The 72,089-nt window shown below is 39.9% G+C and overlaps 1 protein-coding gene across 1 annotated transcript; it reads right to left on the reverse strand.

Moving 5' to 3' along the window:
• Positions 1 to 13,294: 13,294 nt before the first annotated feature.
• On the reverse strand, positions 13,295 to 37,959 carry FAM83C (family with sequence similarity 83 member C). Its single transcript, XM_075176939.1, has 4 exons — positions 37,155 to 37,959; positions 24,202 to 24,369; positions 16,490 to 16,614; positions 13,295 to 15,692 (listed from the first exon to the last, which is right to left on the reverse strand). Exons 1-4 carry the CDS (start codon positions 37,665 to 37,667, stop codon positions 14,897 to 14,899), a joined length of 1,602 nt encoding a protein of 533 aa, XP_075033040.1. The 5' UTR covers positions 37,668 to 37,959; the 3' UTR covers positions 13,295 to 14,896.
• Between the last annotated feature and the right edge of the window lie 34,130 nt (positions 37,960 to 72,089).

A 72,089-nucleotide genomic window follows, 5' to 3' on the forward strand; every position in this document is an offset into this window, starting at 1 on the left:
CCAGGCCTCCTCAGGGGAAGAGCGTTACTTCCCGACGCAAGCGCCCTTTTTTAACGTGGTTTTTGTCCACATGTCACCACCTCATCATTTTTCTCCATCACCTCATCCTTCATCTTTATCGCCACATCTATCCAGATGTCTATCCAGACACAGGGATCTCTCTCAGCGGTCCTGAGTATCTCACTCTGTCACCCCCGGCAACCACCAACCACTCCCCACTGTCACCCCCGGCAACCACCAACCACTCTCAACTGTCACCCCCGGCAACCACCAACCACTCCACACTGTCAACCCGGCAACCACTAACCACTCCCAACTGTCACTTCTCCTTCAAGAAATATATATATATTTTTAAAATCTTTATAAACACTTTTAACAATTAACAAATTTAAAAACATCTTAGTATACCAAATTTCAGCCCTTTCTGAGTTTTTTTTTCCACACACAGACACACGCCACTGGGCTTTTATATAGTAGAAGATATATATATATATATATATATATATATATATATATATATATATATACACAAGTTAACCCGTGCATGATACTCATGCATTCTAGTCAAATCAAGATACATAAGGTCTTAAAAAGGTTCTTGCTATGCATTTGGGCCTAGCCCAGGCCTCCTCAGGGGAAGATCGTTACTTCCCGACGCAAGCGCCCTTTTTAATGTGTGTTCATGAGGTAAAATTACCTCACGAAAATGAGTTTGACCCCTCAACTCGTAAATTTAGCCTTTACTACCCCTCCCATGGGGGGAAGGGGGGATGATGGAAGTTAACTGACTTGACTATTCTAATTTTTTTGTCAAATAATGTCAGCATACCAAATTTCAGGTCAATTGGATGAGCCCTTTCTGAGAAAATAGTTTTTTCCACACACACACACACACACTAACGCACGCCTCTACACATGTGTGTTCATGAGGTAAAATTACCTCACGAAAATGAGTTTGAGCCCTACCAAATTTCAGCCCTTTTTGAATTTTTTTCCCCACACACACTAAGAATTTAGTAGGACAGTGTATAACTCTGCCCAGCAGGTGGCGCTGCAACTTGGTTTTTTTTTTTCCACAGACAGACAGACGCCACTAAGCATTTATATATTAGATATATATATGGGCAGCACAGTGGCCTAGTGGTTAGCACTTCTGCCTCACAGCACCGGGGCCATCAGTTCGATTCCCGACCATGGCCTTATCTGTGTGGAGTTTGTATGTTCTTCCTGTGTTTGCGTGGGTTTCCTCCGGGTGCTCCGGTTTCCTCCCACACTCCAAAAACATACTGGTAGATTAATTGGTTGCTATCAAAATTGACCCTAGTGTCTCCCTTTCTGTGTGAGTGTGTATATATTAGGGAATTTAGACTGTAAACTCCAATGGGGCAGGGACTGATGTGAATGAGTTCTCTGTACAGCGCTGCGGAATTAGTGGTGCTATATAAATAAATGATGATGATATTGATAAGATTATTTAAATTGGTGTTATGCACACCATACATGTTTTTTATGTCAATTTTTGTGTTATAATAATTCCATGTGGGATTTTATACTGTCACATTTTATTGTTTTTAGTGGACTGATTGTTTTAATAAGTTGAATGTTTTTAACCATTTCATGAATTCATCTATGTTATTGGCAATTAGCTTTTGAGCGCCGTTTACCTTTTGTCCAACCATAGTAACACACCCACAATAAAACACGAGGCTATAGTTGGGGGCCTGATTCATTAAGGATCTTAACTTAACAAACTTCTTATTTCAGTCTTCTGGACAAAACCATGTTACAATGCAAGGGGTGCAAATTAGTATTCTGTTTTGCACATAAGTTAAATACTGTTTTTTCATGTAGTACACAAATACTTGATAGCTTACTTGTACACTGAAATCTAAAGTTGATATTTAACATTTTGAATACGTAGCTGTAGTTTTGCAAGGGTTAAATGTCGCTGGGCCACCAATTTGATAGTGGAAAACAACAAAGGGTAGTCAGTTACATATAAAACACTTGGCTTTTGCCTGGCTCAACACTGTTTTGGGCATGAAATCAGGTAGCAAAGTGGGCACTGATAGTATTTTCATTATTTTGAATAAGAAGCTGTAGTTTTGCAAGGGTTGAATGCCGTTGGGTACAAATTTGATAGTGGGAACCAACACAGGGTGGTCAGTTACATATAAAACTGTCTGTAATGGCCACAGCCACATGCAATGACAAATTCTCTCTGTGGGACTAGTGTTGCAGCCAAACTGAAACCTACCCAGTAGCCATTGCACCAACTGGAATGTCACCTTCATGGTTGTTAAGAACATCTGAACCAACAAATGCAACTCCAATATCTTGTCCTGGATTAAACAGCACTCTATTTCCTGCAGCCCAAAATGGTGTATCATCCAGTTTAATTTCTTTTGAGGTGGCCACACAAATAGAAACCCCCTGAATTGACACAAATAAAATAGAGTGAAGTATGGACTTAAAAGCAGACTCCAATACGGTGTCTTCCTTCCCAATCCATGTACTCCATCCCCCATTGCATAACAACTACAATGTCTTATCTAAGACCAGGTACACACTGGAGCGTTTTCGTCCAATAATCGGGCAAATGAGCCGACATAGCCGATCAGGCTCATTTGGTTGGTCGTACTGTTTAATATTTTCTGACCAATCACCAACCGATTATGTAGTGTGTATGCACTCATGCTCACGATCTCCATAGCGTTTACAGAGTCGTGTTCTTTTCAGCTGATGCTAGCAATAAATGTCCCGGTGAATAAATGTAGAGAGTGCTGTAGAAGAAATAATTCAATTATTTGTTCTGTTTTGTTTCGGAGTCACAGAAGCTAACGAAATTAATTAGGACATGTGGATAGCTATAACAAGGCAATTTTAATTAGTGCGACAATGTTACAAAAATGAATGAATATTGTGCTGTCATTCTCTGAAAACTAGAGGACCAGATGAAGAGCACAGATCTGAAGATAATTCATGTCAATGTGTATGCATGAATTGTCAGACTGATCGGACTTTCAGTCGTAGGTAAAATCGTTTGAGATAACAGGTCGTTCAGAAACTTCTTCAGTGTGTACCTAGCCTAACTGACAAAGTTCCTTGTCAAGGTTATCATCCACCAACCACCCTATGCAAAGGATGTGTAATGAATGAAAGAAAAATGATCTGCCTCCTTGTTAGACAATGCACCTAAAGGTGAGACACACAAGTTCGGCAATGGAGGGTTCTGAAAATAGCCCAGCATTCACCCGAAACTAACCTCCTATCTCAATTTTTCTGCCATCATTTTGCTTTAGGGTCCATCATTATGATGTCCATAGGCATCCCCCATTGTAGTGCCAAATTTGCATGATTGCTCCCTGTTTGCCCTCTCTTAAAACTTTTTGACATCAGATGGACTCCACTGCAACCCGAGTGTTAATGTTTAAATTTACATCTGGTACTCCATATTCACTGCATGTTGTTATTCTGCCAGCAGGTCACTTGCTTCAGGGAGAAAGATAACAAACCAGGCAAACCCAATCCACTATCTCCATATTGAAAGGATACAAGATTCCTTTGGAAATAAACGTCAAATGACAGCTACAACCAAGTCAATAGGGGGTTGGAGAGCCATGCACTGGTGGAATTTCATTCCTCCATCATTAAAGCTCCTCATAAATCAAACAAGAATTCCTGATAATAAAACAGAGAGGTGCAGTTAGCCAGAAATTTCTACCCAAAACACTGGCCAGTAAGGAAAAATGTCTTTGAAACCTTAAGTTACTCTGATATCTCTCTTTTTTTTTTTTTTACTGCTCACCATCAGCACATCCACCCCTGCAGTGTCACCCACTGCTACCCTAATCTGTCAGATCTAATTCAAACTCAATACACCCTTGGAGATGCTTGTCCATCTAAAGTGGTACTGATAGTGAAAACACCAATCTATCCAAGGCAGGACCTCATCCCTCGAAAAGGCCGCCTATCCAGCAATCACCGACATCTCAGCCATTAGCCCCGCAATTTATGTAACCTGCCTTCTCCCTACTTTCCTTGTCTATGACGTAACAACACCGGGGCTAACCCTATATTCATGTTCCTCTAATCCTGCTGCTAAAGGCCTCACAATTACTTTGGAAACACAACTACTGGCTCTTATGAACAGATTTTACCCAGAAGGTTCCATAGAAATATTCTTAACTTGCACATCTATTTGGCCTCCTAGTGGTGCATTACAAAAGTACTTTTATGTATCATAAAACCAAGAACTAGTTATACAGTGTACTGTATAATTGCATTTCCATTTCTATTAAACCGTATTATTTGGACAGATGTAGTTACAATAAATTAGGTGACATTTATTATACCATGGCGGTTGGTGCACTCAGGACATCAGGCACTCAAGATAAGTAAAATACTGTGTTTTATGTGCAAAAAATGTTCAACAAAAACATGTTAATAATGAACATTTTAACAAACCTATTTTGTTTTATTGCACCTGGCCATGCTGTATGCCACATATTTTTACAATAAATAGAATAATAAAATAAATAGAAGCTGCACAACATTTCCCTTTTCCACTTATGTGCAGCAGGACATCCATCCCAACTATCCTTGCATTCATAACAAAGTCTTGACTGAGCAGGACAGTCTCATAAAATTTTGACTGCCCCACCAGAATTAGGACAGTTGGCTACCATTGCCTGTGTATTTGAAGGGGATGGGAAGTCAGTGTTCTTCCTAGAAAATGTTGCCAACCGGCTGGCATTAAGAAGCAGCCAGGTGGGGTAGTTGTAATACTTTGCAATAATGATGAAAAATGTTTGAAATTATTGCAAACTCCTGCCAGGACTGGTAAGACTGGTGGTCTAGCACACACTGCTGGCTGTAGTGCTCATATATCTATATATATGTAAGCATGCGAGCAGGGCCTTCTTACCTCTACGTATGTATTACCCAGTATTGTTTTATAACTGTTTGTTCCCAATTGTAAAGCGCTACGGAATCTGCTGGCGCTATATAAATAAATGATGACAGTGCCTGTTCCAATGGAAACAATGGTTTATTCTATTATAATAGGACTCTGTTGAGCTCCAAGAGCCGAGTGGCAAGTTAAAATAGCAGGGTGGAGCACTCAGAAAACAGGTGCTGGGGAGAACACTGGGAAATGTTGGAGACCAACCTAGCACGGTCTCAAATGATAGACCTGCCCCTTTCATACATTCTGGTGGTGTGGAATGGAAACCCCCCTCTAGAAATCCTGTGCTTGTCCCTGAGTACTTATGTCGCTCTGATGAATGGATTATCGATGGGCAGCCAAACTTTTCTTTTCTATCTCCACAGCCTCCTTAGTGGCAGCAACTGCTACCATAACTTTCAATTTCATACCTGCTTCTCCTCATTCCAACGATACCACACAGCACCACTGGTAGCTGCAAAAAAATGCCAGTTGTCGATGGCTGTTAATGTTGATGACTAATAATGCTTCCGCTTTACAGAAGCCAAACACTTTTCCAACCAACAGCTACAGTTGTAAATAAACAAGGGTGTGATACATATGTTCGACAGTTCCATTATTGACATTTATATTGTGACACCATAATATAGACATGGTTGGAAAGTCGACAATATTAATATTGACAGTATTATTCGGTCCGCACTTCAGAAGTAGGCAGTATTATTAGGTCAACAATTTAGATGAAGACAGTATTATTAGGTCAACGATAATTTTCCTAACTCTATCCCTAACCCTAACCCTAGCCTTAACCGTAACCATGTAATACTATTTGAATTGTCAACCTAATAATACTGTCTACATTTAAATTGTCAACCTAATAACTGTCTACATTTCAATTGTTAACTTAATATTGTCAACATTTGAATTGTCGACCTAATGTTCTCGACTTGTGAATGTCTAGCTGTTGACCGCATACCATAAATAAAGAATAATACCGTATATAGTCGTGTATAAGCCGAGTTTTTCAGCACATTTTTGTATGCTGAAAAAGGCCCCTCGGCTTATACACGGGTGAACTTACCTGGTGTCCGGTCCCTGAGCTGTTAACTCTCTCTCTCAGCCCCGCAGTGGAACGCATGTGCGTTCCACTGACAGGAAGTTTTGCATTTGTAACAGAGATGTCGAACTTCCTGTATGTGGAACGCACATGCGTTCCACTGCGGGGCTGAGAGAGAGAGAGAGAGATGTCAGGACTAACGAGGGAATACAGCTGCTGCTGAACTGATTGAAGAATCAGAGCATAAAGTGAAGGACTTTGAGGACCAGTAAGCTTCATTCTTCTTCTTGAACCTCTGGGGATGGTGTTGTGGATCTGTGGGGTGACACCTCTGTCACAAAGGATTACGCCTTAAAAAGGGATACCCCAGGGTTGGCTAGCAGCGCACCTGAATGGTACTGTACTATGTGTTAATTTACATCAGTGGTGGATCCAGGGGAAGGCGATCGGGGCGATCGCCCCCCCTAGCAGGGGCTTGCTGCCGGCGGCTGCACATTATGTGCAGGTCCATTCAGCAGTGACAGGCAGGGCCAGCGTGCTGCCCGGCCGCTCTGATTGTGTTTTAAACACAATCAGAGCATCTGGGCAGCACACTGCCCCTACCTGTCATTGCTGAACGGACCTGCACATAGTGTGCAGCCGCTGGCAGACTCAGATGTCAAAAAGGGGGTGGGGCCTAAATCGCCCCCCCTACATCGCCCCGGGTAGAAGTATTTTCTAGATCCGCCCCTGTGTTACATGTGTAACTTAATCCTTGCTTAAAAGCTTTCTTGGTGCTTTGCATTAATAAACTTATGTATTCTTTACTTTCTTAAATGTGAAAATATTTTTCCATTTCCATGGTACTGGAGGTGAATGATAGGCTGCAGTTAGCCTGGTAAGATGTGATCTGGTGCAGTGTGTGTTTGCTGGTTAACCCTGGTTACACACTCCAAAAGTTGGCCCAGATAAAGAGCCTGTGGGTTCCTCGTTATGGTGACAGCACCCTACATTGATCTTTGCTTTACCATTATCATATTCATTTTTTGTTTTTGGTCTATGTTGTTGTTCCTGTTTCACAGTACACATTTGAAAAGTTTTTTCTTTACCTATTTGGAGTTGCCAGGTGATTTCCAAATCATCTTGTCTTTTTGTTTTGTGTTTCCATGTGCATAGAATCCCTATAGAAATGTTTGAGTTATGAAATCATTTGTTAAGACTGTGATTATCCTGATTGTTTAAAACTCTGACTGAAATTACAGTAATTAAACAGAAGTGAGCTTTTAAAAAAAAAAAAAAATTACCAGTAGCTGCTGCATTTCCCACCCTAGGCTTATACTCGAGTCAATAAGTTTTCCCAGTTTTTGGTGGTAAAATTAGGTGCCTCGGCTTATATTCGGATCGACTTATACTCGAGTATATACGGTAAGTATGTTCTAACTTATATGGGATGGTAGTATCAGGCAGTATATATTACAAGTGAAGTAGATATATATAGCTATGTGACACAGATTTTAACACTTATGTTTTTATATTATATGCACACTAATTGTTATTACAATATAAGAAAAAAAAAATAATAAAAAAAAAAATATATATATATATATATATATATATATGTATTATAAAATTGTTGTATTTTTATATAAAGGAGTGGTGACAACTCATTTTTTAAAAATATAAAAATAATTATTTGGTGATAACAACATACCCTATTTTAGGAATATAATAATATAGATCCCACCAGCGCAGTCTTCATAATCAAAGCACAAATAATTTAGGTTGCCTTTGTATTAAAGGTGCTCAGGACATAAAGAGCATACCATGCTTGTTTCATATTATTGTATGTCATTGTTTGTATCATAATCCCCTCAATGTACAGTGCTATGTAATGTATCTTTAAACCTTACAAGTCTCAGGGGCATATTCAATTGTTGGCGTTTCCCGCGGCGTTAGAAATATTACCGTTATTATGGTAATTCCCTGAGCTGCGAGCTGAAATCCAATAAAGGTACCGTAATAACGGTAATTACGCGCACTATTACCGTAATGACGGTAATAGTGCGCACGCCGCGTTACTTTTCCGGGTATCGCCAAAGATTGAATATGCCCCTCAGAGTAAAATAAGAGTTATATTGTTGGGGTTGAATTTAAGTGAAGATGCTAAAATAATCCCAAAAAGTTCCTATATAATGCCCATCAAATAAAAATATATTCTGGTACCCAGTGAGAGCCCCTGTCCTAAACATCAATATAAACTTCACTTCAGTAGAGTAAAATATAAAAAAGTGTGTGGATGCAAGCCCCTGTCAGAAAAAGGATTAAGAAAAAAAAACTGTTAGTCTGCAAGTATTTTATCAGTTATCAATGGCTTTGTTTTTCCACCCTCACATAAAGGGCAGGTTTGTGAATTGCTGGGCTATTGCTTTCTCCTTGGCCAGTGTCTTCCATCTCTGCCATGAAAGTCTGTAATTCAGAGTTGTGCGAAATAAATGCAAGGATGGACATACAGATAGAGTGAAAGACGCTTCCTCATTACCTGACGAGGGGCCACGTCACCAAGACTTACTGCTCTTTGTATATCTGCAATTTTGGAATAAATCTATTCCTGGGGGAGCTTCTTCTACTCCATTTGTGTGTGCAGTACATTTCTTTGATACCTGTTTCTGAAGGTGATCTCTGTGTTGGATTGCACCAATGAAAACATCAGTTCCTTTTGCACTTAATGAGTATATCATCTTTCTGTTTGAATTTATCATTTGTCAGAGTTACCATAGACCTCTTGGTAGCCTTCATAACAAGTGCCCTTTTTGCACAGCTGCTAACTTTTGGAGGATGGCCTGTTCTAGACAATTTGAAAGTGCCATATTCTCTCCATTTCTTTATTATGCATTGACATTGGTCTTCCAATATCCTTCTTGGTGCTTTTCAATATCCTTTTTTTCAGATATGATTGTTCTTTATTCTTCACGATGAAGCTCTTGTTTGGAAATGCAGTAACCAATTGAGGAGCTCAGATAGGTGAATTTATATTTAAATTAACTGAAACATTTTTATTATGCATAGATGGACTCCAATAAATTATGTAACTTCTTAAGACAATTGATTGTTCCAGGGTTTATTTATATGTATATTATGCAATCAATTATTGTCCTTTTTTAATTTGGAAATAAGAAAAAAGTTTTATGTGGATTTTTTTTTTTTACATTACAGATTATTTTGTGTTGATTGGGGAAAACAAATTCAAAATGAATCAATTTTGATACCATGATTTAAGAACATAAAATGTCAAAAATGAATAGTTTTATAGCGCCTGTAGTTTGGCCACTGAGCAGCACTGTTCTGTTGGTGGCTTTGCACTGCTATTCATAATACCACTTAACCTGCTTCCCCCACATGTAGCAAAGTCCATCCTTCAAAGCCAGATTGTACTACGAGTCCAACTTGCTGAAGGTTTTGATCCATCACTTTAAGAACATAAGCAAGCATAGTGGAGGGCATTGATTAAAATATGAAAAGAAACAGTTGCACTGCCATTTGTAGCAAACACAAGTGCATTCATTGGCAGTATGATTTGTAGGTATTTACAGGGCAAGACTCTATGGGGTAAATGCATTAAACTGCAAGTTTTCGGCAGGTTTGAAAGTGGAGATGCTGTCTATAGCTACCAATCAGATTCTAGTTATCATTTTGTAGAATGTACTAAATAAATGATAGCTAGAATATGGTTGGTTGCTATAGGCAACATCTCCACTTTTCAAACCAGCTGGAAACTCGCAGCTTGATATATTTGCCCCTATATATGTTTCATATATGTACTGTATGCAGAATCTATAGCATATGTATGTGCAGACAATATGGCTATTTGTTGGACCTTCCCTACAAAATCCTGCACATGCCCTTCATAGAACTCTACTGAAGAGGACTAGATCATAGGCAAAATGAGGGGAAGGGGTGCTCATGCCTGGAAACCCCCTTCCCAGCCTGGGGCACTGTATGCTTGAGGTGGCTGGACCCTGCCCCTTAGACCAGCCACTTTGCAGCTTGTGCAGATTGCTTCTGTCTGCACTATTCACAACTATCTCTCCCCCTGCTGTGTGTCCCTGCCCATCTCTCCCCCACTATGTGTCCCCACCCCTTACTCTCCCACTGCCTGCATGTCTCATGTGTGCAGCAGGAGGACACAAGACACAGCTGGATGAAGAGGGTAAGTGTATGAGTGTGTGAATGTGAGTTTAGGGGCGGTTTTCATTTGCTTTTAATGAAAGTGGGGGGATTTAATGTATAAGTACAATAGTTCCTTCTTAAACATAGGCTTGGATGGCCTTTTAATATAAGTGTGGGGGAGGGGGGATTTTATTTGATGTAGATGGGGTGTGAAATATTAATTTTAATAGTAGGTTGAGATTGGGAACTTTAATTAATTTATTGGTGGGGTGAAGGTTGGGGATATTTAACTTAATAGTGGGGTTATGGCGGACCTTTTAAGGGAGGGATGATGGGACTATTAATTTAATGCTGGGCTGGTTTAGGTGCTATTAATTGAATGTGTGGCTGAGTTTGGGGAGAAGTTAATGTTAATTATTTAAGATTTGGGAGGAAATAGGTTTATTTATTAAATGTAAATACTATTAATTTAATGTTGGGGTTGTTTGGGAGGAAATAAATATTTTTATTAAAGGTAAATGACTAACTTACTTTCTGGGTTGGTTGCTGGGAGGCCTAATTATTAAATGTGGGTGCTTTTGATTAATATTGGGCTGCTTTGGGGGAGGGAGGCCTACTGTGTTCACTCATTGCTGGGATTTCTATATCATGTATGTTGTGAACATAGGTTAACCCTTATAAATAACTGTAAGTTCTCTATGACATAATTATGAGGAATAAGGCCTAAATCATAACTGCAGTATAAATATGGTATATCAAATGAATCCATTGATAAGTTGAGCTACTAAAGTGTAAAATGTGAAGCCAGAGAGTCTGTTATGTGTGTATTTGGTGGCTCTGCACATCCCAATGTTAGAAGATAGCAGTGTCACCTGTAGCAGCTTCAAAAGCCCGTACAGTGAGATATATCCTGGCCTAGGATGGAGTTTTGACACCTGAATAGACTTTTAGGAAGTCTCGGCATGGTGTCTGGCTCAAAGAGACCATGTGCTGACTTGGCTATATTTTATATAGACAAGAATAATTCAGTTTTAAAATATGCCACTTAAAATCAATAAAAGTAGAGAACAACCACATATTCCTCAATAGCATGATGAACGGCTCATATGTCAAATTAAGAATTCTGCCACACAGAGAAGTTGAGGAAATGAGTATAAGCTCAATTGATACCATGTACCTAGGCTTGTTTGGTATCAATAGTAGTAAATTCATAGGGAATCTATTAATAATAAAATTGGGTCTGTGTGATGCTCCACAGAAAAGTTAGGTCACATAGTAGAATTGGGTAGTAAATCAGGCAACATGCAAATAGTGATTGAAAAAAGTGTCACAGACCACAACCCCCTGGGAGGTAGGGAAAGGTGTAAATTTGTCTTTAAAAAGCCGAGACCAGTTACAACAAATTGTCAGACTTTTGGGAAACTCAATCCACAATGATAAGCTGTCCATCTTCCTAGCCAATTTCCCATGGCACAGATTATACAACTCATGTAAGTTATACTCTGAATGTAATCCCTTTTATTTGAAACTGTTTTGCTTGTTTATGTTATGTCAATTGTTTATTAATTGTTTTTTTTATATCTGATTGCCCTGTACCTTTGTATATTAAGCCTATAATTTAATAAGTGGCGTCCATGATACTCTAACAAATCCATTAGCCTGTTAAGAAGAATATAGCTCGACCAAGTTAACCCTTTGAATGCCGGTGTGTGATTTGTTAACACATTTGACTAACAAGCCTAGTGTGTGCTTGCATTTACATTTATGTAACAGTCTGAAGGTGTGACGATTTAACCCTTTGATTGCTGGTGTGGGCTTTGCTAACCTGTGGGCAGGGCCGGATTAACCCGAGGTCTAACTGGGCTACAGCCCAGGGGCCTCGGGCATCCAGGGGGCCCTTGACAGAGCTCAGCAGAATTATTGATCGGGACAGGGGCGGGGGCGCCCCCGGCCCGATCAATGCTGAGCTCTGTCACTGCAGTCCTCCTTCTCCGACGCTCAGTAATCTCCTTACTGAGGAGATTTCGCGAGAGTGTCACGAGATCTCCTCAGTAAGGAGCTTACAGCGCGCCGCGGAAGGAGGACTGCAGTGACAGGAGAAGGTAAGCTCTTGGGGAAGGGGGGGGGGGGGGCGGTCAGCTAACGGGGGGGGGGCCTTACGGGGAATGGGGGCCCCCTTAGCCCAGGGGCCTCCATTCCGTTAATCCGGCCCTGCCTGTGGGTAGCCAGAAGCCTTGTGTGCCAGTGTGGGTCAGTATATCGGGGTCCTATTGCCCGTTGCCTATTTGCCACCAATAGGTGGTGGCAAATCTGAAGTGTGTGGGGGTGTGAGAGCGCTGTGTGGGAGAATTCAGTAAGTCTATAACCTGTGTGATAGGAAGAGACTGCGGGATGAAATCATGTGTAACCTCATACAGCAAACACCCAAAGTCACAGAAGCTTGGAGCGTGTTCGTGACAATGTACCTGTCCTTTTTCCAAACAGGGACCCAACACTCCAGGATCCAGACAAGCAACAACTGAACTTAGGACACGAATAGCAGCAACAAGTAGTTAAAGCAGCAAAAACAGATGGGAGAGAAAAGGACAGTCTGCCAACTGTTCTGACACACTCAGTCAGGACAAAGTCCTGACTGTAAGGACATGTTGGGAGGTATGTCCCGCTTCACACGGCTCTGCTCGAAAAGGGAGAGCTACGTGCACCTAACAGTAGTGCACGCAGCATTGACTGTGCATATTATGGAGATAGGAAGAGTTGGAGAGCAGCCAAGCACTGTCTAAAATTATTGCCACGCCCCATTGCATGCTGGTCACGTCCACTGGTGGTGTGGCAAGAAATCCGCTCTCTACAAATCCTGCGTTTGCCCCTGTAGATGGTATGTAATACATGCCATGAGCAGTACAGCACTATAGCAGTGGAAGGTGGAGAGGCTTTCTGCATGTGGCTTCCCCTTTCCCTGTATAGCGGGTTATATATAAAGGGGGTTGTCCAAAACTTTAAAAGTGTCTGAGCAGAGCAGCTTATATCCTTGTTTTAGTGAACAGTCATAAAAAACATAGCAAAAATTTAATCTTTCTATAGAGGGTATAATTTACTTTTAAGTAATCATGATGCTGTAGAATAAAAGAAGACATTTCAGACACATATTGTGTATTTTGCTTAAAAACACTTTATTAAAGCCACAGTTATGATATAACATTGTAGTTAAAAATGCAGCATGCTCACATTTTTTTTTGTAGTACGTGGACATTGTTACTTGTTAGAGTAGAAGGAATCCAAGGCCAGCCTGGAATATTCACGTTGGCCTTCAATTACGTAAGGCCTATACAGCAGTAGCTTATTAGACTAAATGTAACTAAATCTTTGCATTTCAAGCTAATTTCTGATCGATTTGTAAAACTAAATTATACTATGGTATAAAAATATTAAATGACAAGTTTCTGAAAATCATTGAGGTAAATAATTTTTCCTGCACTGTTACCAGTTGAAAATCAGGTATTTGGATAAAGCATGTCGGGAGCCACATGAATGCCACAATTTATCATACCAAGTACTACAATGCAGTTGTGACTTGTAATCCTTATCTACAATTAGATGGAAAATTCACCTGTATGTGATTCTCTATAAGCATATAATATATACAATATTTATTTATTTTTTTAACAACTTTATTTATTCAAGGTTCAGTAGGTAACATTGTTGTGATTACGAGACAAAAGGACATTGTGTATCTGAACAATCAAAAGCTAAGTGAAGCATAAATACAAAAACATTTGTAATATGCAAAAATAGAAACATATGGAAATTAATATATGTTCTAGAAAGTCGAGAACAACGGGTGATGAACCAGTTTTTCAGAAAGAAAAAGATAGGAAAAACGGTGGAGTAGAGAGGAGGGTGGAGAGGCTGTATGGTGGACTGCTAGGAAAGAAAGGAGAGATTGTAGAGAAGGAGATAAAAGAGAAAAAAGGAGAGGAAAGAAAAAAAAGGGTGGGAGGAATGAGGAATAAGAACCAGGTGGATCAGGAGGGAAGGATAAGGTTGTTATAATGAGAAGGTGAGTTGGGCATGGAAGTAAGAAGCCCATTTCGCCCAGACTTAAATGACTTGGATGTATTGCGAATATTACTAGTCTTATGTTCCCTAAAACCAAACTTCACCCAACTAGAAGAGCCTTGGTAATACCATGCCCCAATCTCCTTCAGACTAACAATCATGATTAATTTAATCCGCTTTCAGTAAGAACTTTGCAATGACCCATTTACTTTTGAACTTCTCCTTCCAGTAATAGCATAAAAGTACAAGTGCCGGCAGGGTGACTACAGGATTGATAGCCATGGCAGTCCTGCAGCTCTACTAGTGGGAAGGGACTAAGTAATAGTCATTTTTCAGAGAAGACTGGTTTAGATTCAGTTATGGTATTTATAGTATAGGTGAGATGACAAGGTAAAGGAAACAAAATCTGTGCAACAGATGGAAAACAGACAGTAGAATGTGACTGTCAGTAACGGATTATGTGCGCTTTTCTTAATATTTAAATGATTAGGATTTTTTTTGCATGAATTTCACCTTATATTACAAATAGCTTTGACAAGCTGTAAATACATTTCAGCCGAAGTCAATGTCAGTGAGACCAGCTCAGGTCTTGGCACGATCACACAAGCTAGGTCCATCATCCTGTTTATCTTAGGCTTTGCTAGGCTAAGGAAGGGCACCAATTTCATGTTCTTTCCATGATATTGCACAAACTAAGGATGTGCCTGAAAGCGACTGTAGATCTTATTCTCTAGCAATTTGTTATTAAATTTTGTAATAAGTTCTAGTTTACTATGTCCAAGGGTCATTCTTTTAAAATCTTTGCTGGCATCTTCCCTTTTAACATCAGCTAAAGGGACATTCTTATTTGTTGAACTCCCATCGTATTTTGAAACTTTATTTAGTGCTGTATCACTTTTCATTCTCGGGGACAGTATGTTCTGCTGGTGTAGAAATTTGTTCTGTATATGTTCAATCTTGGCTCTCAGAGGAGATGGTGTGTCAATCAGATCGGGCGTGGATTTTGATAACGCCTGTTTCTGCATAACCATAAGGTTAATTTTGTCCGTGTGCGGATCGGACTGACGTCTTTGGTCATTAAGCGGTTCCATTTTTGGATTACTTCTCTCTTCATGTGCAGCTTGTGGGTTTCTGATGAGATACTTTGAGATCACTGGTTTATCTTCACGAATCACAGTAATTGCCTGGTTATTAACAAAGGGAGGGGTCTTTATACTTGATTGACTATCAGAACTAGAGTTACTGTCAGAATGAAAAGTACGTTCAATGGCTGTTGGAGGTATGGGCACAGATGTTTTGGGTGTCCATCTGTTCCTGGTAGGAGTAGAACCAAAAGCCTTGGTGTTTTCATTTTCCACACTAGAGAAGTAGTCAGCTTCAAGCGAATCCGCATACAAACAGCGGAATTCTCTGTCAAATTCTTCCACTATGTTCCCCTTGAAGTAGGTCACCATACTGCTGTGGACATGACCTGAAAGCCAGCTGAAACTGAAAGAAAAGAATTTGTAGAATAGATTTAAATAGGCAGAAATTGATTAAACAAAATGGCAACTTCAGTGCCTATGACCACTGTTTGCTCTAAACTGAGCATTCTGAAAACAATAAAATAAAATCTAAAATGTTAGAATTTTTTTGGGCAGGCTTGCAATTAACCCTAGATTCTCAGTGTAGCAGTTCATTGTGGATTTCCCAGTAGATTAAGCGTTTGACACTTTAATTTCCAGAGCAACCAGCCTAAAATCCTTTTTGGTCACATTAATTGCATTCCATGTATCAAGGTTCAGCTGGTCTGTTTTATATTTATTGCAATTAGTTTAGCATAATATTCTGCAGGTCTTTAGAAAGGCCATTTAACCAATAACCTGTATATCAATAGTCAGGACTCCCATAATTGTGCAATAGTCATATCCACCAAATAAAGTAAAGCAGTAACCACCCCCACATACACACATACAAAACATTCCCTGTTTACTTGGGTTTGTCAGATGGGAAAACGGATACATGGGAGCCCTGCCGATGGGAAAATCAGGTGTGGGTTGAGTGTCCCAATTTTGCATACATGGAGGTTGTGAGGGTATACATTACCCCTATCAGTAGTACAAAAACTAAATTTCTACAATAGCAGACCACCCAATGTTTGTTGAATGACCAGTTATGCCGTAGTGTGGCCAGCACAATTTGCTCTAGACTGATTCATTGCTATGGGATACTGCACGTTTCTCCTGCATGCACAAGGCTATTATATGTAGGTTTACTACTGTGATAAATATTTTATTTCATCTTACCTGTAGGACCCAGCAATAACATGCTCGCAGTCAATCAGCAGAAACTTCTCTAGAGCCTGTCCAGAAAATTTCTTCCCAAACTTTGTACAGTATGTGTCTCCAGTTACAGTGCGAATCTTCATATTCTACAATGAAACAGAAACATTGCCGATGTATAACAGTTTTTCTCCCACTTTTTCTAAAGAGTGTATTTTAGTTCAAAGGATTCAAGACTTGTATTGTCCCACATCAGTGTTCCAGCTGTAGCTGATCTAGAATTCTATTGCTACTAAGTGCATGGTATATTGTTACATATGATTGTGTCATAATTTAGAGATTACACTATAATTATAACCAATAAGGATAGAATATGTTGATAGTACACAATTACGAGTTGAAAAATATTAAAATTACAAGTACTTGGAGCTTACAATCTAAGGGTTCTATGGGCGGAAATCAGTTGTCTGTGTAGTGCCTCCGGAATGGTCCGTGATGTAACATTGCAGAAATCCGCGATGTTGAGATACCTGAGTACCTGGAAATGTGCGCTGGTGCTTTGTTGGTGGGTGGAGCGGAAAACTTTTTTAAAAAAAATACGTGACCGCGGCACTCCCCGACTCCTCTCTGTTCCGTCCGCACTGAATGACGTCATCACGCCCGAGCAGCGCAGAGAGGAAGCAAGAAGACAGAAGACTGAAGAGAAGAAAGAAGCCGATAGAAAAGGTAAGTGAAGAAACGGAAGCAAGGGTGGAGCATGGCAGTGTGAAGGGGGAGCACAGCCAGCATGGCAGAGTGTGAAGGGGGGCCAAAGCAGAATGGCAGAGATTGAAGGGGGGCCAAAGCAACATGGCACAGGGTGATGATTGGGGTGGGGGGGGGGCAAAAGCAGCATGGAGGGTGCAGTGTGATCATACGGACGCACAGCATGGTGATTTAAGGGGAACAGTAATGTGTATGTGATAGCACAGCGGGCTTGTAGCAATGTAATGTGTGTGTGGTAGGTGGCTAAATAATGGGTGCTATTTTGTTTGTTGTATTTTGTTTGTAGGTGGGGCAATTTAATTTTATAGTGGGGACTATTATTTAAGATGGGTGGTTTTGGGGCTATTAATTGAATGTGGGGCTGAGTTTGAGGAGCATGAGGTCTATTTATTAAATGTGAATATGAATTATTTAATGGCAGTGACGGTTGTGGGAAATATGTATATTTATTATGCGTAAATGGGATTAATTTATTGCAGGGGCTGTTTGGAGGGAGGGAAATAGGTTTATTAAATGGGAATACTATTACTTTAATGTTGGGGCTGGAGGAAGGCCTAAGTATTAATTGTGGGCCCTATTGATTTGACGCTGGTTGGAATTTTCTTAATGTACCCATTATTTTTTCCAAATAGGGCCCTCAACATTCCAGGATCCAGACAAATGTTCTGAGTCTAGTGCAGGCTTGGCTAACCTGTGGCACGCCAGGTGTTTGTGAAACTACAAGTCCCAGCATACCCTTCCAGCAATAAACTGCTATATATTGACAAAGCATGCTGGGGCTTGTAGTTTCACAACACCTGGAGTGCCACAGGTTAGCCAAGCCTGGTCTAGTAAGACAATCACGATTTTTGGTGACTGTTCTGCCCAATCTAAGGGGCAGGTCAAGACTGTGTACTCTTTATATACACACTGCATTCTTTATATACTACACTATGGTGCTAGCTGTCCTTCGTGGGCTGACCACTCCCCCTCTAGTGTCTGGTCTCGCCTCTATGATGACTGGCAACACCCCCTCTGATGGGTCCCTAGCATTGCAGGTTTGGCGGAACATCGCGGCTATTTGATTTCCCCCCTATTTATTAAGACCCTTACGAAATTAAAATTTCTATAGCTACTTATCACAGCAATAGAATATATTCTCTTGTCAGCATTTATCAGTGGACTTTCACTGGGGCAGTTAAGTGATGGTCAGCTCTCTGGCTATACTGGCTTGCAATGGTCTTACAGTTCGCCAGGCCAGTGCAAGAACCCCTGAGGATGCATGAGCTGGCTTTTGTACATAATTTTAGAAAAAAATAACACTATGGAATATATTCAATTAGCTTTTCGTCCGCTATTACGCGCGGCTGCATGAGTCCCAATACTGCAATATTGCGGATTTACATGCGCACCCCATAGGGTTGTGAAGGGAAATTTGCGATGTTGCGGTACCATTTTGTCACTTTACACACGCAGCCGAGCGTAATCGCGGACCATAAGACTATTTGAATATGCTCCTATGAATTCAGATTTTCTATTCTTTATGAATTAGGAACACGTTAAGGTCCTTTTAAGAGAAGACAATATACATTAGGTTCATTTAGAAATAGGAGCAAGAAGAAAACTCAAGCAAATTTGCTCCTGGACAAACCATGTTGCAGTGCTAGGGATGCAAATGTATTTTTTTGGCATTCAGGGAAAGTACTGGCTGCTTTTGCATGTAGCACACAAATACTGGACATCTTTATTTTTACACTGCAATTTAGAGTTGAGATATGACACACTACCTCCCAAATGTAAATTCATCCACACAGTTTAAATTTTCCCCATCTACAGCGCAACATAGTTTAACACAAAATGAACAGAGAATGTGTCACATTAAACATACCTGACACTCAGCCCTGCGCACTTCAAGAGGCAGATCGGTGGGGATCACGTGCAACCGTAGTACAGTACGGAAATGGGCATGAACTCTAGCTACCCCCATTTGAGGCGGGTCAGTATTTTGGGGTACACATATATTTTAATACGTTACTAATTAGCTGGTCCTACAGTCTCTCACCACCCCCCTCTCTAGAATGTAAGCTCTTACAGGCAGGGTCCTCTCTACCTATTGTCCAATGTCTGTTCACTATCTGTCTCCCTCATATGTCATGTATTTTGCTACACTCTGTATGAGTCTCCATAACATTACGCGCACTCATCTGTGCTACATATGTGTATTACCTCATCTATTTGTGACTTGCTTCTGTATCCGGCGCTACGGAATATGTGATGCCTTATAAATAAATAAACAAATAATAATAAGTAATGTCTATACCTACATAAGACAGGGGCAAAGTATACCTACAGGGGCAACTGGATAGTTGAACAGAATGCATCATAGCTATATATTGCAGGTTGCACATATCATAAGATGCATTCTTCTCAAAATACCAACCTGAAAAGGCAAGTGTGCAGATGTAGATTTGCATATATGCAAAGGTCATCTTTTAAGTCCTACTCTACATCACCCCCATAATATTTAATTGTGAATTATTAGGTGTGTGTCCATTCTATTTCTGCTTTGAAGAAATGTGAGTGTGCATGTAAAACTCTTGGTAGGAGCTTTTATGTCATCATGTCCTAAATGTGGTTTTAACACTGAATATAATTAGTAAAGATTTTTGGACTTCTATGAGTTTAATGCCTCTATTTCTTTTTCTCTAAATAGTACATACTTAGTAGTGATGTAGATGTAATTGATTACTAGATTGCATGACAATTAAAGTCTGTGAATTTCGTGTGGTTACAGCTCTCACTCATGTCAAAAGGGACTCAAATGTGTTCTTTAATCCATTAAGCCTGAAGGACACACCTTCACATTTTCTATAGATAACAATGACATTGGCAATGATGAATCACCGCACATATACATAACATTATAACTGTTATTCCGAGATGCAGGGCATGCAAAACTTGCCGCAAACCACTGTGTATGTTAGGCCCAAAACAAATCCATACCTCCCAACATTTGTTTTTCCCCTTTTCAGGACACTGCATATCTACCGCCTCAAAGCGGCAGCACGCACACGAGAAGGGAGTGTGGTCAGGCCACACAGAACTATGGTCGCATGACTTTGGAGCATGTCACACACCCCTCCTTAAAAAAAAGTCAATGTTGCATTTAAGGGGCACCCATCAACAGGGCACACCTACCAACTGTCCTGGAATCAGGACAAATGTCCTGATCAGCGGGACAACGAGACTGTTGCTAATTAAATCAGAGCAGTTGGCAGGTATCTATCCTAAAAAACATTAAAAATTAAGAATCAAATGTCAAATGGAAGTGATGAAAAATGCATTGTATAATGACCATGATCTGCCAGTGTGGGCAGTCATCTGCTGACTACACTAATTGTAAGATAGGGCATGGCCTGGTCAGCTCAGCAGAGTAACCTAAAACATCCTCAAATTCCAATAAGTAATGTAGGGAATATTGTGACATGCCAGCCAAAGACACAACGTCTAGGACCCCTATAATTTAGCTTCTTATGGGCAGATCACATATAAATATTTAAAGTGGTATAGAATTAACATGGGAGAGTGTTAGAAGGACTGTAATACCCAGATAAAATACCCAGTCTCGTCTTATTACTGTGTTTGTTACCAATTGTAAAGTGCTATGGAATATGCTGGTGCAGTATAAATAAATGTTCATAGATACATAAATTATTTGCAGTTCTAAAGGGGCTGGCTGTCTGGCTGAAGCCATACTGCTGCAAGTTAAAAAGTGACAGGCACCTTTCAGTGCACCACCTAGTCCAAGCATATTTAAATAGGATAGAGTATGTATTTAAATTCAAATTTATTTTTATTTTATCCAACTGTTTTCCACATCCTGGGGTCACCTAACCCTGGCCCAATTCAAGGAGCGGAGAAGGCACTTTTAGAAGAACCATCCCTGCACTTTCAATGGGATACCTTATGCACATTTCAGGCAGTTCTGGTGTCTTCTCACTCTCTTGCTTTATTCAAGATATAAAGTTAAACTAATCAGTATTTTGGAAAGTAGTAATTGGTGGTCCTAAAGTGGTCAAAGGATGGACTGAAGTGATGTTGTCACTCTTTCCATCATATGTGCATTTCTAGTCCGACCCACAATTCAGCAGATTAATGTACCAGGAGCACATTTCAAAACTGGGATGTGTGTGCGAACTCATAGGTGTATGAGTCAACCTATCCGCACAGTGCATATCTGGTTCCGAGCGAATTGTATAGTTCCCAAGATGGTAACTACCACATACTTGGTGACTTGTGAGAACTACCTTTTGGGAGGAGAGATCTCACTGGCGATTACCCCACCCCCCTCCCCCCCCCCCCCCTCCCCCGCTGCCAATTGGACACAACTATGACGAGTGAATTGCGTCACTAAGCACCCACCTCCACTTAACATACCAATCCGTGAGGTTGTCCTGCTCTCCCGGGAGTCCAGGAGGGCTCCCAGAAATTCCGGAGTCTCCCGGATATTCAGGCAACTATGAACTACCACTATAAAGGGTAGTACAATGCGGAGCATATTTAGATAACTTATTTCAAATACATTAATCAGCTCACTAATACAAAGCTGTTGATATATTAAAGTCAAATGGTGTCATAATGTACTCTGTAAATGTACTTGTTGACTGCTTTTGCAATTGAGGACTGATATCAATATTTCTTAAGTAGTCAGATAAGATATATCATAACGACCGGAGAGACATTAAATACATGCACAGGTGGGGTGTAGTATGTGCTCTGAGTTTATCAAGACAAATCATCATATATTTAGAATGTTTCAGTCACGTAGACATTTTAGCACTGCACAAGTGTGAAACACAAACTCCAGCAACAGCAAATATTACAAAGAACAAAGAAAGATAGAAAGAAAGATATACATGTCCTGTGAAACTGGACAGAACTGTTACAAATCATCGTTGCAGTTCTTGCATGTCCTTAAAACTTGTTAATAAAAGTAAAGTCTATTATAAGTTGCAAAGCTGTAGGCCTGAACCCTCAACAATATTTTTCTGAATAAACCAAGTTAACTCTTTCAAGGACTCTTATCTATTCAGAGTTTTCTGTTATTAAGTTGCTGGAAATCACAGGCATGATACAACATTTTGGTGAGTGCACCACTAATAAGATTCCCCACTACTTTTACCTTTCCATACAAATATTTGTGAATATTGCAAAAAAAATTTGAGAGTAATTTCTCTTTTAACTGTAATTTTCTATTAATGGAAGAATGTGTTATACGTCTCCACCCTCTGGCTGCAGGGGATCTCCCTGTTATTGTCCTAAGTAAGATACTAAGTCAGCATGTGAAGAATGTGAGCAACTTCAGTTAGAACATGTCCAACACTCGGGTTCGGAGATATGTTAAATAAATTAAACTTCTTATCCTTATGGTACATTTTAAACCTCCTCATCTTTATATCTTGAATGGAAATATCTATAGATCAATATATAATAATGTGTTTGCTAAGAACTTTAATGAATGGTGAGCTCTATTTCCTGACATTGGGGCTATTTATCATTGGGAGATAACTCCCTTATCTGGTGAAAATGGGTATTTTCACAGCATTTAGAGTTCCTCTCAAAACATCAAGGGGTTTCCGGAGTCAAATATTGACGCCGGATATCTCCTGGTAAAAGCTTCCCCACGGAAAGCAGAGAAAAAGCCTATTTCCTATGGGCAGTTCCGGTACAACTAAATAATAAATATATTGTCCCGAATGGGCAAAGGCAGACTATAGTGTTAATGGCACAAAAATGGCAACTACTGAGGAAACTGACCTAGGAGGCACTATGTCTGGTGTTGTAAAGGTTGACAGGCAATGTAGTAAATCAATGGAGAATGCCAGTCTGATGCAAGGTTGCATAAGAAACGGAATTAGTAGCAGAAAGAGAGAGGTGTTAAAGCCACTATATTGATAAGACCACACATACAATACTATGTTCAGTTCTGGAGGCCATATCTCCAGAAGGTCAAAAAAAGGTATTGTTCCAAAAAAGGGTTAAAAAAAATGGTGCATGTTCATTCATTAATAAAACTTTCCAGGGAAAAGAATAAAGCACCTCACTTGGTATAGCTGGAAGCAGGCCCGGCGCTCCCATTAGGCAAGGTTAGGCAGTTGCCTAGGGCGCCAGGCTCTGGAGGGCACCACAGAATTAAAATGACTTTAAAACTGCGCGGCGACCGCTGACCATACCTTTCACGGCTGCCGCAGAGCTTCAGATAAATCCACGGGGCGGGGGAAAGGGCTATGGAGGGGTGCGGATTTTGAAAGCGTGCTGGAGGGGGGGGGGGGGGGGGCGTGGATTTTGAAAGTGTGCCTAGGGCGCCAAGGACCCTAGCACCGGCCCTGGCTGGAAGCAGGGAAGGGAAAGGGGAAGAGGTTTTACAAGGAACAGAAGGAATTATTCTGCAGAGGAAGAGAAGTACTAGGACAAGAGGACATGCACTTAAACTGCATGGTAGGAGGGTTAGGGGAAATTTGAGGAAGGGTAGTAGATATAGCCTTAAAAACAGAACGGGCATAAACGCTATTATGGTAAGAGAATCTAAACATGGATGTGATAGACATGAGGCTGCCCCAAATTTGAAAAGCTAAGGATCAATTAGGTTAGTTTTTTGGGAATAAAAATGGAGAGACTAGATGGGCCATGTGGTTTTTATCGGGCGTCAAACTGTATTTTTATGTAACCTGTGCTACCTTACTTCAGTCTTGGCTTGTTATACTGTATCTGAACTTGTGCCATCAGTTTTGGACTCTGGCTTGCATGAATTTTTTGTGCCTGCTACATCTTTGCTTCAGTGTTTTCTAACTTTTGTAAATGATTTTATTTGAATGTTAAAAAAATATGTATTTTGTGCATCTCTAATTGTAATTAGAAGTCAAAACATTACAAGATATTGTTTTCCCATTTTCTCTATGCATGCTGTACAATACAGTGTAATTGAAACTTACAGGAATTTGAATTTTGTTAAATCCCAACTTCTCGTACATCTCTATAAAGTACATGAGGTTTTTCTCATCAAGTAAGACATAAACAGGGACTCTCCTTTTGCTTGCCGCTTCTATGAGATCACATAAGAGGTCCACATCTGTGAAAAGGTCCATGACCACTGCAATGACCTAATAATTGGAGAAAATAATCACATTATTACAAATGTACACAGATAAGTATTCTGGTTATCAACATGCTATCTATAGACTGACATCTGTAGGTTTTAAAGGGCACTTATTGCCTAGGTAGCTTGAAACGAGATGCACTGGAGCTGTCTTTTTAACAAAATACAACAACAGAAGACTACCGATATCAACTATATTACTATTATCTGTTTATTGTGTTTGTTTGCATTTTTGTGTTACATCATACTTACCTACTTTCTTCAGCTCCCTTCCGGGAGCCAGCCAGTGGAGGGGGGCGTGAGGGGACGGGGCGGCCAAAATCGCGTCATTTCGGCCCCACCCCCTCTGACGTCATGTCGCAAATTGCGTCATTTGACAGCGGGGGGCAGGGCCAAACGCAGCGATTCATCGGGAATCGCGGCGTTTGGGATCTAATTCTGCCCACTTCACTAAGAACTGGGGCACTTCCTAGTGAAGTGGGCAGAATTCGGGAGATTGCCACACTCGCCCGGGAGTCCGGGAGACTCTCGCAAAATGCGGGAGTCTCCCGGACATTCCGGGAGAGTTGACAAGTATGTGTTACATTGGTCAACAGACAAAATGTTTCGGCAATGAAGTCAGTAAATTTTAACACATTTTAATATTCTAAAAAAGAATATGACAGTTAAAATGATTTATTAGCTCTTCTCCTCATGATACAGTACATATCACTTAGAGTATGTTTTGCTTAGTTTCTGGGATATTTGTTGCCGAGGCATAGTTTGTGTGACAACACTGCAGTCGTTTTCTGCTGAACCGCACTATATTCAGTTTGAATGTGTTGTATTTGGGCCAGTTAGTAAGAACCAAGTATTTGTCCTGGGATGCCTCCAAATGTGTAGCAACCAACTTTTTGGGGAACAATAGAGCAGATAAATATAAAGAAATTGTGAGTAATCTACTGTTATCTTATCAGAAATTAGGATGCAAAATGTCCTTAAATACACTTCCTTCACGCTCATCTGGACTTTTTCCCAGACAACTGTGGGGCAGTGAGTGATGAGCATGGTCAGAAATTCCATCAGAACATCTCAGTGATGGAGAAGAAATTATACTTGTCCACTCTCCCAGGATACTCCCGAATTCCAGGTAGGTCTACCGGGAGAACAAGATGGGAGCCTGCATGATGCTATTTGCCGCCAATCGTGCCCCTGCAGCACAGTTACGGTTTCTCATCATTGCATGGTGGGGTGCAGCTTATTATTTTGGCCCTGCCCCCGTGACACAATGATGTCCTCACATTTCACGTCCCCTCCGGAGGGAAAGAGAAAAAGGTTGGTAGGTATGAAAGAGATATCTAGGCATATGGAACTGTACAATGCTAGCAGACTGTTGCTGGACTGTCACAAGAGATGCTCTAGATGTGTAATACAAACAGCAGATGAAGAAGAAGAAGAAGCGTAAACTGTGAGTAAAGTGGGAAAATATGACATTTCTTGAAAAATGTGAGACAAATAATATTTGTCTTTTATGAGTACTAACAAATATTGTTACTATATATTATTGTTTTTTCACAAGTTAACTTAATTTTAATAAAAATATTATTGTTAAAAGTTTGTTGGGATATTCTTTATTTGCTCCTTTTGAGGTTCATGTACCTGTGTTTATACTATATAAGATACAGTGGGTATTTCTAGTAGCAAATCAAGTTTTTAACGGTTATTTTTGTACTGACAGCTACAAACCCAAATTCCACCAAGGCCCATCTATATAAATTATTAATTCACTTCATCTCATGGGTTAAATGTGTATAATGTAACTAGTAAACAAAGTAAAACAAACGGTGTAAAGGGACAAGAGCATACCTGCCAGCATTCCCAAGCGGAAATAAAGGGACAACCACATTTTACCCAACCACATCACAGTAGATCACACCTACTTTCTGGGGCATCACACTCCTTTCTGCAACTGAAAATCTGGAGATTCCCAGGAACATCAGACTGCTATCAAGTATGGAGTGTCCCAGGAAGCTCTGGGCTGTCCCAGGACAATCAGACTGTTGCGAGGTATGAAGCTGAGTGCTGCTTTTGTGTCCATTGCTGACCTAGTCCATGGGCTATATGTGGCCTTTCTGCAACTTCTGTCCAAAGTAAACATACAGTCTAGGAGAGTGTATAGTTGTTTGCTTTCACTAATTCCAGATTCTAGCTATCGGACTCTAGAATGTGCTAGATACATGATAGTTGATTGGTTGCTTTGGGCAAAGGCTCCATTTTACATTTTAGAAAGTTTCATACATTTATCCTACACAGGGATTTTTCCTATTTTGGAGGGTTTAGAATCATGAAAGTGAGGGGTTGACTATGATGGAGGTACTTTGGGGTAGTGCAGCATGAAGCACTGTTCTAAATAGCTACTAATTTTCAGCCACATTTGAAAAGCCTTACCGAAATCAGGAAGGAGGTGTAGAAAAACGTCTTCATTATTAGTTTTACAGTTTGTGACCCTGAGAAGTCACAGTTGTACTATTTTTTCTCACGGGTTACAAGATTCTCCCTAAAGGGAATATTTCTTGTGAAATGTTGCAGCAATGTGGTAGAAATGAATTTGTCTTTTCAGCTAACCTATTCTGTTTATGTTATACAAGTAAATCCTGTTTATTCAGAGTACATGCGGACAAGAAATCCTTAATGACAAATGTTTCTGAGAAATGGAAATATTTTTCTTAGAATGTTATTGTCACGATACTGGGGTACCCTATGGCTATTTTGCCCTGGCCAACAAGCTGGAAATATCCCTGGGGGTAACCTGAAAGACACTCACCTGCACTTAGTATAGAGGCCTTGGGAACATATCTCGCTACCAGGCAATATCCAGTAATATAATATTTAATATATATTAATAAAAGATATGCCAACAGTAAATACTGCATTAGAGATAGGGGTAAATATAAACACAGTAATTCTAGTGCTTTAAAAAAATGGATAATAAAGTGATACTGCGGGAATGTAACAGTAACATGTCAGACGTCACCACCCTTGGGTACCTAATACAGGCTTATGTCACTGCCGCTGTGGATTCTCCATTGGCCTACTTCACTGTCACTCCACCTTCAATGGACACACAGATCTACAAAACCCACAGAGACCCCAATGTATTCCTTCAGTAGCACTCTGACTCTTCAGTCAGTCCAGCAGAAGCCATAACACCTTTCCAATCCTAATATCCAGTTTATTGACACCCAGGATTATCAGCACTTGAGATACTGCAAAAATCCTAGTGGATGCTTGAACAAGGTGGCAAGTCTTGGAGAGGGGGTATACTGCACTGAGTCAACCAATCAGGACTAGGCTTGCCAATGGACAAGGTCTATATGAGTATGTGCGTTTTATTTGTTTCCTGGCTTTGCAAGGAGACCTGTCTCCTTTCCTTACAAACAGCATATCATAGCTTCAACAAAGAGATTCTTACATATTAATGTTTAGTGTCTGAGGGAAGCTCTAATGCCAGGGAGCAATACATTATCTAAAATTTGAATTCAAATAATATATAACATAACATATAGCAAATATACAGTAACCTGTAAATTGACATGTAAGTGAATCATTGGCACATTTCTCCACTATCTGTAACACAGACACACAGACCCCTCGGTGTGCATTCAGGCAGGTATGTGGTGGTCAAGATAATACCACCACCCTGCCTAGCTGAGAGCCTAACTTACATCTGGCTTCCTGTGTTCAATCATTTTTTGAAGACCAGTGCAAACATGAATTGCAGTTAACAGCACAATGTACATTTGTAATATAAACCCTGTTTAAAATGTATGCATGATAAATGCATGGATTTAACACATAACTGGGGATAAGGTGGGACAAAGGTGCTAAAAGTATCTTGACTAGAGTCCTTAATCTGTGAGAAACTAGCGCATCAATGGCAGTGACAAGTTAACTCCTTGTTTCCTCACAGGTATAGAAATGCAATTTAAAATTAAAAAAAACATCTGGAAAAAAGTTAATTGTAAAAAAATGGGCCACAAAATTCCTAAAAAAAATCGTCAATTTTAATCAACACATGACTGGAATGAAAAATCTGTCTAACTGATGACTGCAATCAGCTGGTGTGTGTCCTGTCTTTCCAAAGTGGATCTGGTGCAGTGCAGGGACCTGCTCATGTCTAGACTTTGATATATGGAGAAAAATTGCCGGGGAAAAGCAACTACCATACCAAGGCCTGATTGATACGGACTATGTGTAATAGGCTTTCATAATGTACAATAGGACCACCTGGGGTCCATTCTAAAAATTGCTACATAGTGCAGGAAGCCCACTATGGGACCGGACTGGGGGGGACAGATTCCCCACCAGCCCTGTATTTTAGGATTATTTCTGTGACATTACAGCTTCAGTACCAGGAGATAATTAAACAATGAGATGGAAAAGGCTTTAGGAACATTGGCACTGTCAGGCAGTGGTAGGTGGGCTAAAAAGATTTTGCTATGCATAATAAAGGAATTTGAAGCGTTTGATGCAACCTCTGTCATTTTTCCATCCATATGGCCAATATGGGGTAAAATATGGGATACAGTTTTAAGCACTGGACCATAAGAGCATTAGAAAGTTCAAAAGCAGACATTACCGGTTTAGCAGGTTACATTATAAAGAATGACTAGACAAATTGGACTTGTTTACATTAGAATAAAAGTATTTTAGGAGTAATTAGTATGTATTAATATAATCAAGGTCGATTTATTGAACTTTTTATACTTAGGACAGTGCAGGTGACAATGGAAAATACAGATCAACTGGAAGACATTTCCACCATCAATACAGAAAGGAGTTCTTCACTGTAACAGAAGACAAACTATGTAACTCTACCTAGGGATTTGGGGATGGCCAATTCCTTACAAGAAATGGTTTCTGCAGCTATGCTGATTAGAATACACAATTGGGGTGGTTGAGCCAAGCAATTAATCCATTTAGGTGGTCAGGATAAATTTTTTTCCCACAGTGCGGATACATTTAAGGGCTTTTTATTTTATTTGTTTCTGGATAAACACAGCTAATCCATATAAGATCTGGTTGAACTTAATTGACTTTGGTTCATTTTCAACCTTGTTAACTATGTAACCTGCACAAAGAATCAGCTATGTTGACAGATGTCTTCTGGACAAACAAAGGCTGATCACACCCACTCCTAGGTCACCCGAGGCAGAAGCTGGACTCAGTGTGATGTCATGTAGGTAAACATGATTCAGAAGTCAGCTGAGAAAGTCACTGGTTTCAGTATAAATAATGAAGCTGGAGTGAGTCACAGAAACATGTCATTATAGTAAATGATAGTAAGATATTTAATCCAGGTTTTCCCACTTGCACTTCTAAACCTAATAGACTGAAATCTCCAAATAAATGCTTATATTTATTTTAGATTTCAATGTAGCAGTCTTGGGGGTATATTTACTAGGTTTCAAAAAGTGGAGATGTTGCCTATAGCAACCATTCAGATTCCAGTTATCATTTATATAGTACATTCTACAGAATGACAGCTAGAATCTGATTGGTTGCTATAGGGAAAATCTCCACTTTTTCAAACTCGCAGATTAGAAACTATACCCCTTAGAATGTATTAGATAAGGCAGTTGTTTATGTCTTTTGTGGTGGCGACATTGACAGCCACCACAATGTATAATTAAATTTCAATAAATTGAAACTTCTCAATCACAAATTTAAGATCTTTTAGATATTGCACGCAAAACAATATAAATTATTTTACTGACACATAAGCAGAACAATTTGTGCTCATCTGAACTATGGCATTCACACATAATTATTTTAATTGTCTTATTATGATATTGTTCAACCAACGGTAATGAACATTAAAATTGCAAGAAGTTTCTGATCACCATGGAGGTAACTTACAAAGCACAAAACGGAAGATCTGCAATGCTTCGTACCCAACATGCACCTTAACTTTGTGCATAGATATAAACTTTGTGCATAGATATAAATCTTGTGCATAGATATTTGGAGCAAAATGGCTGCATTTGCGTAGGAGCAGATGTTTGCTCAAGCAGAAGAGAGTTGGGTGGAGTGAAGGCTTTCCTAGTGAAGTATGGCATAGGTGCTTTGCAGAGCAGTGCAGAAATGAGAAATAATATGGTGGAGCAAGGTTATTAGTTTGCTCTATTCTCAATGCGGCTGCGATACTTATCTGTCTTTCATGCCGCTCCTCCTCTGCCTCCCCTCTCAGCCTTGTTTTACATTGGCTTTCTTTCTCCTACAGAATTACACTCCTCACCCTCAACTATCAGGCCCTCTCCCATTGCCTCTTATCTCTCTAAGCTCCTCTCCAATCACACTCCCGTCCATTCCCTGCGTTCAGCCAATGACCGTCACCTCTCCTCTGCACTGATTACCTTATCCCACGCCAGAATTCAAGATTTCTCCCGTGCTGTCCCCTCCACTGGAACGACCTCCACCTTCAAACGGGCTCTCAAAACCCATCTGTTCCTCAAAGCCTACCAGCCATCAACCTAACCTTCTCCATCTTTGTTCTCCTCACCTCCCACTCCCCTGTTCGCGCTCCTCTTGCGCTTGATCCCCTCCACTGACTCCTCTCATGTCTGCTGTCTGTGTCCCCTCCCTTTAGTATGTAAGCTCTTGCGAGCTGGGCCCTCTTCCTTTCTGTCTCAATATAATTTCTTCTCCTCCAGCGTCACTATACTTGCTTTGCTTGGAGCTTTTGGAGTCTTTATTTTACTCGTTTTGCTCTGTACTGTTGGTCTACTGTTTGTACTGCACTTTGTATGGTGCTGCAGAAACCTTGCTGCGCCATATAAATAAATAATAATATATTAAAATGAGATAAAGGAACCCGTGTATATATCAGCAATCTCTTTCCCCATATTGTGGGTTTTTTTATGCAAGAGATCTAGACAGATTACTTTCTGCCTGGTGTTTCCAACACAATGTCTCAGGTTATTGTGATTAGTTAAGATGTAAAGTGATTATATTGTGAGATTTTCCCTTGTCAGTTGGTAAAGCAGCATGTGATATCCTTTCATAAGGTTCACCTTGTATTACCTATATTGTGTCCAAGCTTATTGTTAACTGGTTTGATAACAGGGTATTTGTTTCTTGCCTAATCACACTAACCTGAGACATTGTGTTGGAAATCCTAGACAGAGAGTCATCTTGCTAAGTAAAGACCATTATATGGGGTAAGAGCTAAAGTAGCTGAAAAATACACAGGTCACAGAGACAAAGGTTGTAGTTTCCCTTCAGAAGGCAACAATAAATATCTGAGATTGTAAACAGAATATAAGTAAATTAGGGGTCTATTTATGAACCACCTCCAAATTTCCACATAAATTAGCATCCCTTATCAACACTTTTCGCATCAATAGAGGATGAAGTTTCGGGTATATTTATCAAAATGTCATTCCGGGGCAGTGTCCTTGTGATGACTGTGTTATGACCTGGAGTCTTTACTGCGCATGCATGGCCATAGGTTGGAGGAGGGAGGGGAGGAGCACGAAGCCTGCCAGGGAGGTACCAAAGATCCCTCTCCTCATAGGGTAGAACAGCTAATGTCAACTTCAGTTTTTTTAAACTTTTTGGAGTTTGATAAATTGATGCATTAGTAATGGGGACTGTGGTATTATATGGTAGTTTGCCTAATGCAGGAGATATCTCTTATATCTCCTACATTAGGATAATATTAAATTGCCCCATAACCGAATTTTGCCTAAACCATGTGGAAACAGATGCTTCTGCATGATTTAAGGCAGTGGATACCAAACTTTTTTAGTTCAAGGCACCCTTAGGGTCTCCATAATTTTATCAAGGCACCCATAAGCCAAAATTATTACCAAGTAGTCCCCCACCTTGCTTACCACTGGCCCTGGCCGAGGCACCCCTGCGAGATCGCCGAGGCACCCCAGGGAGCCTAGGCGCACAGTTTGGGAACCACTGATTTAAGGCATAAATAAGCCTCTTAGTCACCAAGTTAATATAAACTGAAAGTTGTGATTAGGGGGAAAATGCACCTTCAGCCCAAAACTAATTATTCTTTAACATACTGACATATGACATTATTTTAAATAAAAGCAAATATTTTAAACAAAAGGGTTCTTTCAAACACAATGTTTCAGAGTCTATTGATAAATGTTTGAACACTAAGCTGCAGTATCATTGTTCGGACTACAGATGGACAGTCTCTATTAAATAGCAAGGTTTCACACGCTGTTGTGGCAACGGAAAGAAAATTGTTGAACAGCAAATGTTTATAAATCTGGCCATGGTTGCACAAAGCACATGTCTGTTCATTTCACTGCTGCCAGAGGTGAGTGTCAATAGCCCTTTGTTTTGTAAAAGATCAAATTAGTACATGATGGAAAATGTGTATACAGCATCTATGAGTATCAGCCAAATATATGAAGTACTGTAAATAGTGTGCCAAAAACTATTTTTGTGCCAAGTGAACGTGACAATAGGGAAATAACCTCACCCTGGCAAATAGGGTGTAGATATAAATGATTAAATATAGCCTTGGTGACATACTGGATATCACCAAGCACTGGTTTCATCAAAAATACCCACAACCAAGATTCACGTGTCACAGCCTACACCCTGGGCAAGGCTCAGCATTTCCTACAAAGTAATATTATTACCTTCCTTATGGTCAAATTCTCTTATTGGTCACATGTCATGAATCTCACTCATGATAAAACCAAGCCTTTAAACAGAAACTATTAATAATCTAGAACTATTGTGTCACTCTTATATGAACAACAAAAAGACAACCTGTTTACTGAACTCACAAGCTAGGTTCTGATTAAATGGGGAGAGTCCTCATCTATCATATTAGATTTAGTAGATGATTACCTTAACTTTTAATGCATAGCTGACAAAGTTGCCAACATATCAGTACGCAGTTCAGGAACATTTCTGATCAGGTCCTTTGATATGTACATAGGATAACTCTATGTAGACATAGGACAACACTCTCACCATATCACATTAGTAAAGGACCCCCTCCAAATGGTGGCCATTGTTTCTCCTTCATTGCTATGGGCAAGCCACCTCCCCTCATGGTATGCACTTGATAAGAACAGATACTAAAGGACTGCTAATCGCAGCCACAGGACATCACCTACTGCCTGGTACATCACAAATAAAACAATTGGACTTAAATAAGTAAACAATCACTGATAGTGTATTATAATATATTACTAAAACAAAGAGCAGGTAAATAAATACATCCATGGCAGATAGCGCCAGATGTTTCAAAGCCTAATTTTAAGCAATATCCTGCAGAAAATTAAGACACATAAGGGGGAATTCAATTCCCCCCAACACAATGTAGCATTAAGAATATTACCATTAATATGGTAAATTTAACATTGATATCTGCTCACGGCTCTGGGAGCCGCAAGCAAAAAGCCTCAATTACAATACGATTGTACCTACGACTGAAGGTCCGATCGCTCGGGCAAATCATTAGTACACACTAAACGTGTTTTAAACAATTAACGAAAGATCGACCGTCTGGGTAGCAACTTTTCACAGCTATTTTGTTGTGTTAAAGATTTTGATTTCGTACACACTGAAACGACATATGACGTCCGTGCAGCGATATTGTCAAGAAATTTAAATACTGGGCAGAACAACTCTGGTAAGAACCTTCCAAAAACTCTTAAAAGGAAAAGGAAACACGTCTTCTTCATTCATTCTATAAAACATCTTTCTGTACAGTGTACGTTCATTCGCAACTGCACAGCAACAATTTATTTTAATATTATGGATACTGTTGAAGAACAGCAAGTTACTGCTCTTTTGCTACTTGCTATAATCATACAAGCAGACAGATCCAATACACATCTATAGAAAACATAGGTATGTGCTTTTATTGTAGACTGTGCAGACAAAGGTGTATAATTAGGTAAGCAGACATACGCTATATACATAAATGCAAGACACAACCTTGATTGCTTTTCAGTTAGAAGCAGCTAATTGTCAATTGACTGACATGGGGACACCGCACCACGTGGGAGAGCTACAGACATCAGAAATTAACATACATACACCCCCGAAAGGAGTCGCAGTTTGAGGAACTATCGGCAGCTGGTCGTGGAATTGGTTGTGAATTCATACACACTACATGGTGATTGGAACGAGATTATTAAACAGTATGACAAACCAAAACAACCGACAATCGGCACTTTGGGACTTTTGACCATCGTGTGATTATACACAATAATGCGACATCCGACCGAATGGTTGTATGTCGGCTGATTGGCACGATTATTGGACAAAAATGCTCTAGTGTGTACCTAGCCTTAGATATATGAAAGACTATTAGAGAAAGACTAAATATGTCATAATCTGAGCTTGAAGAATGCCACTGACAATACAATGCATGTGCCCCAATGAATTTACCCCTAATAGAACAACAATAATTGTGAAATTAAACAATCATAAAAGTGAAAACTATACCTGTAATATCAAAGGCTAGTATGTACCCTAACTATTATAATGACATTTGAATCAGGAGTGAACAAGAATATATTTCATATCTGCTAAAATAAAGAATTTCAAGAGCTCATCAGGTGCTCAAAAGTGGATTCCTCTTTTCCCTCCTCTTTAAATCTATTTCAATTATATCTCTACAATCACTTACTTATTTTAGCTTTAAATATTTCGCATGGGACAATATAGCACTGTATCAAACTAGTTATTAGGCTAGTTTTAGTATATTAAGAAATAAATTATAAACTTTTTATTCAATAATAAGGGAAGACATTTTGTCTTAATAGAACATACGCTGAGTACACACCACTGGTTTTTCATCCAATTATCGTGTCAATCACATGATAAAGGACTGTTAGGTCTGATATCGCATTACTGTGTACGCTCCCACGATCATGTTTTATCGTACCAAAGCACATCCTATGGTCTGATTTGATTTTATGGGGATAGATTTACTAAAGCTTCTAAAAAGGAAGAGTGGCCCATGGCAACCAATCAGATTCTTGCTCTCATTTATCCAGTACATTCTAGACTATTATACCTAGAATCTGATTGGTTGCTATAGGTAACACCTCCGCATTTGATTTTTAGAAGAGTTAGTAAATCTTCCCCATGGTCTTTTCAGCAGATGGTTATGAGAGATGCAGATCTTAGATCTGAAGGTAAATCGTGTAGATGTGTACACATAAATCTGCATGCTCATCGGAACTTTCAGTCATTGGGAAAATTGTTACAGAAATGTCATCTGCAGTAATTTTCTGTAGTTCGTACCCAGCTTTAGTGCCTCTGACATAGGAACGTTTTTTCCACTTATCCGATTCAGGAGTGTGTAAGCTCTCACAATCATATTTTATCTTACCAAAACACATCGCACCTGTTGATTTGTTTTTCTAAGCTTCCTGAAAATCACGATCAACAATGGAATATTGTCTGGCAAATGTGGAAGTGTGTACGCATTCACGACTAGCAGCTTAGGCAGATATCTGTAGTATGTACAGTTATAATCTCTTCAGCAGTTGGTTATGATAGATGAAGATGACAGATCTGAAGGTAATTATGTAGGTGTGTATGCATGAATCAACATAATTATTGGTACTTTTAATTGTTGGTAAAATCATTACAGAAATTGCATCTGAAGTAAGATTGCATTGGTGTGTACCCACCTTAAGGTTATAAAGATATCAACGCTCAGCAGCAAAGAGGTTAATATAGTTTTCAGTGATTACGGAAGGCCATTTAATGTGAACACAGGACAGGCAAAACATAGAACGGGAACATAGCCAGTGTGCACAAAACTTAATATAGAATGTTTAGCTTCCTTGCATTGATTGCTCCTTCCTAATGTTGACATCCTCTCCCACTTTTGTTTTTTAACCCTTGATTGCTATTTCCAGTTACTCTGTTTTTTTTTTACTTTGCACAACTCCAAACTTCCAACATTTATATATAAGTAACGACATCTGAAATAAGACTGGGAAAACTTTTGCCTGACAGCACATTATAGGAGCTTTATTATGATGGAGTTAGAATATTCATGTTATTGAACCCATGCCTTATGCTAGCTTGCAAGTCCTGCCATGATCCTCCTGTACATTTGAATGATCTGTGTTTGTTTTAAGACTATTGTATCCAGGCAACACTTGCATTGTGCATAAAGCTAATAAACAACACAAATATTGTAGGTACTGTCAGAAATATGTAGAACTCTGTCAGTATCTAAATCATAGACTAGCCAGACATGTATGGATAGTGTCAAACAAAATTTGTTCAAAGTCATTTTCAATTTTCATTACACCTGAGAGAGTAAAGAGTGGTTACTATATTAATTTAATTAGTTGGTTTCTGGTTTTACAGAAACTTGTGTCACGTAGGATAAAATGGAATAGCTGACTACACAGTTCCAATCTAACAGCTGCTTGTGCTACACTTCCCCTTGGTGATAAATAATTCAGTAATTGTTATTTTACAACATATGTCTCAACTTGCCCTAATGTAGCCTATGCAACCGGTGTATTTCATATCTGTCCAGTTATAAATGGGTGACTGGGCAAGCTAAGGAGAACCCTCATTTGTTTTATAATTATAGCAGTCATTCAAGGGTGGAAGGCTAATGTCAACATTATACAGTTATATACATTATATATATATATATATATATATATATATATATATACACACATGTGCACATGTACTTGTCATACTCCATTAATTGCTTTATGACACAATTTTTATCTTATAGACATTCTATAAATAACACATTTACTTACACATTTCACTTACCGATTTTGCCTTGTTGATGAGGGATCTTATGAGATCTTTGATGCTGTTGTTTCGGCGTCTCTGGAAGATGACTTGCACTTCTGTCCCTTTGCTTCGGGTGAGCAGAGGAATTTCGGGCCATCCCAGCTCCAGCACGGGTGTATCAATATCAGACATCATGGGGAAGTAGGTGCCAGATGTCAGCTCTGAAGGGCAGTTGTCAGGGACTCCCATATTGGCACTATCACTGTCCTTTTCTGGCAAAGTATCTTCAGCTTTACTGCTAACATTTGTACTTCTGCATATATAGTCAGTGTCTAAACTCGATAGAAAGGGCAACTCTCTCTCCTCGCTCAGAGCTTGTAAATATGCCTTTTCCCCGTGTTCCACCAGAGCATCTGTGGCCAGCCGTGCAGACTCATTGTAATTCAGCACCAGGGGAGAACTTTGTCGCCAGGGGTTCTTGAGATCTTCCACTCTGCTTTTCAGCTGACCAACTGTCCTCACACCTCTTCTTGCCTCTGGATTGAGCATAACTGCAAGATTAGCCAGAGACTTCTCTTAACAAATGTTCAAAGATCCAGTTGACGTCCTTCAAAGGTCCCTGCAAAGTGTCCCAGTTTATTATATGAAGTATCAGCTGTCAATATCCCATACACTGTACCTGTCACTTCCAAAGAATTTCAGTTTCACTGTGTACCCGCATCTCCTGCTAGTGTCTATTGAACTTCCTCATACTTCTTTTAAACTCCTTAGCTTTGTGATCAGCAAGCCAAATGTTGCCCTACCCCCATCCAGCTACCTGTTTGTTGAGTTTTTTTTAAACCTGCTCAGCCAAGGAGCCTTGTAGCAATTTCTGTCCAACGTGTTCCAGCAGGCAGCAGATAAGCCTTGCTGACAACACAGTATTATTTTATTATACAATTCAATTTTTAATTAATGATTGTTTTGTATTTGGTCAACATCCTGTGTTAATGGCAAGACAGACATTTAATAATGTAGAAAATAAAATGCTTTGCTAATCTTCCTGTCATTAGCAGGGACGGCATAACCATAGGGCTAACTGGGCTACAGCCCAGGGGCCTATGACATCCAGGGGGCCCTTGAAAGTGCTCAGCAGCAGTATTGATCGATCGGGGGCGGGGGCGCCCCCGGTGCGATCAGTGCTGCTGAGCACTTTCCCTGCAGTCCTTCTCCGGCGCGCTGTAGTCTCCTTACTGAGGAGATCTTGTGAGTCTCACTCTCACGAGATCTCCTCAGTAAAGAGCACAGCGCGCCGGAGAAGGAGGTAAGTGCCGGGGGGGGGGGGGGGGGGGGGCGGGCAGCTCGGGCAGCTCCGATCACAGGGGGGGGGGGGGTGCCCTCACGGGGGAATGGAGGCCCCCTTTCCCTTAATCCGGCCCTGGTCATTAGACATTTATTGTTGGTGTGTAGTGGTAGGTATTAGCTGAATTTTATTTTTATTATTATTATTATTATTATTATTTTTATTATTATTAATAACATTTAGAAAATTATTACACAAATGCTTAGCATTTATAATGTATAAACACACTGTGGAATGAAAACAGATGTTCTTATGTAATTTGGAAGATTTTTCAAGGATAAGTATGTTGATATAATAGTTTTTTGTATATTTATCTATCATGATGCATAAGGGCAGATTTAATTCCCTGTCAATTGCCGCCAGACATCACTGCGTTGTCCAGTCTTCGCTTGTACCAGAAGCACTTTGCGTCTCATTACGCTTAATTCAATCTGCCCCATAAAGTGCCATTTATGAACTGGCCAAAAAAAAGACAATGCAGCACATATGATTTGTGTGTAAATATACAATAACATAAGCTAGGAGCATACTCCTGTGTAATTTAAGAGATTATGGTGGATTATAGGAATGCGCACGTCAGTAAATTTTAAAATGTCACTTTCTGACCACCCACAATTCATTACAACTTTTTATTTTCTTCTCCTACAACTATGCTTATTATATGGCACAACAAGAGGCAGCAAGAATAAATCTTAAATATGTCACAAAAGTAAGGGGGCAATGGGTCAGCCTTTGTTTGATGCGTACATTAAAATGTTTTAATTATTAATATTTAAATATTTATATATTTCCACTTGCATTTAAATCTGTTTTCTGGTATCATAAGCTTCTGAATGATGAAAAAGATTTAATTGTGAATAATGGTTGAGGCCCAATCATCAGCACCTCATGACACATAGAAATCAAATCAGAGACAAGGAGGCGCTGAAGCTCTGTGTGTCTCCTCTAAACCAGGAGCACCTCCCGAAACACACAGTCCCAAACCTAAAGATTCATTTGAATATTGCGTACTCTACATGAAATCTCCTTTTTGTGTTTGGGTGCATCGCTGTGATTAGCCCACATTCAGTAAGGAAAACCCCAGTCCACCAGCTATTCCCTTCAGGAGCAAAATTTTGCTCCCAGCTAATGCTGCCATGTTAATATGCTAAATGCAATGAAAGCAATCATGCAAAAATTGCCATTTGTTGTAACATTCGTGTCCAGTCTGCATTTAAACATCTGAGTAGAACTGACTTTTACACAGCTTTTAAAAAGTTGTTTTTTTTAATGTTAAAAACAACACATATTACATTGTTTCCATTGCCACAAATGATACATTTAATAATGGGTGTCAGTCTGTTATTTATATATTTTAAAAATACAAAAATACAAAATATTTTTTAGGTTCATTTATAAAAGGGATAATCCTGTTTTGTGATGCTATGTGCCCATGAATTTGTAGGCCAGAATGGCAGTAGGGGATACAATGGTTTATACCCTGAGATGGGAGGATTTGGGCTGTTCGGGGGCATTCCTTTCAGAGTACAGAATAGCAGAATAGGCGCATGATTGCAAGTACCTTTACACCCATACACAAAAATTTTGGGACAACATTTTGTTTATGTGGGATAAAGGAGTGCGATGGCACATACACGGGGAAGATTCATGCACCAGGACCCACGGCCTTTTCCTGTCTGCACAAGGACGTAATGTTTCCACCACCTTTGAAGTGGCAGTTACTGGGCCTCTTCCTACATTTTCAATGCCGGGTATTTTCTATGGGTTCTTCTATAGCGTCATACAACCAACAATAGAAACATTCAAATAAAGATAAGCTAAATCGCAGTGAAAGTTTTGTTCAAATCAAGTTATGTGGCAACACAGTGCGTTACCCAGAGGTGCAAAGTTCTATCCATACAGACTTCAAAATGCCGTTTTTGTTCCCCATTACGCTGAATGCCATTCCACACTGTATCTTAGGTTTGGATTTCAAGAAATTGATTATTTATTAATAGAGACAAAGACAATCAATTCAATCTGCTGTGTGTGTTGTTGGGGTAGGACTGGGAGCATTTAAAGCCAAATTTCACCGTCAAAACATGCAACATTTTGTGGCTAATGAGTAATGAGGCAAATACTTTGCAGAATAGTTTTGAAAATTTAGTTTGTTCAAATAGAGAAAAGTGAACTATATATTAAAGACAGTCCGATGTCTCCTCTCTCTCATAATTAATTTGAGACATAAATGAGACCACACCACAACAGTATTTTAAGAAATCAGTGGGTTGGTCCTAAAGTGGACGTAGGTTGGACTTTGAAGTGACATTTTACTCTTTCCACATGAGCATTGTTTTAGCTGATGCACAATCTTGTAAAGCTAGACACAGATTGACTTCCAGAGATTGTTCCAAGACCCAGAAAGTGGGCATAGCCGCGTACACCTTGACATGTGCTAGAGGGAGATGTGCAGAATACAAAATAAGTTGTGTAAGTAAACTTGGCCAATAGATAAATTGAGCTCATGGTGAAATACTTGCTGAAAGTTTAGATTTTAGAAAACAATATCTGTACAGATATTTATTCAGCATGTACAGGCAGCCACAACACGAGGATGAGTGCAATACGTCTTACATTTGGAAAATAAACCTGTGACCTGTATCATGAAAGGCTAGTTAGACAAAATAATTATATACACATTAGAGGTAATGTACAGTAATGTTAAATATACTCTGTCTGTCATTCTTCCTGTTTCCTTCCCACTAGTTGTTCTGGTATCTATTGTCTATCAGGGAGTGCTCAGAAACTGCTTGCTTAACAGGAATTTCCTCTCCTTCTCTCTTTTATCTTAACAACTCCACAGAAGTAATAAAATAAGTCAATAAGTAATAAAAGACATAAATGAAAGATGAAAGAAAACAAAACACTCAACTACTGGCTTAAAATATAGTAGCTGCACAGGGGCGCACAGAGTATTGTCGGATGGGGGGTTTCTCCCCGCCGACCCCAAAAAAAAAAAAAAAAAAAAATTGAGAAAATTTCGCCAGTGCTGTCCTATACAGCAGCCGCGGCGCTGTCTAAGAAGCATCTGCGGCGGTGCTGTATACAATACAGCCAATCTGCGCCACTGCTGCAGAAACACTGTACTGCTTAGTATCACATTGTTTAAAAGCATATTGCCCACTGTCCCGAATGGGTAGGTCTCCCGGACTCCCGGGAGAGCAGGCCATTCTCCCGCATCCTGCCCATTTATGATTACTGGCGAATCGCATCATTTTGGCATTTACGTCATTGCATCGTGGGGCGGGGCCAAAATGATGGAATTCTCCGTGCCCCACCCCACCTCCCCTTTGGGATCTCCAGGTGGGGGAAGAGAAAAAGATTAGCAAGTATGGGTACACACTTATGCAATCTTACTTCAGATGCAATCTCTGTAACGACTTCACCAACGACTGAAAGTCCCAATGATCATGCTGATACACCTACATAACTTACTGCCAGATCTGAGGATTGTATCTCTCATAACCATCTGCTGAAAAGATTGCGACTCTATACACACGCTACAGATATCTGCCTACCCTGCAGCAATATGTAAACCTAATTTATTTAATAGGCTGAACCTCACTGCACACAAACATACAGGAAGAGGAAATAGCATAATCACCATTCATTACTTTGTGTATAGTTTACGTCATACTTGCCAACTCTCCCGGAATGTCCGGGAGACTCCCGGATTCTGGGTAGGTCTTCCGGACTCCGGGGAGAGTATGGCATCCTCCTGCATCTGTCTACTTCACTAGGAAGTTGGCAGAATTAGAGCCAAAATGCAGCGATTCCCTGAGAATTTGTCATTAGATTGTGGGGGCAGGGCCAGAATGGCACAATTTGCATAGCCACACCCCTGAAGCGCTCACCTCTCCCAGGCTGCTCCTGGACGCCATCTTCAGAAAGTTGGCAAGTATTGTTTACGTTCGGTTCATCCCTGCAGAACTGTGCACAAGATTGGTTTTCTTGTTATAGTGAGCCTGCCCTATAAAATAAAATTAGGTGCCCTTTTGCTGGTAGCCATGGTGACAATTCCAAAAACATACTAGTAGGTTAATTTGCTGCTATTAATTTGCCCTTATTTTCTCTCAGTCTGTGTGTATGCATGTATAGGAATTTAGACTGTAAACTCCAATGGGGCAGGGACTGATCTGAGTGAGTTCTTTGTACAGCGCTGCAGAATTAATGGCGCTATATAAATAAATTGATGATGAACACTGCAAACAATAAACAGGAAAAAAAGGAGAAGCAAGAATAGCAGTTGTTGGACCAAGGACTGTTGCTGTGGAGAGAGTCCTTTTCACATATGCCACTGCTACAGGAGATACCGGAGAATAATCCTGATGGCTTCAGGAATTTCCTGCGAATGAATGATCTGATCCTGCTTTCCAGGATCTGCTCCAGCTTGTCACCCCACTAATACAAGAGGGGGACACATACTTAAGGAGACCCTGCTACCCTGAGATTTTTGGCTACTGGGAGGACACTGGCTGGTCTCAAATACAGCACAGCTATTTCACCTCAAGCTCTGGGTCTGATCTCACTGGAGACCTCCAGCGACAATATCTGAAGGGTTGTGCACAAAATACACATATTTTAAACAAATTCTTTATTTTATTAACATATAAACTGAACATATTAACATATCAAAGAAAACACACATATATATCGGCACTGTTGGAGGAACTATCTGCAGAAGTGTTGGACAGATGGCCGTGAGTGCACATACACTTCCAAATTTGCCCAAAATGGTTCTATCGTTGATCATGACTTTTAGGAAGTTTAGAAAACCAAATCAAAGGATGCAATGTGTTTTGGAACGTTAAAACGGTAGTTTATTGTGTGATCACGATAATTGCATAAGTGTGTATCCAGTTTAAGAGTAATAAAATGTTACAGTTAGATAACAGCAATGAGGAAATATTATTTACCCTTATAAAAGAACTCAAGCTAATATTTATGTTTTTATAAGTTCAGCCCCCTTGCCCTCAATTGGCAGCACCATGGGGACCCCAGCTTTTCCTGAGATAGAGGTAATTTCTTAAATGACCTCCATAGTTCCAGGTATACACTTCAGATGTCATTGGTTCCTTTCCCTGGCATCCGTGGTCTCAAGGGCTTTATCAGTTTGTGCACCTGTTATGCCTATTCCTGCACAATCCATACCTAACCTGCACTTTCCTCCACCTCCTCATTTTAGTGGTGTCTTGATCAGTGCTCAATTTATTTTGAAGTCTCATCTGGGAGTTTTGTGTCTGAATGGGAAAGTCAGCCTTAATAATTTCCCTATTATTCATTAAAGCCCTTGCCTGGCTCTCTCTGCTGTGGGAAGAGAATGACCCTCTTCTAATTAATGCTTCTGCTTTTATCTTGGTCTTTCATGAAGTCTTTGATAAACATGGCCAGGTCTCCTCAGCAACTGATTGACTCTTGGCCTCTGAAAAGGAACTATGACTGTAGAGCAAAATGCCATACAATTCCAGACCTTAGCTTTAGAATTGGGATTAAACAATGAGGCTTTAGTCACCATCTTCTGGCAAGGTCTTTGTATTCACTTTTCTTCTCCTTCTCGCTGCTATCCAGTGTGTCAGCTGTTTTTGTTTTGTAATCACTGGTCTCCAGCATTGCACCTCAACCCTTTTTATTTCCTCCCATCTGACAGTCTCAGATCCAACCAACTGTGTCCATTTCTGCATGAAGACACTCCCACTTATCAATAGGCCATGCCCCTTAAGGCTTTGAGACTCAAGTTAGTCCTCACAAAATAAGGACTGTTGGGAAGTATTACCTACGTCATACTTTAAGGCCAATTAGATAAATATTTGACAGAAAGGACTGACATGAAATGGGATTGAAAGATGTGACTGCTCTTGGAAAGCAGCTGTTGATTTGCATATTTTCAAATAGCAAAAAGTTTCAAAATCTCCCTAACTCCCATCATTCAAAAATTATGAAGGAAGCAAGTGCACTCACAAGAGGTTTGAATCCAGTAGCAAAAAGAATTTTTTTTTTCATGAAACAGGTAGTAAAATAAGTGTCCATGATTTCATATTGACTTTTTTTATATTCGGTACATCATAATAGGAGTGACTTTACTTTATTTTCTAGGTTCATATTTCCATCTGGATTCTAATATTTATCGAGAAATACAATATAGCAAATATCACAAACATAGCAATGCTCATTTAGGAACGTGCAAAAGTACAGCACATATGCTGTTTTGTAGTGTCATAAGCAGGGCTGCCAAGAGGAATTTAGGGCTCCGGTACAGCAACTCATGGGGCCCCCCTTATAGTTGAGCATGGCAAAAAATTGTATGAGCACATTGGGAGTGATCATACAGTTGGGGGCGTGGCTGTGCATCATTGGAGCGTGTCTAGCAGGTTAAAAGCGCTAGGCCACCTCCTGCAGAAAACACCCCGTGTACACCATTGGCAGAAGTGTGTAGTGTCCTCTCGCCAGAGCGTGACATATGTCCTAGCAGTCCTGACTTTCAGGACAGCGACCTCATAGTGCGCCTTAGTTGTGCCCTCATAGTAGAGGCCCAGTTAATACTGTGGTAAATTGTCCTGCCCACAAATCATAACATACCACATAGTAGAGTCCCCAGTATATATTATACCACAGTAATGCCCCCAATTCATTTTATGCCACACATAAGTGCCCCCAGTTCATGTTATGCCACAGCAGTGCCCCTAAATCATTTTATGCCACACATGTGCTCTTCATCTGGTCCTCTAGTCTTCAGAGAATGACAGCACAATATTCATTCATTCATTATTGTCACATTGTCACACCGCCTTGTTATTGCTATCCGTATGTCCTAAGAAATTTTGTTAGCTTCTATGACTCTGAAACAAAACATTCTGTCTCAGAACGAACCAATGAATTATTCCTTCTACAGCACTCTCTACATTTATTCACTGTGACATTCATCGCTAGCATCGGCTAGCACCTGACAAGAGCCCGACTCTGTAAATTCTGTGGAGAGCGTGAGCATGAGTGCATACACACAATATGATCAGTCGGTGATTGGTCGGAAAATATTAAACAGTACAAGCAACCAAACAAAACGATGATTGGCACTTTAGGACGACTTTAGATTATTGTGTCACTATACACACTCACACAATATCTGTCCAAACGGTTGTATGTCGGCCGATTGGCATGAAGATCAAATGAAAACTTCTAATTTGTACCCAACCTTACTTACCTTTGTATTGGCTTCTTTCATCTCTTTTCTTCTCTTCTGTAGTCTGTCTTCTTGCTGGCCTCTCTCTGCACCGCTCCTCACTGAATGTCGGGGCAGAGAGGGGCGAACGGAGGAGGGAGGAGGGGCGCAGCGATCATGTTTTTATTTTTTTTTATATTTTTTTAAAGTACCCTGTTCCCCTAACCAGCAAAGGGGGCAGAGTCGCCTCCCGCCTGCAATAAAACAAACAAAAAAAAGACAAAAGAAAAAGCAATTTAGGTATAAAAAAAAAAAGCCGGTCAGCGGTGAGGCCTAGGCCACCCCCCTGGCATTTCCGGGCATTGGTAGTACCCCCCATCTTGGCAGCCTTGGTCATAAGCCCAACTTGGTGCAAATGCATCTGCACATGTGGATAAGTGAAGTGTATAGATTAGCTGCCATGTTGGCCGCACCTGTCATGGGTGCAAATATTTGAATCCTGCAACACTAGGGACAAATTGATTAGTTAGGAGTAAATCCACCACTGTCCACAACAAGTGTCAATTGCTACACTGCATATGGAAAATTACCCTAATTGTCACAAAGCTATTGTGCTCTTTCAAGAGAAGACAGAAACAGTATACTAAGAGAAACACCATTCAATCCTTACAAGAATTTCCACCTCAATTAAACATTAAAGAGGAAAAACATGTTTGGCAATTACATTGAAACCTTTCCAGCAAATGAAAGCTCATCTATATTGCAAGTCCCTCCTTCTTTCCAACCAGTAAGCAAAAATCCTTAGGCCATAAGGATGATCCTGCACTACCGTACCTGGAGGGGTCACTTCCATTAAATACACTTACAACATAACCTGTCATTTCTAATTGTTCTTTTCTTTAACTCTTTCAGCATCAGAGGTTTCAGTTGAGCAGTTGATTTTATGTTTCCTCAGGGCAGATAAGGATTTCTTTTGGTACCACTCTTGACTCAATGTTTGCCCTTAGCAACTATTACACAATTATTCAACCCACAAAATATACCTCAAATTGTAATTTTGTAACAAATATAGGAAACCTCATATATGTACTTTATTATTGGCAAAACTTGCCTTTAAGGACTTTGCTGTTTTAAATTAACTGTCGAACTCACCAACTATTGGTGAGTTGCAGAAGTTGGAGCATAATACATTTACCCCCAAGACTACCTGGAAGTGTGTCCCCTGTTAGTTTTATCACTGTCACTCTCATAATGCTGCTGGTATGTAAAACGAATGCTTGAGGCCCTCTGTAAATTTTACATCTGTACAGTAGTGCGCAGAGTATTAAATTAGTAGTAACAGATTAGATTGCAAAATAAAATACAAACTGAAGATTGAGATATCTAATAACAACCTACAGTAAGGGCAAGATATTCTAATGGTTTTCAAAAAGTGAAGCTTGCGTATTTAGGTCTTTAAGATCAAGTGCACAAAAATCCTGTAACAATTAAAACATTAAAATGTTCCAGTGTGACACACGATGTAAAGGCTGCTTCTACGTCCATTTACTTTCCTGACTTAACACAAAATATAAATATAATTACAAAGGGAGTATTAAAGAGCAATTAAGGGCATGGTCACAAATAAGGTAGTTTTTTAAAAAACAGCTTCAGTTTTATTTTAAAAACATCATGGTTTAGTAGAACATTTACACTTTAGTGTTTTACAGAACAGGAAATAATGTATAATTGTGTTGTTTATTGTTTAGCACTAGTATCTAATGAGAACAACAAATAATTTCTAGGTTTCCTGAACGTTTCCCGTCCTTCCCTTGTTTAATTTTATAGCCTACAGCATAAGCAGTGTAACAATGCTAATATGGTACTGGGTGTTTGTTGCAACTTGCTTGATTCTTTAGCATCATTAAATGCGTCACTTCCTCTTGTATCATCATCTCCTGCTCCCCCTCGAGCTAGACGCCTCTTGATTTAATTCCATATTTTTTACTTATTGTACATTTAGATGAGATAATGGTGTTGCCAGGTTCTTTCACTGCCTTATTATTCCCTTTTTATATTGTTCTTCTTGTCACTGTAGCTTTAAAAACAACAAGGTCTCCGTGACCCCAGAGAGAGCATTATAAAATAGCCTGCTCTATATGCACAATGTTGTCTTAAGGACCAGCTTCCTCCATCTGTCACAACAGAAGAGTGACAAGTCTGGTATTCCTAATCGACTACATTATTTTACTACCTGCCCTGACTATGACTACCCTGTTGATTACACATACACTATTAGATGTGGCTGTATTAAACTGTGGGGCAAACATCTTGACCTCTCTCCAATCCAGACCTCCTGAAATCCAGTCTAGTCACCCATCTGCCTATCAGATTCAGGTAGCCTGCTGACGTTGCCTCTGAGAGCAAATCACATAACAATGTTCAGGCAATTATTATTATTTATTATTACCATTTATTTATATAGTGCCACTTATTCCGCAGCACTGTACAGAGAACTCATTCACATCAGTCCCTGCCCCATTGGGGCTTACAGTCTAAATTCCCTAGCACACACATAGACAGACAGACAGCCAGCCAATTAACCTACCAGTATGTTTTTGGAGTGTGGGAGGAAACCGGAGCACCCGGGGGAGACCCATGCAAACACGGGGAGAACATACAAACTCCTCACAGATAAGGCCATGTTGGAAATTGAACTCATAACCCCAGTGCTATAAGGCAGAAGTGCTAAGCACTACACCACTGTGCTGCCGCAATACAATCTTCCTTCAACACCTTTGCTTCATTATACTGTAAAATGCCATTCCGCACCGTATTTTTAATTTCACATTTTTACAGTCTGTGAATAGAGCCGATCAATTCTTTCTGCTGTGTGGTGTGGTTGGGTAGGACAGGGATTACTTAAGGCCAAATTCAGCCAGCGAAGATTGAGAAGTTTACTGGCTAAATGTTGAATGAGGTGAATATTTTATGAAACTAAGACAGATGTTGTGCAAGTGCTGTACAGTGAGGGCGCGCAGATGCAATGTAAACATGCCACTTTAAGATGGGTCCTCGTTTAGGTTACATGTATCTTTTAGAAGGTGTATCTTTACACATGTATAAGCCAGTAGCAAGTTTGTAAGTTGATGATGACAACTTCCATATCTTTGCTCTAGATGTATCTATATGCTAGATTTAAAGTTTATGTGCATACACAAAAATAATGCCCATGCATTATTCAGTTATGATTTGGGTATGCCACTTTCTCCAAGAAAATTTTTGGTACTTAGTAGCACAAGGTCATGCAATTCCCACCCGCTCTAGTAGTGGGCCACTCCCAGAGCTGTCTTAAGGCTTAAGGGGGTCTGGGTGCCTATGGTCTAAAAAGGGCATAGTGTCATCATCCACAAGAAGGAGAGCGAGAAACTGTATTGAATAGGATACAAACTATTTTAAAACTGTCAGTAATGTTTCCTTGGCATCTGCCAAAGTTTAAGATATTACTTAGCTAATCTTTATTTGTGGTAACAATGCAATGTAAAGATTTTAAGGACTCTCTTTGAAACACCTTAAAGCAAGGGTTTATTTAAGCTGTTTCTTTCAGGTGAAATTAACTTATTTAGCCAGAATATGAAAGTTAGGAAAGGGTAGGAGGGCTTACAGTATAAGCCGTAAATACATAGGCTAATGAGGATTCAATCAGGGGCAGATTTTTTAAGTTGGCTGGGTCAAATCGACAGGAGGCGAGCGGCCACTGTGGGTGCTGCAGTCAGATATGGTCCTGACCAGCACACAACTTCTTACACTTCCCCTTCAAAAGCACAGGCAACTCTGCACTAGCCATCATTAGTTGCAGGTGGCTTCTCTTTAAAGCAGGCCAGCATGAAGAACTTACTTCCATGCAGATAGGACAAAGTCTTGAGTGAGTGAGACAGTCCCACCCCAATTGAGAATGTTGTCAGGCAGACTCTCTCCTACTTGTTATTGCAGATTTCATACCTGTCTTAAGCTCAGTTGCTGTTGTTTGTCCGGATCCTGTCCGGATCCTGAAATGTTGGGCTCTGTTTGGAAGAGGTATATATGCTGGTCACCGTTTAGAAAGTTAAGCAACTAATAGATACTCGAAACCCACAACATTAAATCAATAGCATTCCCATTTAACAAATAGGTATATTTCCCCTAATTACCCCTGACATTACATTAATAACACTCCCATTACATCAATAAAATGCAAACAGCAATACCCTTCACATTACATAAATGAACAATGACCCACAAATTACAGCAATCAGCAATACCCTCCACATGCAACAATTCTCTTTCCCCACACTATACCAATATCACCTCAAACCTATACCAATATCACCTCCTCCATATGCCATTACCACCCCACACCCTGCACCACTAGCACCCTCTCACTGCATGACACCAATATCTCCTTTCACCACACAGTTTCCATTACCTATGAGCGGTTCCATGCAGTGTTGGTGGTCACTCAAGAGGGAGCAAAATCCTCTGCCGCTAATGCAGCACAGGGAGCCACAGTAGATTTTGCACACACCCGTGGCATGAAATGGTGGTGGGGAAGCACTTGAGGGAAGCAAGGAGCAGGAAGGGGGTTGTGAGGACCGTAGGTCCTGGCGGGTTCTTTGAAAATCACCTAGGCCGATTGTTGTAAACGAAACACAGTTTATTCAGTAGATGGCAATACAGGCGAGTAGATATACAGGGCCTGATTCATTAAGAAAAGTTAAACAAGAAATTGAGTAAGATTTCTTTCTTAAGTTTTCTGGACAAAACCATGTTGCGTGCAAGGGGTGCAAATTAGTTTTTTATTTTGCACATAAGTTAAATATTGGCTGTTTTTTCATGTAGCACACAAATACTTGCTAGCGTATTTTTACACTGAAATTTAAAGTTGATCTAGAAAAAAAACCCCAAAAGAGTATTTAATTTATGTGCAAAGTAAAAAAAACTCATTTGCACCCTTTGGTTTTGTCCAGGAGAAAACTTAAGTAAAAGAAAATGAGTACTTTCCTTAATGAATCAGGCCCACAATTACCAGGCAGATGAATTCCTTACAAGCACAGCGTACACTTGTGATGGAAGCACAATTCCTAGTCACTCTATCAGACCCATACTGGCCAAAGACACTGGTTATATATCCCTTATTCTTATTGTTCCCACGGTGATGAAGGTAATGGGGGGTGGGGGAGGATTAGGGCAGTAGCTAGCTTGTAATAGGTGGCCAGATGATAGTGTTGACCACAGAGTGTCCTCCCCCTGGTGGCTAGGAACTGTTGCTTCCTTGTGGAGAGGGTGCCTAGAAGTCTGGCCCAGGGTATGATTATGCGATGACCTTGTTGGCTAGATGACAAAGTTGATGATATAGTATTTGTATACGTTTATTGTTTAGCCCAGGCATCTTGTTCTGTCTTATTCCTCAGTAACTACTCCACCTGACGATATTTAAGAATAAATCTAACATATAATCAATAGCATAAATACTTATTATATTCCATAATATATGTTAACAAACACAGAAATTACAATAAACTGAATGTCAGCAAGATGAGGACAGTTCAGTACACAGAAAGAGGCGATGGAAGGCAACTTTCCTTGTGTTTTATTTGCACGAGTCCAAACTCACACAGTATGGTTTTCACAGGTATGAAAAAATGTGTAAAGAATATCATTTTAGAATAATTATATATAGTAATATTCCGGCTCTGGACACACCTTTCAACAGTCCTGGCAGTTGGGACAAAGACTCTGTCTGTCAGGATGGTAGGATAGTCATCTAGAATCAGGCCTGTCACAATTAAATAGGACAGTTGAGAGGTATGGAAATATAAGGGTATTTATGATATACTTCATATATACAGAGGCGTAAAATGGAGCCATGGCGTCCGGAGCAAGCGCATACCAGACATACCCCCTGCCCCAATACTGAAGTATGCCAGGGGCTTGTCCAACATGTTGGGGTGGGGAAGGAAGTTGAAGTGAAAAAAAACCAGTGTCAGACTGGGCATGAAGGGACATCTGGAGGATTGCAATGGTTGCAGCCCATGAAATAGTCACTGAATGGGCTTGGCCAGCCCACCAAAGACATGGAAGCGGTGGATGTCATGTCAATGAGGTGGGATTACTGACTAGGATATCTTTTTCCACCAATTCTGATGATTCCTTGGGTGCAGGCCGCATTTAGGCAATTACAGTGCACAATCTGAGCTTCACGCCATGGCTGGATTAAGGGGGGGACACAGGGGTCACGTGCCCCAGACCTCCCTTTCTCTGAGGGCCCATAGCCGCCAGCAGCCTGCTAATCGGATCACCAGTCAGTTGGTGATCCGATTCTTATACTGCTTCTGCAGCTGTAATTTATGTTTCAAGAGGGCTTATTGTGGAAATCAACTCTGGGAGATGTAAATCAGTGGTCCACAACCGGTGTGCCACTAGATGTTGATCAGTGTGCCATGGCGCCATCCCCCGTTTCTCCACCGTTCACCGGACCAAAAGTAAAATAAAATAAATAAATAAATTGTACTCACCTGATGGTATGGCGGCCGGCACCCTCCTCTCTTCTCCATTTGCAATGAATGTTGGGTGTGATGTGTGTGATGATGTTACACCCATCATTCATTGCAAACAGAGCTGAGAAGAGCACACGAAGAGGAGCCATGATGAAAGACAGAAGAAGAGAAAAGAAGACAGAAGAGAAGAAAGAAGGCAATAGAAAGGAAAGGCAGAGAAAAAGAATCATAAAGGGGCGCAGCAAGAAAGAAAGGGGAGACACAAAAGCAAGGGGAGAAAAAGAACCTGAAAGGGGAGCAGCAAGAAAGAAAGGGGAGACACAAAAGGGAGGACAAGCCTCATAAAGGGAATCAGCAAACAATAAAGGAGAGACACAGAGGGGAGAAAAAGCCTCATAAAAGGACGCAGAAAACAATAAAGGGGAGACACAAAGGGAGATAAAGCCTCATAAAGGGGCGCAGAAATAAAGGGGAGAAACAAAAAGGAATAAAAGCCTCATAAAGGGGCACAGTAATAAAGGGGAGAAACAAAGGGAAGAAAAACAGCATGAAGGATGCAGTGTGAAAATGGGGAGACATAAAGGGGATTAAAACAGCATGATGGGCACAGTATGATGATGAAGGGGGCTCAGTGTGGTGATGAAGGAGCACAGTGAAGAGTGTGATAAAGGAGGAGACTGTGCCCTCTATCTAACCTTTTATGTTTTTATTTTGGCCTAGAGGTGCCTTGAAAAAATTACTGAGGCTCTAAGGCTGCCTCAAACGGAAAAAGTTTTGGAACCTTGGGAGATGGGTGAAAACTTACATCCAGGACACCTAAAAAGTAAGTGCCAATAACTTCTTGTCCACTACTACAATTTCTATGATCTTATGAGTTTATGGAGACATTATATTATTGTCTGAGTGTCCTTAATCATTTATACAAGAGGAGGGCGCAAATTTATTTATTGCAGCGGGGCGCTAGACATGCTAGCATCGTCCCTACGCAGCGCAATGTCTCCAAAGGGAGAAAAAGCACAAGATCTTCTCTCCCACGTATGTTACTTTCTTAACTTCCCCTCCCACTGTACCCAGAAGTCCTGCCCTCCTCCCTATTTATCAGCGAATTAATCATTTTTAAAATGATTTTAATTTGTTAATAGAATACGCATTGGTGGTAAAAGTACTGACATTATACTTGTGCAAGTCGCATGGACGAAAACCAGCCAAATCTTTTGGTCGCTAATGTTATCACTAGCTACAACAGTGTTATAGAGTAAAAATTATTAAAATCAGAAGATTGTGCTTACCTGCCATCCTCAGATTCATCCAATATTGCTTCTGATTGGCAGATTTGGCCGACTTCAGCAGAAGATAAGCAGGAAGGTAGACGGTGAAAATAGGGTGAAGATGGCAGTAGTGGAAGAAGAAGGAATTGGTGAGAGAAAGTGCAGGGCAAGGGGAAAAGTGGGTTGTGAGGGGCTCAGGGGAAAAGTGGGTTGTGAGGGGCACAAGGAAAAAGTTGTTGGTGAGGACAAATGGTAGAAGAAGGTGGGAGCATAGATATGATAGGAGGGCAAAGGAAAACAGAAAGACATACAAAGGGGGGGGGGAAAGAAAGGACAGACACCCACAATACGAGAGACAGACACACAAAGGGTGGGCAAAGAACATCAGATGGGGAGACGTGGGTGCGCATACAAAATGGAGACAGACTGACAGAGCGTGGAAAGAAAGGTGCAGATATGCACGCAAAGAGGAGAAACAGATGCAACACTCAGGAGGGATAGATGCACATATTGGGTGGTAAGAGGTACACATAAACAAATGGGGCCAGAGAAACAAATGCAAAGTGGGAGATAGAGACATAGAGGTGATAGATTCATACATGTTGGGGTGAGACAAGGAGGAAGGAATGCAGACAGCTAAACAGGGAAGCAGAGGGAGGCAGAGGTGTTCAGGAGCCAATCAGAGTTCAGGGGATTTGCATATGCACTGTACAAAGGAAGAGAATGTGCCCTATTTAAACAGAGATGCTGTGTTTTGCCCCTTTATTGGTTGTGCGTAGCATGTTGAAGATACAAATAACATGGTAGTGTCATTTCTGCAATGTACAGGGGTCTTTAACAGTACAATAAAAAATGCATGTGGCCCCTAGTCCTGGCCAATCCCCTCTGTTGGTTAACCCTGTTGGTTAACCTTCCTCATCACTCACCACCCAAATGACCTACTCATGCTTGAACATAAATTCCCTTTATATTTTATATTTAAAATGTAATAGATGTCAAGTATTATTTTCATAATTGGGCTGCATAATCAACACACATAATTTAATTCATTTGTTCTTTGTGTTCATGTGTCATACAGGTGCATGATAGGGATACCTGATAATGAGGTCATACGCCGATTCAGACTATCATCTCATGTCATCATGAAAACTCTGTGACCTGGAACCTCTGGTAAGCATCTGGAAAGCAATACCACCACTGACTTACCATTGTTACATTTCTGTGCCACTGACTCATTCCAGGTCACAGTAGCTGTGGCGGCAGGGATGTCACATCCTGCATTTAGCCAGGCACTGAAGCAGGTGATACATGAATTCCTGCTAAACTTCAAGCAATTTATATACAGTATATTTCACCCATAAGGCAAGCGGTACTGTTTCAGAACAGGAACCATCACTACTCCATAAAGGATATATGTGATGCCTCCCTTGTCATCCGTCATCTGGTAGCAATATTTCCAGGAAAACTCATGACACCCTTTATAATGAAAAATTTTGTGATATGGCAAAAACTATCAAAGAGGCAAGGTCCTATTAGGCAAATATTTTAAGAAATAGCTCTACATATTCATTTGTAACATGTTTATGTTGGCTTATTTAGTAGTGATATGTAGTAATGCACATATAGCTCCAATAAGTGCAACAGGTATGTGATTAAAGCTTTCTCTTCTGACAATGTTGCTGCATTGGTATTGATGGTGTAGTGGCATAAAAAAACCTGACAAACTCTTATTTCATCAGTAGCTCCAGCACATGGAAGCATACATAGGGGAACTATGTAGTTAATAGCTTCCCATTATAAATAGGATGAAGTGTTTATTATCAAGATGCAAATTTAATACCATCTTCAACACAACATGGTATGGTCAGGTGCAAAGATAAATTTGGTCCTCTAAATATCTCTCAATGTGTCATGTCTCCAAAAATGTACATAATATCTACTATCAGTATGGCTAATGGTAATGTTATTATTGATTTAGAAAGTGTTTACTCTTTGAGGCTGTGGCTCGGCTCAGCTCTGAGGACCAGAACACCAATCCACATGGACAAATTGCACATACTTCCACCAGATTGGACTAGATAGGATATTAAACTTATTGGAAGCTAGGGGGGGGGGGGGGGGGGGGGTTGTTATAGTAGTACCATAGGCTACAGATCTGAGTGAATTTGGTTTTGTTTGGGTTGTTTTATTTAGGTACAGAGATGTCTTCTCCATGGTGGCAAGGTAACATGTTTTATTATTCACTTGCTGTAAGGGAGGAGAGGGGTAAGAGGTGGTGATAAAGTGGAATTCACAATGGTCCCATATTTGGCATGAAAATTGTACTACTTGGTGTGCTAGTGCTAATGTGAGCCTCTCCCTGGTCGGGACGACCACGACCAATCATTTGTTTTTTACTAAAAATTTGATTAAAAATGATTGAATTGAAAACAATTTGATTGTAACATATGTTTCTCAATTTTATATTGATGTTGTGATTATACAGAAATGCAATTGTTCGCTCCAAAAAAGAAAAAGTATGTATCAGTGACAAGCTGAACCATTCCAGCTGCCTGACACAGTCTTCCACTGATACTGCCATTTAGTCTGATTAGAAGTGAGGACTCTTAGGCGGATTCTTCACCTGTTACAGATAAGAGCTACAGACAGGTAAATAATTGTTAATATAAAATTATTAGGGATTTACTATTTACATTTTCATAAAACTTGATTTATCCTGTACAAATTACAGTATGTCCATTAAAGCAGTCTGCAGTTCCATTTAAATTGATAACTTTATAATGCACAGAAAACTATTTTATTATTTACAAGAAAGAATACATTGGAGTCTGAGTTCAAATTAAGACAGTAAATAAAATAGTTGAATCATTCATTACTCTTTCTATTTCGAATATAACATTGTTGTTACCAAAAATCACAGTATTTCTCTTAAAGATTTCCGATTGAAGAAGAACTGCATATATATGTCATATCTCCTACAGTATCGTTTGTCAATATTAGTAAATGCTTTAAGGTTGCACTGTTCCAAAAATGATCATTCAGATTGTATGCGGATGTGTCATTAAATGATATGTAACATGACACACGGTCACAGATACAGGAAGAGGTTATTATCATGTATAAAAATTCCCACTTCAAGGTTTGCAAATGTATCATGTACATCTATTGAAAAGATCACAGTGCATAAAATTCCTACTTTGTAAAGATTTAACAAGTATTCCTGGTAATAACAAGGTTTATGCAAAGAAAATTGTTAGGAAAAAAGCAATGTAATGCAAGCTGAATATCCCACACATGCAAAGATAATGGCACAGGTACAGGTATTGGTTAATTGTCTCTATTTTATCATGTCTGAGCCCAAAATGATCAGCATGACTGATAAAGGTCAGATCAGATACTTCTACCAGTATCTGCAGATATGCAATCTCCATACCTCTGTCATACCTCCTCTGGCTGTGCCCATGCGGAGCATCCATGTCAGGTTTAATCTCCACTATATACACTGAACTCACCCTCCCAATGGAATCTAATCGGGACCCCCATGACTTAACATTAGAACGTGACCTGGGTGCCCCTTTGGGCGATGACGACTGTACTGAAAAACACGAGAATGTGGCCTCTAGCTCCATATGCGTTAAGATCAAAGAAACCGCATATAAACTCTTATATAGATAGTATTATGTTCTGACTCGTTTTCATAAACTGTTGCCCGATTCCTCAGACAGATGCTGGCATGGATGTTCTGGTGTGAGCACATTTCTTCACATCTGGTGGGATTGCCCAAAATTAACACAGTTTTGGCTTGATATTAAGAACCTGATTTAATCCTTGATCCAAATTGACATTCTTTTGGATCCTAAATTCTTCCTCCTTCCCCTTGGGTTCCCCGCTGCGACCCGACATAAAAACAAGCTGGCTCGCCACATAATATTAGCCTCCACCTGCCAAATTGCTGCAGACTGGAAGCAAACTATGCCCCCTTCCTCATGTTTTTAGCTTAGCATGTCATGTCCACCGCATGGAATTTATGACCAGCAGTATCAATAATTCTTCTAAATCCTCAATAAAGTATGGGACCCATGGTTGTCCTTATTTTAATACCGCTCTCCCCTTCCTTAACATACCTTGTGCTAATTTCCTCTAATCACCCCTAACCCCTCCTGTTCCTACCTCTGCGATTCTAGCCACACCGCATACTATCCTCCTCTCTATTTTCCCTTTCTGTTTTCCTACCACTGCTTTTCCTCTCATATCTTTTTCCTCTCTTCTCTTCTAGTATTTTCTCTTCTCCCTTTTGTTTCTTCAAAACCGTAAAATCCTCCAGTCTCTTCAATTGCATTTCTGCTGCAGAATTATTTTTTTCTGTTGACTAAGCTACCTTTGCAATCTTTTTGTAAGATTTTATTGTTCTACTTTGTTCACCATTTGTTGGACCTTCAATAAACACATCTTTTTGGCCATGACTAAAAATTCAGACGTCAGATGAACACAGTCGGTCTGTGCACGTGGGCGTCTGCAGACCACAAATACAGGCATCCATTTAATTTTGATACTCAGCCTCCAAACAAACAGAAAAGGATTATGTTGTTTAGTACTTCGTCTAAATAGAAAGATTGGCCTGTTTGTGGCCAACTTAATCCAGAAACCCAGATATGAAAGTCAGTTTAGAGCTTTATTTAGGAATAGAATGATAAATGATCAGGTAAATAAAAAAATAAAATTCCAAAGAATTATTTGTGGAGAACTAATTATTTTCTCACTTTTCTGGATTAGATGGTGCTGGACATCAAAATTGAACTGCAGCTCTCACTGACGTTTATTTGCTCCACTGTGAATGCAGCAGTTTATAAATTAACAGGAATACAGTATAGGGCACTGGTGGATCAAGAGGGGGGCGATCAGGGCAATTACCCCCCTAGCAGCAATGTTCATTCCAATAAATTGCGGTGGTGAGGTCCAACTGAGACCAACCAATCATAGTGAAGGGGGTGTGGCTATAAAAAAATCACCTCCCCTCTAAAAAAGTCTATGTCTGCAATAAAGCCTAGAACATTGGACAGCCGATGCCTCCTTTTATTAGCAGCTTCACATCATGAATCATAGTGGGGCTCTTGAAACTGACTGTCACGGTTTGGTATTCTGGACTCTGGATCCGTTCAATAGATGTTGAGAAGAAAGGATCCTCGGGGAGTATTGTAACACACTGGCAAATGGTAGTAGCACCCGGAGGGTGAATAGATGACAGATGCAGGATAAAAATACAATCAGCGGTTTAATGATGACTGGATGAGTAACAAGAAAGTCTTGATATATATATATATATATATATATATATATATATATATATATATATATACAACAGGAGCGTAGTAAAAGGTGAACAAAGCCACCGGCAATATCATAGGCAATGAGAACAATCAGCATGTAATCAAATATGGCATAGAATGAACAGTCCAGCAAACAAGTGGCAGCAGGTGTATGGTATCACAGTAAGATGGCACACATCAGAGTAGAGAGTAACAGTCCAGGCAGCAATATAATCACAACTGATGTGGCAGGAACGCAGCCCCATACAATGCCTTAATATGCTTAGATGACACAGGAGCAGTTCAGCCAGAGAAGATAACAAGCAACTTGATGATACGACCTGTAGTGCCACTGAGCCACCGAGGCGAATGCGAAATAGATGAAGCTTGAACATGACAACTCTGTTAGATGACTTGAAAGGTAGCGATCTCCGTTAAGCAGCACGGCCTGTGTAGACAAATGTAGCTTAAGCGATCCAGCCTGTGGAACAGGACTACAACTGAGGCAGGTGCAGCTTGAGCAGTATAGTCCATGGAGTAGCACACAGCGGAGACAGGTGCAGCTTGAGCGGTATAGCCCGTGGAGTAGCACACAGCGGAGACAGGTGCAGCTTGAGCGGTATAGCCTGTGGAGTAACACACAGCGGAGACAGGTGCAGCTTGAACTGTATAGCCCGTGGAGTGGTACACAGCGGAGACAGGTGCAGCTTGAGCGGTACAGCCCATGGAGTAGCACACAGCGGAGACAGGTACAGCTTGAGCGGTATAGCCCATGGAGTAGTACACAGCAGAGACAGGTGCAACTTGAGCAATATAGCCTGTGGAGAAGCACACAGCAGAGGCACTGACGATACAAGTGAGAGCTCATGGAATAGGTAGGGACCTATCCAGACAGGCAACTTGATCAACAGACCCAGAGGAAAGGGAGGAAGTGCCTTTTCAAGTCTGGAGCCCAAAACAGGACCAATAGCAATCTTATGAGAAGTAGACAGGTAATCAGTCTACACATGCGCAGATCAGGACTTAGGGATTTGAGGTCTACTAATGAGACACAGGAGAATGTCTCAGCTTTTGTCCATGGAAACTGAATGAGCAGCATGTGACACTGACATCATTGTAGCCTGCCGGTCTCTTCATTCATCGGAACTGTTTGACGTCTCGTTTTCAAGCTGGCACTATTACCATGCTGTTGTGAATGACACCTTCGGTGTCACCTTGTCGGGGTATTCAATGCCGGCATTTTCAGCATTCTGTTAAGGACTACCACCGGTTGGAATAATGTGCACAACTCTAGTGAATCTTGAATTTTTCATTACTGAACGTTTCTTTTGCTCCGCATGGTTCCACAATATTGTAATTCACAGAGTTCACCTATAGAACTGATCCTGTCACTACCTCACTACCTCTCAATACTTAAGACACTTAAGATATAAAGATATAAAGTATCCCATACACTTCACAAATCTTTCACTTTTCCTTTATAGACATATCCATCCACACCCTATGAGTAGTTTAGTATTCTAACACCCATGTCATTATCTTTAACACTTTTCTTTTTGTTTTTTCAACTTTAATGCTAGATACTAAAAAATCCTACTAGACACAGGTTAAACATCTTAAATTACACCTACATTTATATGTGGTCAACCTTCTGTCACCTATGGGGACTACCAACATTTTTATTTTAAAGTGACCACTTGTTTCTTGCACCCCCAGCTCTCATAGCCTACATCCAACTCACCCAACCTCTATGGACCAGGAATGCATCTCCCAGCATCGACGGACACCAATCAAGTATAATCTTTATTCTAGGTCATTAAGTGGAGTAATTTCTCTCACTAACCAAGTACAACCAAGTATACTGTAAAATTGAAGTGAACAAGTACAGTTTGGAATGGCATTCCATGGAATGGCGAAGCAAAAGCTGAACTGGAAGATTGTATAAACATAATATATAAACCTATGACACTACAATGGTTAACACACAATATTTGTGATGAAATAATTAGTACAAAATCAAAAACATCATAAAGTTAGGCTGCTTCTTTCTTAAAAATCTGTTCCAATTGTATATCTAGATCATCAAAGAAAAAAAGAAGCGCCAAAACACAGTGTAGTAAGCACAAATAATTTGAAGAGCAAAAAGTGAATACAATTAATATCCGTGTACCAAAACAAATCAAAAGGGTAGACTATCTGAGAATAAGAATTTAGATGGCCTCTTCATAAATCAATATAGGACTTTGATCTTCAAAGGAATTATAGTGCTATTCAGCTCAAAAAAGAATAAAGTATATCATAGTGTAGTATATGAAAAAGTATGGAGATACTAAACAAAAAAAAGTACTTATGCGTACCCAAAACGAATATGTGATATGCCTCAAAGGAAGACTGCATCCCTGGAACTTTGCAACTCCTGCAAAATAGCCTGTTCCCCTGAAAGAAATCGATATGCTTATCTCTAATTACAGCCCATATCTAAAAAAGAACGTTCATACTTTATGTCAAATCAGGTGTAGCAGCACCAAACCTATCAGGGCCTGTGGTTATACATCAAGGCTTGTTCTTTACTACAATCACTACTAGGGGAGAGGGAACTTGTTACTTATGGAGTCCATCTAGCTCAGCCATGTGCAATTAAGAATAAATCATACACTAACTATCCCTTAAAGTGGAACTAAATAAAGAAAATATATAATTTGATATGTGGTAGAGGAGGATTAGCTGTGATATTTTAGCTTTCCTAGATTGTTAGAAAAGCAAGAGTCATTTCCATCACCAAACCACAGTTTTGCTATTAGCACATGTAACATTTAACTATTCACTTTGGGAGAAAACAACATGGCAGCCCCCAACCAGCAAAAACGGAATTGATATAATGTAGTACAATATGCATTGCTTTTCCTTCTTCCAGTATAGTAATGTGATTTGCTAGTTGTGATTTATAATTATTTATAGTGGCTACTTCTTTTCGTACAGTTTCTTGAGGGTTCTGCTTCATCTGATAGAAGACAGGGGAGCCTCTGTTTGAGTACATTTTCCTGAGAGCACGCTGGCTCAGTGGTTAGCACTTCTGCCTCACAGCGCTGAGGTCATGAGTTTAATTCCCGACCATGGCCTTATCTGTGTGGAGTTTGAATGTTCTCCCCTGTGTTTGCATGGATTTCCTCCAGGTGCTCCGGTTTCCTCCCACACTCCAAAAACATACTAGTAGGTTAATTGGCTGCTATCAAAATTGACCCTAGTCTGTCTGTCTGTGTGTGTTAAGGAATTTAGACTGCAAGCTCCAATGGGGCAGGGACAGATGTGAGTGAGTTCTCTGTACAGCGCTGCGGAATCACTAGTGCTATATAAATAAATGGTGATGATGATGATGAAAATGTAGGGCAGTTCACCAACAGATTGTCAGGTTGTAATTTATAAGAAGGATCTAGTAGGGGATGATCTCTCGATTTAGTAGTGCCTGTTTTGTGTGCATGTTTCTTGCCTTTCACCATGGTGCACCTCTGAGATTGCTAGAAGACAGCGTACTTATTGATGTACAGAATATGAAAATATGCTATATATATAGTTTACTTCAAAGATTGCTGATGGCCATGGTCCCCCAAGCAGTCATAACTCTTCATGTTCAGTCATTTTTTAGTTGGAATAATAGGTTATATCCCTGATTGCACAAACTAATCTAATTGGAGCAGGGATCACTGCTGAAGAGTTAAAATCTTCTCTATATTGTAGAAAAATATATAACAGCTGGCTAGTTTAGGAGAGACTATTGATGCTTCGGGTAACCTTACTTATTTGTAAGTAGTCCTTGCTTATGCATCTAACAGGTCTTGACTCGAGGAACACCCATATGCAAATGGGTAGGTTCACCCCACAATTGTACGGCAGGAAGTCAGTCTCATGATGACTGTTCAATGTTCCCTGTGTGATTTATCTCCTGGAGTTGTGTAATGAAATTTTATAGTGGTGCCCCCTCTGGTGGTGGATGAGGGAAATATAGAGACGGTGAGCCTGATTCATGTTCAGACATACACCCATTTGCATAGTGTATCTTGCGTGAAAAAGCCAAACAAAGGCCCAGAAAATTACATTACGGCAATGAATGCAACTGCATGCAATTGATATCTGTATGGAAATTACATGACCCCCTAAGAGGCCAAACGGGGGAGAAAAGGGTGGGCTAATGTAAGACACGTACAGTCAAGTTCTTTCTTCTGACGTTCTTATACAGACTTTGAATTTATACTTATTTGTTTTTGTTTTTATTTTTGTCTTGATCTTGCTTTCTGGCCAGAAGCTTCTCATATTGGTTCATTAAATTCACTTTATACATTGATTATATACAATTATGTACTCCTTTGCAGATTCATGCAGTTTACATACATTGTTTGTACACGTTCTTATTTTAGCGCCAAGTTTTTCTTTTATGTGTCACCTAGTGTAGCCTGTTCAGGGCGGTGATAGTCACTAATGCGACTACCACTACATCGACAAGGACTTACCCGACTTGAGAAGGAAGAGGCTGCCAATCACGAAATAATGTTAATACCGAAGGTTTCAAATCACTACCTGCTAAACTCACAAGGAATACAGAAGCTGGCACCCAGAAAGTCATGTGACTTTCTCGGACTACACTATTATTAGGGGTGTTATAGGTGGTGATGGAGCAATATATTTCTACAACCTGTGACCCAGCTTTGCCCTCACTAGCACAGCAGGCTTATCACAAGAATACCCCAAGTAATTTCACTAGTAGACACTGCTTACTGCTGTGTTATTATGCAGAAGAATTCTGGGAGTATGTGATAATGTATATTCTTATTATATGACTTTGTTAAGTAGTCACCCTATGCAACATTCTGCCTTACATATTATGGTGGTTAACCCTTTGCTTTCTGAATTGCAGACTGTGTACTGTGTGTTCGCTCCTCCCTGGAAGATGTGAAAATCCCTTCTAAAACTTTAAATTGAAATCTGTGCTAATATTTTTTCATGCAAAGTAATTTTTTTCTGAGCTTGATCCCTTTTTAAACATTAGCAGGCTATCAGTTTCAGTTGCATCCATCACATGTAAGCTGTCTGGGATGCAGGTCTCTGCTTTGATGTTGCTGGCTTGTGTGCATTCTGACAGGTGGAAAGTGGGGTATGGAGAGATGAGGCCCAGAGAGAATTCTGTGAGACAGTTGTGAGTGCATACACTGCAGGATTGGTTCAACATCATTCCATCATTGAACAAGATTTTTCTTTCAGTTTAAAAATCTCATTCAATGTTACAATGGGCTTTAGAGCAATAATCATTCATCACTGCAGGGTACACACTATTGTGATATCGGGCCAACTGGTCGTTTATCGCCGGATTGGCCTGATACTCGGCTAAAAACACTGCAGTGTGTACCCAGTCTATCACAGCATAGTCATTGATTTGAAAATTACACGCATACATGACACTAGCTATCACAGAAGAATTGTATGCAACTAAGATGTACTATTAAAATAAATTGTACAGTGAGCATTGAAATTGTCTATATGTAATTAATGTAATAAACTGTAAAAAAAATACTATATTTGAAAATCAATATTTATATAAATGATTGACTGCTGTTATTTTATTTTATAATGAAATTACTGTCAAGAGCCAGCTGATGGATCTCCTTACTTGGAGTGAATGAAAATGGCGTCACTTGCTGCAGTGCATTGGAGGGCTCTGAGAACAGTGTCAGATAATCCACTGATTCTTGCTTGGGCATTTATGCATTAAAGTCAACAGCTGGCTTATGCTGAAAACGGGATTTTTCTAGTCAGTATATGATGGGTTGACATAGGCTTCTAGGAGACACACAGGCAAAATTTCATGTCACTCTAATGTGTGCAACAGAGGTCTAACTGGGCTACAGCCCAGGGGCCTCGGACATCCAGGGGACCCTTGACATAATTATTGAAGGGGGTGCCCCCGGCCCGATCAATGCTGAGCTCTGTCACTGCAGTCCTCCTTCTCCGGCGCTCAGTAATCTCCTTACTGAAGAGATGTCGCGAGAGTGTCACGAGATCTCCTCAGTAGGCAGCTTACAGCGCGCCGCGGAAGGAGGACTGCAGTGACAGGAGAAGGTAAGCGCTTGGGGAGGGGGGTTTGGTCGGCTAACAGGGGGGCCAGGCTGCTAACAGGGGGGGGGGCTCACAGGGAAATGGAGGCCCCCTTAGCCCAGGGGCCTCCATTCAGTTAATCCGGCCCTGCAAACAGTTATCCTCAAATTCCACCAGAGAAACCTACAAAATTCCACAGCCAAATGCAGAATGATGAGACTATTCTACGGAACAGTTTTGAAAACTTGTTAATCTCTAGTGGTAAATTAGAGCAGACTTTTCACTTCCCATAGAGTCTCCATAGTCCCAGAGTCCCAGCAAATGCCCTGCTTGCCCTCCCCAAGTCACAATTTCTGCTAGAGCACTTGCACTCTATTTATTAAATTATCTCAAATTACCACAATGTTGCATTACAGTTTGAGCTCCATATTATTGTGAAGTATATTTGAACTTGGTTACAATATGATCCACGCCCAAACAAATATTTCATCTGCTAAAATGTCAAATAAATCTTGTAAAACTCTATGTAAACAGCCTATAATACTAGATCAATATACTAAGTTCGTATGGACAGATAGTTTGTATGTTTAGGTTACATAGTTTTGTATAGTTCTGGTTTTCCCCAAAGAACAGAATTAAAAAAAAAATGAAGGAAATGTATTAAAAAAAACTCAATACCAGAGTGCAAAATTATAAAGTGAACTAACTAGCTAGTATAACATGGCATGGTCTAGAAATCTCACTCTGAGGAAATCACATCGATAAGTGAGTCCACTAAGCCAAATATCTGCATCTGTTTATTCATGAGTCATTCACTTACCTATTAGGGGTTAAGTCTGCTGACCTCTGCAGCCAATAGTATACCTGGGGGAGGTGCCATCTCAGGCCCATATAGTCTCCCCCCAGTGGTTGCTGGGTTAAATCCTGTGAAGCAGACACCCAGGCTGAGTAACTGCATCCTACATTGAATTGCTTGCCTTTCAATTGTCTTTATATATCTGTCACTGTACTCCTTTGTCCCACCTTTTCATAACCTGTCATTTGTGCTTGTTTCCTTTTTAGCATCTTTTACATTTCATATCCCCCTCTTTCATTTTCCCCCTTCCCTTCGTTCATCCTCCCTCCGCTCTTTCCCCCTTCAGTCTTTTTCATTTCCCCCTCCTATCCCACTTTCTTGATTTATATATATATATATATATATCTATCTAACTACATGATGATATTCACATTTCAATATCGATCAATCCAATCTATAGGGAACATTTACTTCCATTTATTGTATGATTCTCTCTGACACCAGAGGAATAATATATTTCAATAAATTGGAGGTATGAGAGAAGAGACAGAGATTGTCCTGTCTATACTTGAAACAGTGAAGCAGAGTCAATTGCAAAGTCTCCCTCTTTTCCATTAACATTGTTCCATTCTCCAATAGCTCTGAAGCAATAAGTAAGAGTTAAGTGCAGGATGTCACCACTCTCCCGATGATAGTTTTCAGATTTCCAGTCATTCAAAGAACAGCACTTATAAGTCTACCATAAGAATATATCCCGACAGCGGCCACAGTGTTTGTGTGTACAACCAACAACTCTGTAACTTGACGCGTTTCTCCGCCTCCAAGTGTGATATCTTCAGAAGGATGGAGCCCAAATCCTGCTTGGATATTTAAAAGTATATTGGCCAATCAGTAAGGACCATCAATGAATCCATTAAGAACTCAGATCTTACATACATTTATACATACATCCTATGTAAGATCTCAGTTTTCTATGTTTGTCTAAAGAGACTGCAGCAGCTTTACATACACAACGATTTATATTTATTATATCTTGTGCACATGTATCCTCTATTTATCTACATTGGGAAAAAGGCTCTTCTGTGAAACTCTATTTTTATGTCTTGCTATTCACAATCATCATATGGAAAATGTACATTTTGGGCATTTTTGCACTGTGATTTCAGAAGCACACTCCAATGCATGGAATGTGTGCCTTGGCCAAGCCAATTAATGTTGCTGAACCGAGCCAGTTGCAAAAAAATTGCAATCTGGCAAATCATTTCTCAAGCCCAGTAACAGCATGACTGTGAGCTGTCATTTGTGCCAAAACACCTTTAAGGTCATCATACAAAATGGTCTCCCTGAAAGGTTACACCGCTCTCTAACACGCCTTGGTGAACTATGAATTACTCGGTGTACTCTCTCTTTTCCTGCTGCTTCTCATCCTGCTCCAAAATCATCCTTCTTCTCCTTCTACAGGACACATCCACTGACCACTAGCATAAGGTTAACTAGCTCTATTATCATTTCCTATCATGTCCATCTTGTACACCTACAGCTGACTTGTCATAAACACAAATCTAATAAAGTTTTATTTTTAAATAAAACAGAAAATACACATTGCACCCAGCTTGGCCAAGCTCAAAAACAATGACAAGACTAATATAAATGAATAACTGAAAAATGACACATATAATATATTACAATGCAACTCAGATCAAATAAAGTTTATTTTAATTTTACTTATCACACTCATTTTGCTGACACTGTGACTGTCTGAAGCATTTCTAAAGATTTTCAATAATTTTCATGGCGATTTTTCAAATCAATATTTGATAGACAAGACATATTATATGCTTATCATAGAAAAAAGATGAATTTAAGTGGATATTTTCAGTTATGTTTTTGGTGCGGGATTGATATTCAAAATTGCACGGTTTGGAGGGTGATTTGTGTTTGATACCAACCAGGATTTTGAAATCGACCCTTGAATCATGAACAAAGAGAGGTGTTTGCTGAATTTCCCTTCAGTAGATCTTCCCTTAAGCTTATCGTCCCACAACGACTGGGGAGTTCTAAGATGCCCTAGCCTGCTTCATGGTCTGTATGATCATAGAACTGTAATGCTGGTAATAGTCTACAATAATGAAAGCCACAGCCTCGTGTGTACTGTGCAGTCTGCTCCAGAGATTATAGACTTATACTGTGTATCAGATATTTTTTTAATATAAAATTTGATTTCACATATATTCTTTGGTGACCTTCTTATGGAGACATACCAACACATACTAACATCTTTATCACAATCTCTGCCCAGGGGTCACACAGTTCTCCATGTGACATATGTCTTCCCCCTTATAGGTCTGTACCCCAGAAAGGGGTACATTCATCCGACCGATGAATCTAGATGTTGTAAAGTGAATATAAGAACACGTTCTTAGCAGGAGATGAGTAGTTGAGATACTGCAAGGAATGGTGATGCAGATATAATTATTAATATAAGAACATACTCAGCATTTAAGCAGTTTAACACCACAGCTCTGCAGACGGAGAAGGCATTTCTGAGCGGCCTTTCGGAAAGACCAAGGAGCCATCATACAGATAAGCTGATATATTATCCCACATCTGGTACGCATGTTATCTTGGAGCAATTGAGCTCCAGTTCACTATACTGCACGGTGTTCTATACTGATACACGCTTATTAATACTGTCACTTTTGGACTTCACTATTTCCCTTTTGTATATCGGATATATGAACTACATGTGGTGTCCCTTAGAGGCACTGGTTAGAAATATACCCTCTGGACTGTTTTGTTCTAACTGATTGTATCTATATTGCATTGTCAGTTTGACTGGTTGCATTTATATTATATTGCATTTATCTATATCCTGTTATACACCTGAAGGCGCCGTCGTTCTTCATGTATTTTATTTTTATTTTATCCGTATCAACCATCCGTTTTTGGAAAATTGGCTGCCACACACACATCTGTGAAGGTGTTTTATTAATATAATCCTATTGTTAGTTTCAGAAGATCCCAACACTGGGTTAAGCGCCACTTAGATATCTTGATCCTTTAGTACAGGCCTGTCCAACCTGCGGCCCTCCAGGTGTTGTGAAACTACAAGCCCCAGCATGCTTTGCCAGTAGACAACCAGTTGATAGCTGGAAGGGCATGCTGGGACTTGTAGTTTCACAACATCTGGAGGGCCGCAGGTTGGACAGGCCTGCTTTAGTACTTATATATATATATATACATATATATATATGTCTATATAAGTAAACACTTATATATATATATATAATTATATATATATATATATTATAAGGGCACAGTCGTGCCCTTATATTAAGGTTACATCTAAAAAATGACATTCTGCCATTGGAAATCTGTGAGAGGGGGGGCATGGTGTTTGAGGGTCTACATTTTAAAAAGTATTAAAGCTATTAAGCTGAAATTTGGCATGCAAATGGAGAACTGTCCACAGGTGCCGCATGCCGAATTTCAGAAAAAAAGAATAAAAAATGACAATTTAGGAATAATCTAAAGTTCAAAATCTCGCTGTTTTTTTTCCACTTCCTGTTTTGCAAAAGTCACAGTTTTTCTGGGTTTTTTTGGGAGAGCGTAACTCAGTGTACAGGAGGTCTAAAAACTTGGGGTTTGTTTTAAAAGAAAGCTATTATGACTGAGGAGTGCCTTTGAGGGTTTAAAGTTTTGAGAAAGTTATAGTTTTTGTACAATTTGGTAAAATATGCCCCATTTTAAAGATAGGATTTCATAATGTTGCACATGTCAGTTAGAGGTTTGTGCTGGGTGTACTCAGACTGGCTTCACTTGAGAGCACAAACATGGCTGTGGCTAAGGGATTTTCATCTCTGAGCTGAAGAAATTACCTACATTTTCTAACCACAGGGGGGCTGGTTAGTGTTTTGGGGATATGGGAGGGGCACCCTGTAGTACTATTAGCCCAGGCACTGCTCTCAATTGAGAGTTTAATCTCTCCCTGAGACAGCTGTTAGTGAATCCATTATAAACCTCCCGCCCCTCAGTGACATCAGTTAATTTATTCAAAAGTGCTTTGTGGTACTTGTAGTGATCACACTCAGTGGTAATCACAGTGGGGAGTAGATGTGAGGTATCTGGACATTAGCATCTGACATGTCCCTCTTTACAAGTGACATGTACTGGAGAGAAGCTGCAGATAATCTATATACACCCACTTCTCATTGCCTGCTGTGGGCTGTGTTTTACTCATTGGTTTACTCATGGCTTTTCTGTCAGAATCTCTAAAAGTCTGTCTGCTTTCACTGGTGACCAGCACCAACAAGGACTCAAGTTTAAGGAGTGGGGAGGTGATTACATTGCTGCAGGTGCTGGTGGGAAGCACATAAGCACAATGTGGTACATACTGCACCACATTTCTGACTGCCAGAACATACTTACATACACTTCACTTTACAAAAAGCCATGAAATTCCATAGACAAAAAACCTTACAGTTTAACATGTCCAATTAAGGTTCCTTATACACAATCTACAATGTAAGAAAACGATTGAAACTCTTCAACTCAAACTGCAAAAAGCAATGAATTTGCAACGATTAAGGCAGAAACCTTAATGGACGTGTTCCTTGCGCAATACAGACATGATATGTCATCACATCCTGTGGTTAGCTGCAGATTCAGCACTATCATGGAGCTGTCACTCACAAAATGGTGGAGCTGCTAATTCACAGATTTGTGTGTTCACTGGAATACACACAGACAGTAGTAGTACATTTTCTTAGTTTACCTTTATCGTAGTTTCGGGTCTCTGTGTCTTAGAAAGGGACAATAGAATAACTTCATAAAAAACTACAAAATAATATATTTGAAATACATTTACATGGTAGAGAAGCCTCTACTTAGTTTGGTTATCAGTGAGCAAAGTTTGCCATTACATTCCCTTACAAGGCCTAAGCTGACTTTTAACAACAATTCAAGGATACATAAAGCCAACAAGACTTAACTAATAAAATATTTCCTGGTAAACTGCTCAATAGTGTTAACTGAACGCACAGAGAACAAAGCTGCAAAGGGTATATACATAAAATAAGAATATGTTCCCACAGCAAAATAAAAAGAAAAACTAGTTTATTTTAATATAATTATAAAGGATATCGAATGTATTTATTAATAAAGTAAGAACTTCATGCAAATGGATTTCCAACAATACAAAGTATTTTAAACGTGAAGCAAATGCTCAAATCAGCATATACAGATAGACACAGATGTTATAATTGCTCAGAGAAAATTAAGGAACCAAAATTAGTCCAGCTGTGGTAAAAATGAAAGGTCCTCAATCGGATAAGGTCTTATTGCAGAAGTAACCAGCTGGTTTACCAAATCCTCAGTTAATAAGAGTACTGATGCTCAAACTTCAGTTATGCACTAGTAAATACTAAATCCTCAATATGAGGTTCTGTTCAGCCAAATCTCGGTACATTCACAAATCAGGCTCTAGTATGTAGCTCCAAACTTGCATACACACTTATATAAATTACCATCCATAAATCAGGACTAAGAGGGATGGCTGTGGGGACTATCATCTGTGTATTCCAGTGAACACACAAATCTGTGAATTAGCAGCTCCACCATTTTGTGAGTGACAACAATCTCACTCCATGATAGTGCTGAATCTGCAGCTAACCACAGGATGTGATGGCATATCATGTCTGTATTGCGCAAGGAACACGTCCATTAAGGTTTCTGCCTTAATCGTTGCAATTTCATTGCTTTTTGCAGTTTGAGTTGAAGAGTTTCAATCGTTTTACATTGTAGATTGTGTATAAGGAACCTTAATTGGACATGTTAAACTGTAAGGTTTTTTGTTTATGGAATTTCATGGCTTTTTGTAAAGTGAAGTGTATGTAAGTATGTTCTGGCAGTCAGAAATATGGTGCAGTATGTACCACATTGTGCTTATGTGCTTCCCACCAGCACCTGCAGCACTGTAATCACCTCCCCACTCCTTAAACTTGAGTCCTTGTTGGTGCTGGTCACAGTGAAAGCAGACAGACTTTTACAGAGATTCTGACAGAAAAGCCATGAGTAAAAATTTATTTATTTTTGTATAATTTATTGGATTTTCAAGGGCAACAATACAATATAAATAAGCCAATATTTATATAGGTATGACATTGGCAAATATCAAAACATGGAGACAAGATACTCAACGTTATATGATACCTCTGAGTATGCTCTACATACGATAAGTTGCTCATATATTTAGGACAGTCTCTGATAGTGAGGGTGCAGCAGGTTGTTTTCAACAAGCTGCGATTAGGCAATTTGCAGTGTTAAGGATATGGCATAGCAGTTTCTGAGTAGGGTAGGAAATGTTAGGGATAGGTCTAGGCAGAAGTGTGTATAGTGCTGTATCAGGAATGTTGCCGTCAGTTGTGCATGTTATAAGCGTGTGGATAGCTCTCCAGAAAGGGCATA

The sequence above is a fragment of the Mixophyes fleayi genome, chromosome 6, assembly GCF_038048845.1.
Source record: "Mixophyes fleayi isolate aMixFle1 chromosome 6, aMixFle1.hap1, whole genome shotgun sequence".
In the NCBI taxonomy this organism is placed as follows: Eukaryota; Metazoa; Chordata; class Amphibia; order Anura; family Limnodynastidae; genus Mixophyes; species Mixophyes fleayi.

Bases quoted from the DNA above. Each gene is read 5' to 3' on its own strand.
- FAM83C (XM_075176939.1), bottom strand. From the start codon at position 37,667: ATGCTCAATCCAGAGGCAAGAAGAGGTGTGAGGACAGTTGGTCAGCTG. The intron at 16,615-24,201 runs GTAAGTTTCAAT...GTTTCATTGTAG, and splicing joins TTAACAAAATTCAAATTCCT to AATATGAAGATTCGCACTGT. The intron at 15,693-16,489 runs GTAAGATGAAAT...CTTTTCTTTCAG, and splicing joins GTTATTGCTGGGTCCTACAG to TTTCAGCTGGCTTTCAGGTC.